Source organism: Dipodomys merriami, unplaced genomic scaffold (assembly GCF_024711535.1).
Source record: "Dipodomys merriami isolate MVZ:Mamm:240054 unplaced genomic scaffold, mDipMer1.0.p SCAF_818, whole genome shotgun sequence".
NCBI classification, from domain to species: domain Eukaryota; kingdom Metazoa; phylum Chordata; class Mammalia; order Rodentia; family Heteromyidae; genus Dipodomys; species Dipodomys merriami.
The window spans coordinates 37,722-109,810 of record NW_027206422.1 but is presented as its reverse complement, the minus strand read 5'-3'; the positions used below and the strand labels follow the sequence as shown (position 1 = coordinate 109,810).

Here is a 72,089-nt window from a genome sequence, read left to right as displayed (position 1 = left end):
AAAATGTGAGCTCTTAATCTTTTAATTCAGTGTTTTTCTCCAGTGGAATTCATACCAGTACTTATTTTTAAAAATAGTTCTGTCACCGCTAAAAGATAAAAGCATGAGTCCCTAAAGTATAATCCTAATGCATTTCTGCTGAGTGATAGATGTCTATTGATCTCTGCATAGACAGGAAATCAGATTAGCCTGTGTAAAATTTCATCAGGGCTGTCAAAGCCTGTGATCTACAGCACTGATAGTCTATTGTGACAGTTGGTTGTGTAGTAATATCTGGAATTTTCTCTTACTCATTTGTCTGCCTAGCTGGATGTTGAGACCTGGCAGCAGGAACAGCCTGTGGTACTACATACATGGACCAAAAAATCTGCCCATAAATATGAAAAAACTGCCATGAAGTATCTGTTTTTGTTAGCCCAGGGGCAACCTATTTTTAAGTGGAATTTGATGAGATGTGTGAAACCGAAAAGTGCTAAGACTCACGTTTTTTCTTCCAAGCAATAGTGGATCAAAAACAAGAGAAAGAATATAATAGAGATTATGCCTTCACAGGTATGATTATCTGGAATTTACAGACTCTAGAGGTGGGAAGACACACTTTGGCACAAAAGTTGGTACTTATAAGTGGCCAAAAGTAAGTCATATTTCCCAAACAAGGTAAATAAGTATGTCTGTAGCAATTCTTGTCCTTTTTCCAATTTTAGAGCAATAAAGGTATGGTGTTTGGAAAGGACTAGCTAGGCTCTGGTGGCTCATGTTCATATTGTTCAAAATCCTAGCTACTCAACAGGTTGATATTTGAGGAATAAGATTTAAAGCTAGCCTAGGTAGACAAATCTGAGAGCCCCATCTCAACCAGCAAAAAACCAGAGTGGAGACATGGCTTGAATGGTAGAATGACAGCCATGAGCAAAATAGCTGAAAAAGACTCAAAGCTCTAAGTACAAACCTTAATACAGTCACATTTCTAGAATGTAACCACACACATATTTCTGACAGTTGCTTTGATACTCTACTTGTAGAGAGGAACAGTTGCAGTAGAGATTATGTAGCCCACAAAAGCTAAAAATTTAACTATCTGGCTCTTCATAGGAAATTGGCTAATACCCAGGGTTGTCCAGAGTAAATTAAAGAGCTGTTAATTTCTGAGTTCAGAAGGGCCAGTGGATCCAAGAGAAAGACTTGAACCATGGTGAAAGCTAGGAGCCCAGTTGACAGATCTGTTTAATATCTGGGCTGCAGCCTGCTTCAGACTGTTTACTTCTCTCTCCTATCAAGGGTCTTGGTTGAGAACAAAGAACTGAGCCAGTGATCACTGGTTGAGCAGATAGTCACTGGAGTTTTAGAAAGCTGAACAGCAGTTTTCTACTAATTCTGCTTTCTACCTGTAGTTGTGAGTTTTGTGTTTTGGTATCATCTCTGTACATTTCTCCCTTAATAATTTTGAACTTGTAGAAATGGAGACTGCTTTTAAGATTTTTTTTGAGTCACAAAGAACATACTTCACTGCTGAGTTGTTGCCTCCTTCCATCTTGTTGACCACATGACTTTTGTTTGTCTCTAGAACGTGACGTTTAAGATGGTCCTCTTTCATTCTGACAGCAGTAATAATGAATAGGGCTACAAATTCACTGTCACTGCCTATGGCCTGCCTGATGTTGCCGTGTCTTGTGGGTTAGACTTGCAACTCCTTGTTTCTCGACTAATGGGCCGCCTTGACTCTCAGTGCATGACACTCAAGTCTGTGCATCGTAAGTTCACAGTCTTGTCCCTTCCTTTTTCATTACAACTGTTTTGAAGAGCAAGGTAGGAACTCTCTCTCATAGATGGTCTCCACCTCACAAAAGAGCAAGGTATTAATAATGTTTCTTTTTTGTTTTCTTTAAACCAAATCAAAACAGTTTACCCACTGGACACCATTGGGAAGTTTCTTGACTCAGGCTTTGGCCCTATCACAAAATACGTTGTGGATGCCCTCTATGGAGGACAATTGGGAAATTGCTCTTTATAGCAGCATCATAGTCATTTTTAGAGATTTAAGTATATTCCAACTAGAAGGTAGAAATATAGTCATTTGATTGTTGTTTAAGTGAAATTTATGTGAACATAAATAGGTATGTGAATATATATATATTATCCTAAAATACATTAACCACCTTCTTATCATTTGTTCTAAGGGGTAGATTCATAGAATAAATCTTTTGGAGTATTTTATATCTATATAATTTTTAAAATATTTTTCTGATTGTAAAATCAAATATCATTCATCCTAAATGGTCACTTTCTGTTAGGATTTTAAAAAGAGGTAGCTAAGGAAGTACAGCAGTATGTACGTGGTGTTCAGGTAAGGGGTAGGTTTATTCATCATTCCGGCTGACACCAGGCCATCTTGGTCCTCAGCGTGGTGGGGAAAGGACTGGGAAAGAGAGCTTGAAGAGCTGGGAATAAGAGAGAAAATAGCTAGAAAAGAGAGCACCTGGGAAAGGTGGGAAAGAGAGAGCTAGGAAATAGAAGAGACCTGGGAAAGAGAAGAGAAGGAAAGAGCTGAGAAAGAGCTAGAAAAGAGCAGAGAAAGGGCATCTGGGCCTGGGCTAGGCCTTATCTAAGGTATGGGCGGAGAAAGTTGTGGCCACATCAAATTCAGATGTGACCTCAGCAGATGCAGATGTGACCTCTTCCATGTGTGCCAGTTGCCTAGATAACGCAAGTACTGGGTAGAAAATTTGCTGCATGCCTAGATAACGCAAGTACTGGGTAGAAAATTTGCTGCAAGGAGGGTGGAGTCTGCTTGCCATCCAGGAGCCGACTTTACACTTTCCAAAGCCTGTGTGTCTAATTTCCCTTAGGTTCTTTTTTTAAAAAAAATTTATTGTGAAAATACTGTACAGAGGGGTTACAATTACATTGGCAAGGCAATTAGTACATTTCTTATCAAGCATTGCTGCTACCTCCTTTGTTTCCTCTTCCCATCCCTCAACTGCCCCCCGCCCCCCGCCATCCTGCCAAAGTTGTAAAGTTCGTTTTTCAACATAACAATTTGTCCATCTCATTGTTGTAATGGGTCCACCTATATCACTATTTAAACGGTTTGTTTTTGCCCTTCCCCTCCACAAATTATACCAACATCAAATACAATGAAAGCAGGGATTATACCATGGGGGAGGGACATACAAAGCAACAAAGAAATGATCTTATAAATATGTTAGATACAATTGCAAGAAAGAAAAAACAACGTTTGACTACTTATCTTGGGGTTCATATCACCTAGCATCAACTTATCTGACCTTTTCTTCTTGTCTCAGACATAAACTAGTAGTTCAGATTTCAAACTGACAAATAAATGTAAGGAAGCCAACAAAAAAATTCAGTTCCTCTCATCTGATGATGCCTTTACAACAATGAGGAAAGAGTTCATCCTGCTAAGGAATTATGATAGGATATCAAAAAGAAAATTCATTCTTCTAGGTCTTCCATATTTTTTCAATGTAACCTAAATGATGTAAAACACAATATACTGCTCTGATACTTTTACGTTTTATCAGTTTTGCACATTTTCATATGGACTTCACCTCAGTCTACAACATTCCTTCATTATTCTGTCCCTGATATTTTTACACTACCACGACATAAGAACATTTTCATATGATTTTTATTATAAAAAAACTGTACAGAGGTCTCTCATTTATGAGAGCAAATAATGAGTACATTTCCTAACAAGCATTGTTCCCTCTTCCCACCATCCCTTCCCTCCCACCTCCACAAATACGCTCCCCTTCCCCCTTCCCCTGCCTAAATTGTAAAGTTCATTTTTCAGCAGAGTGTCTTGTGCATCTCATTGATACAATGGGTTAACCTGTATCCCTATTTAACCATTTTGTATTTCCCTTCTCCTCGTCAAATTAGAGAAACGTATACACAGGATGTAGGTGTACCAACTTCAAATACAATGAAAACAGGGGTTATAGCGTGCGGGAGGAACATATACAGAAACAAAAAAAATCATATTGCACATCATAAGTACATTAGAAACAATAACAAGAAAGAAAAAACATACTTGTGTCCCTGTCTTTGGGTTCATTTCCCTTAATATCATCTTATCTGCTCATATGCACATAGCTTTTGAATTATTCTGCTTATCCCAGACATATATTAGTTATTGAAAATAAGGGAAACCACGGGACCTATGTTTCTTTGGACTTGGCTTACTTCACTTAATAAAATTTTTCCAAGACTTTCCAATTCCTAACAAATTGGGTGATACCATTCTTTCTGATGGAGGCATAGAATTCTGTTGTGTATGTACACCCATATTTTCTTGATCCATTCATCTACTGAGGGGCATCAGGGTTGGCTCTATATCAGCTATTGTAAATAATGCTGCAGTAAACATAGCTGTGCTGGTAGTTTTAGTATGGTCTTGTTTGTGATCATTTGGGTAAATGCCCAAAAGTGGGATTGCTGGGTCATAGGAAAGCTTTATATGGAGTCTTTTGAAGAGCCTCCATACTGCTTTCCAAAGTGGTTGAACAAGTTTACATACCCACCAAGAATGCAGTAGAGTTCCCTGTGGCCACATACTCTCCAGCATCTGTTGTTGCAAAAATATGGAACATTTCACTAATTTGCATGTCAACCTTGCTCAGGGGCCATGCTAATCTTCTCTGTATTGTTCCAATTTTAGCGTATTTGCTGCCTAATTGAGCACAGAACATTTTTTATATATAAAGTGTAATTGATTTTCTTAAACTAGACAATTCAAAAAAAAAGTAAGTTCAAAAGAATTCTTGTGAAATTTTAGAACCATGTATTTCTTCTTCTTCTTCTTCTTCTTCTTCTTCTTCTTCTTCTTCTTCTTCTTCTTCTTCTTCTTCTTCTTCTTCTTCTTCTTCTTCTTCTTCTTCTTCTTCTTCTTCTTTTTTAGCAATACAACAAACTGTTAAAACCATGTATTTCTTACATAAGCACACATTTAAGAATAAAGTCAAGATTGGCATGTCAAAAACAAAATAATTCCAGATATTTGTTGTTCAAGAGATGTATAAGAGGAGAAATTCATTTATTCTATACAAGGCACCTGTCATAATGAACACTGCAGCAAGTGTTAAGGTTTGTTAAGTTTTAAATGTATTTAATTTTGGGAATTTGCATATATATGCCAAAATTAGGACTGTTTGGCTGGTCATAAACTTTTCTATAAAGTATTTAAGGCTTATGGTAGCAGACATATGGTACTAATTATGTACCTTTCAGAGTTTATACAAACATTACCAATAAGAAATTGCAAAGTCTTTGAGTAAAGAAGCAGAGTGAAGAGTTAAGACTTTGTTAACCATATAGTTTCTTTAAATTTTTAGGGCTTCCTTACTTAACATGTTAGTGAGGAACAAATGATGATATAAGCCATATATAAATGATGAGATGAGCCATAAAAAGTAATCTTAGTGGTAATTTTAAAGACTACTCATAGCCTATAAAACTCTTTTTGAGGGGCTGGGAAGGTGGCTCAGTGGTAAAGCGCTTGCCTTGCATGCTTGAGGCCCTGGGTTCGATTCCTCAGCACCCATAAGCAAACAACAAGCCGGAAGTGGTGATGTGGCTCAAGTGGTAGAGCGCTAGCCTTGAGCTGAAGAGCTGAGGGGCAGCGCCCAGGCTCAGAGTTCAGGCCCACGACTGGACCCAAAATAAAAACCAAAACAAAATCCTCTTTTTGAACATCATAATCTTAGCCAGTTTTAAATGCACAGGAATATGAGAAAATAGTACACTGGTAATTGTTTGGTTTTTTATTTTATTAATCATTAATATTTAACTTTTGGTTTTCTTTATTTGTTGCATTGTTTCCCTTTTTGTAATATAATACAACTTTTTATAAGTCGTCATCAGGAGGTACTTTGAGAAGCTTACTGGGATGGCCAAAGATTTTTTATAGGTGCATGTGAGTTTACAAAGAAGAAAATTAAGAACAAAATATTTATTAAATAAATCATCAAGTACAGTCTGAATCAGGAGGGATGATAAATGTCCACACCCAAAATCTTAGCCCTCGTCGGAAGCGGCGGTATTACAGAGTTGAGACCACAAAACTGAGAGACTGTTTTTGTGTTTTTTGTTTTTGTCAGTCGTGAGGCTTTAACTCTGGGCCGGAGTGCTGTCCCTGCACTCTTCAGCTCTAGGGTGGCACTCTAGACCTTGAGCCATGGCACCACTTCTGGTTTTCTAGTGGTTTATTAGAGATAAAGTCTCACGGACTTTCCTGCCCGGACTGGCTTTCAACTGTGATTCTCAGAACTCAGCCTCCTGCATAGCTAGGATTACAGTCGAGCCACCGGCACCCAGCATTGTTTTGTTGATTTTTATTTTGTTGGTCATGGGGCATGAATTCTGGGGTCTGGGTGCTGTCCCTCAGCTCAAGGCTAGCACTACCATTTGAGCCTTCATCTTTTTCTACTTCTGTAGTGTTGAGGAACCAAACCCAGGGCCTCATGCATGCAAGACAAACACTCTACCATTGAGCCACCTTCCCAGCTCCTGAAAGACTGTGTTTTAAAAAATCATCTAAACAACATTTGCTTTCTGCTTTGAGTTATATAATGAAATATATGAATATCTTTTTATATTTTTGTGAATTGTCATACTTCTAAATTTATACTAACTTCAGCCACTTTATCCTCTTCAAAATCATGAGAGATTTCTCAAAGTCTCTGAGAGATTTCTTCTGGGAAGATTGTATTTGCACTTATAATTTCTTCTGAGTCATTTTTATTTTCATTTATTTTTTATTTTTTTATTGTGAAAAAACTGTACAGAGGGGTTACAGTTACATGGGCAAGATAATGAGTACATTTCTTATCAAGCATTGTAGCCTCCTCCTTTATTTCCCCTTCCCATCCCTTCCAAGCCTCCCCCCCATCGAATCCTCCCCCCCACCCCCCCCATCAAAGTTGTAAAGTTCGTTTTCAACATGACAACTTGTACTTCTCATTGTTGCAATGGGTCCACCTGTATCCTTATTTAAATGACTTGTTTTTCCCCTTCCCCTCCACAAATTATACCAACATCAAATACAGTGAAAGCATGGGTTATACTGTGGGGGAGGGACATACAAAGCAACAAAGAAATAATCATATAAATGAGTTAGAAACAAATGTATGAAAGAAAAAAAAACATTTAAATACATATCTTAGGGTTCATTTTCCTAACATCACCTTATCTGACCTTTTCTGCTTGACTTATACATTACATATACTAACTATTGCAAATGAGGGAAACCATGGGTCCTATGTTTCTTTGGGCTTGGCTTACTTCACTTAATATAATTTTTTCCAAGTCTTTCCAGGCCCATATCAAGCATTGAAAATAGAAACAGCAATAAGAGACCTCTCATCTAAGAAAAGTCTAGGACCAGATGGTTTTACAGCAGAATTCTACAAGGCCTTCAAAGCAGAGCTCACACCAATACTCCTCCAACTGTTCAATGAAATTGAAAGAGAAAGTTCACTACCGAACACATTCTATGAAGCCATCATAACCCTCATCCTAAAACCAGGCAGGGACTCATCATTTTTATTTTTTATCAAAATCATTTTATATTTTATGTTGATTGGTTATCATACATCAAATACTTTCAAATGTACATGTAAAGTCTAAAGATAGCAGTATCAATATTCTCATACAGCACTTGTTTATCTGTTATGTACTTTCAGTATTATTGTACTTCTCTCGTTCACCCTTTCCATTCATGGTCTTTCTCTTTCATGCTCCATGTCTGCTACTTAGAATTTCTGCTGGTCTATTATCCTTCAGAATTCACTGGTTTTGTGGGAACATGATAGGGACCAACAGTTTCCCTTGCATTTTTTAAGAATTATAAGAGTGATGTGATTTTATTCTTTGCCATTCTAAATGGCAAAACAACAGATCTAGGAATTCCTTTTTACTTTTCTTCTATTATAAATTTTATCTCATAGGAATCATTGGGATAGATAAGATATTTTAACTTGTGACGTAAAAGTTCTTTTTCTTTTACAAACAACCTTTTTCTTTGATTATCAGTAAGTAACTACATGTAATGAAAACAAAGCTATCCTATGGTAAGTAGACCGAAGTTGTTCACAGGGATGAAAAACAAGGTAATGGGGCAAGTGAGAACAAAGGATACCCATCATAGAGCACAGCTCCTCAGAGCAGTTTATCATGTATACTTTGAGAGAATGACAATGTGCTGGGAACTATTGATTAAATCACTGAACACTGATTTATATATATGTACATATATTTGCATATGTATATTTATTTATATATGCATATATGTGTGTATATGCCCTTATATATGTACACATGTATGTTACTATACACACAAATTCACACATACATATACACATGTATACATGCACACATGGAGAAAGACACATATTTACAGCCAACACAAGTTTCACTAGTTGTTGACTATGCCTTAGATGGAATGCTTGGAACAAAATATGTTGAAAATGTATTTGTCTCCATGAGTTCTTTTACCACTCCTCTTATCTCTTAAAACTGGTAGGTTTTGACAGATTCGACTTGCAAAATGCAGTACAAGTCACTTAGGAATCAGTAAGTAAAGAACATATGGTGTCTCCCAGCTCCCTACAGAATGCTTGCTCTTATAGACACTCTCAACAACCAAAGTAGCAGGAAAATACCCTTGTAAAGAATAAAGTTATATATCTCATTGTTGGAATGGGTCCACCTATATCCCAAGTTAAACGATTTGTTTTTTCCCTTCCCCTCCACAAATTATACCTACATCAATACAGTGAAAGCAGGGGTTATACCGTGGGGGAGGAACATACAAAGCAACATAGAAATCATCTTATAAAAATGTTAAAAACAATTTCATGAAAGGCAAAAAAACATTTGAATACTTATCTTGGGATTCATTCCCCTAACATCAACTTATCTGACCTTTTCTGCTTGACTCAGACATATACTAGTTATTGCAAATAAGGGAAACCATGGGACCTATGTTTCTTTGGGCCTGGCTTACTTCACTTAATATAATTTTTTTCCAAGTCTTACCATTTCCTAACAAATGGGGCGATGCCATTCTTTCTGATGGAGGCATAGAATTCCATTGTGTATATATACCATATTTTCTTGATCCATTCATCTACTGAGGGGTATCTGGGTTGGTTCCCTATCTTAGCTATGGTAAATAATGCTGCAATAAACATAGTTGTGCTGGTAGTTTTAGTATGGTCTTGTTTGTGATCATTTGGGTAAATGCTCAAAAGTGGGATTGCTGGGTCATAGGGGAGCTCTATGTGGAGTCTTTTGAGGAACCTCCATACTGCTTTCCAAAGTGTTTGAACAAGTTTACACTCCCACCAACAATGTAGAAAGATTCACTTCTGTCCACATCCCCTCCAGCATCTGTTGTTATTAGAGTTCTTTATTATAACCATTCTAACTGGGGTGAGGTGGAATCTCAATGTTGTTTTGTCGAAAAATGAACTTTACAACTTTGGTGGGTCGAGGGATGACCGGGTGTAGGAGGAAGATGGGAAGGGATGGGAAGGGGAAAGAAAGAGGAGCCAACAATGCTTGATAAGAAATGTACTCGTTATATTGCCCATGTAATTGTAACTCCTCTGTACAGTATTCTCACAATAAAAAAATAAAGTTATAAGGCTCTAAATGGCATCCTTCCTTGAGCTCTTTTCCAACAGACAGCATCAATTCCTAAGCAGATGAGTGAGTCCTCAGAAGACTGGACCTCAGATCAACATTTAACCAACCCATGTGAAAAGTCCTATGAGAGAAATGCTGACTGAGGTCTGGCTGATTTCCTGGCCAAGAAAATAAGAAAAGAAGAAAGTATTTTTAATGTATTAAAGTTTGAGAATAATTTGTAACCTGTCAATAAATGTGTAGAACACAACTATACCAACTGACAAAAAATGATGTGCTCTTGGACTTGGTGAGTGATTTTACATGTGTCTACACAAGTAGAATCAGCATAAATCAAGCCAGCATTTCTTCATTTAAGATGTGAGGAAAGGATACAGGTTGACCCATTGTAACAATGATATGTACAAGACACTCTATCAAAGAGGGGGTGGAGGGATAAGTTGGGGAGGTGTGAAGAGAAGGGATGGTAGGGGGAAAACAAAGGAGAGGGTGCTCAATAAGAAATGTACTCATGCTGGGCACAGGTGGCTCAGGCCTCTAATCCTAGCTACTCAGGAGGCTGAGATCTGAGGATCGGGATTTAAAACCAGACCGGGCAGGAAATCCGAGAAATTCTGGCTTTTTTCTTTTTGCTTATGTGGTGCTGAGGAATCGAACCCAGGGCCTCATGCATGCAAGGCAAGCACTCTACCACTGAGCCACCTTCCCAGTCCCTGAGAAATTCTTATCTCCAATAAACCACCAAAAAAACAGGAAGTGGCATTGTAGCTCAAGTGGTAGAGTGCTATCCTTGAGCTGAAGAGCTGAGGACAGCGTTCTGGCCCAGAGTTCAAGCCCCATGAACGACAATAGAGGAAAAATAAAGAAATGTACTCATTACCTTACTAATGTAACTGTATCCCCTCCATACAGTATCTTTACAATAAAAATATATATTAAAAAGATACAATGAAAACTTCTATACTTATAGGAAGTTGTATTTGTCACTCAATATCAGTAGGGTATTGGTTTTAGGACCACAGGCATATTAAAATTTGGATAGTCAAATTCTCTACGTGAACACAGCATATTATTTACATTAGAATCTGCCCACAAACTAGTGCAGAGTAATTGCTATGAAAATTTTTACTACATTCTATGTTTGTAATGAAAAATAAAAGTATATGCACTATCAACAGATACAATTTTTTTCAGATAATTTTTGTCCACATTTTGTGGATGGAATAGGGAGAGCAATTTTGAAAAGCACAAATTTTATCACCAAGACCGGTCTGCAAAACAAGGAGCTCATACAGCATCATTGAATAGTATGGAACTCCAAGGAGAAGTACTTGAATTGAGACAGTATCAGAAAGTGTAAGCACACAAGGACTTTTTAGAAATGCAGCTGCTAGATTTCTCATGGAGAGCTTTCATAACACTTTGTGAAACACAAGTCAGAACCTCACTGAAGTGTAGATGGTTTTCCCTCACCTTTCTCTCATGCTCAGTCATTATCAATCAACATATAGCTAATCATGAATAATCCTCTAATAACAAAATGTTGATGGAGTATTTATATGCAGAAAACCTGGGAAGGCTAACTTTTTTCAATTAGGACAGTTTGTATTCTATGATCCAGCAGAGAGGAAACTAGGTAAGCATCCATTTACAGTCTTCTGAATAATTCTGCTTCTGACCACATCAGTTCTTTATCCATACCTGTGCCGGAGTGAGAGGCTTTTAAAAGACTTTAATGATTTTAAATTTAAATTAAAATGTGGAATGAAATTAGTTCCAATAGTGCATTACATTAAGATATTTAGAAACAACTGAGAAATGTAAAGATCTATAAGATTTTTTTGGAAGTGAAGGGATATTGGAATTTGGTTCTTTATATTTTAAGCAATTTGCAAAAAGAATTGGCAAATAAAATTTACATTTGCAGCAGACTTGACACTTATTAAATTTTGTATTGAAAAGAGCACATCCTCACCAATATGTCAATGCTCTCCTCTTATTTATCTTTAAAGGTTTATGCTTCTGGTCTGTTAATATTAAAACAAAACATTTTTAATCTTCAGCTAGTAGTCCAAAAGGGTTTTGCTTCATCATGTCAGTGTTGAATAGAGTGTATGTATGTATGTATGTATGTATGTTGAATAGAGTGTATGTACACTTCAATGTACAACACATCTGGATCATTGTCAAACTTTCCACTTTTCTTCCTTCCCTTACGCCAACCCCACCTATCCCTTCAAGTTTTCTACTTTTATTCTCACATATATACTGAAGTATTCCCTGAGAGGAGACTCGAGCTGGTACAGCTTCTTTCCTGGCTTTGCCTTTGTTTTAGGGATTTTAGAGAAAAAAAACCCTCTAAACAAGGTTAACTTGACCTTGGCTCCAACTAGCCCAGTTCTTGGAATGGAAAGAATGCCTCTAGGTCCCTCTCCCCTTAACAACCTAACCCACCTTGATTGTTCAGTTAAGGACTGACCCATAAAACAGATAGGTTACAATCTGGCATCAACTGGTGACACCACATGCTTTATGGTAAACCCTGCCTTTTGCACATGCTTACAGTAAACTCGACCTATTACCCAACTGTGTGTGGTCTGGTATGACCATATAATCCTTTGTGTGTGTTACGATACCATTGGTCACCTGTGCTTGACCAGGCTTGACCTTAGGGATTTTGTCTTTAAAAACCAAAGAATGGGGGCCGCTCGGGGTCACAGTATCAGCTCCTGAGCCTGTGCTGAGGCCCTGGCTGGTCAGTGTAGGAATGTAGGAACCTCAATAAAGTTTCTTCCTTATTAACAACTTTGTTGTGGTGGAGTCTGTCACTCCGGAAGATTAGGTGGGCTTGCCTGCCCTGAGTAGGGGGTCTTCCTACTACATTTAATGGGGGCTTGTCCAGTATAGAGCTCTTAGCCACTCCAACCTGAGGGGGATTGAAGTCCTTGACTGGTAGGACAGTGTGTGAGCACTTGGATGTTGGAGAGAAGTTCCGAGAAAAGCCTCGAGGTAAATGCGGGCAACCTAGGTAGAGAAGGCGCCAGAGTGAGGCCAAAAGTAGGGTGAGGCTGGACGCAGCAGAGTCCGCTACGGCTGAGGAGGTCCAGGGACGCCTGGACCCCTCAATTCCACCAGTCCTAGCAGTCCTAGTTGGATGGGAGCTTGCTTAAAAAGTAACTTTTGGTTTGGGTATCCCTCCTCATTCTGTGTATAATCATGTCTGTCTGTGTCTCATTGTGCTTTTGCTTTTGCTTGCCATATTTGTAATTGGATTTATTTTACAGGAAAAATATGGGGCAAAGTGAGTCTACTCCCGAGACACCCCTAGACTTTGTCCTACTTCGTTTAAAACAAAAACAAAAACTGCTGGTTCTGCTTTGGTAACTTGCTTTTTTGTCAATGATGAAACTGCCACTGACCACCTGCAAGTGGCCCCAGTTAGATCTCAGCCTCAGGCCTTGGCTCAGGGGGTCTGAGCATGGGGGAGAATCTGTCAGTCTTAGGGGACCACTGCTAGGGACATTTTTCCCTTGCCCCAAGATGACTGGGAATTCTCCTCCACTTTGGAAGGCCCCTAGGTCAATGTTTGCAAGAATCTAAAAAAAAATCCTCCAGAGGTGAGTGGAGGGGAGTGGGGTTCAAGTCCCCTGGTAAGTGAATGGTGGTGGGATGTCGTCTCATTCACTGAGAATTGATTTTGTCTTTGTGGCCACTTGTCTGTCTAGTTTACTTTGGTGTGTTTTCTGTTCTATGTTTTCTGAGGTTGGGAAGTTCTGGGTGAGCATGGCAGGCTCATTCAGCAGACTCTGGATTCAGCTTGCTGAATGAGAACAGCACAGAGTTCTGGTAGGGATGTACTGGGGACCCGTTAGTCCCCAACTCAGCCTTTGGTTGTTGTCTAGTTTTGTTTTAAAATTGGTACCAGTTTTAAGTGTGGATCCTTCATTTTTGTGTTTATTTGTGCTTTTGTTATTATGTGAAGAAGAATGGCCAATAGACAAATGAAGAAATGCTCAACCTCTCTAGCCATAAAAGAAATGCATATCAAAATAACATTGAGATACCACCTCACCCCAGTTGGAATGGCTATAATCAAGAACTCTAATAACAACTGATGCTGGAGGAGATGTGGCCAAAAGGGAACCCTACTGTATTGTTGGTGGGAGTATAAACTTGTTCAATCACTTTGGAAAATAGTATGGAGGTTCCTCAAAAGACTGCACATAGATCTCCCCTATGACCCAGAAATCTCAATTTTGGGCATTTACCCAAATGATCACAAACAACACCATACTAAATCTACCAGCACTACTGTTTATTACAGCATTATTTACCATGGCTAAGATATGGAACCTACCCAGATGCCCCTCAGTAAATAAATGGATCAAGAAAATGTGATACACAAACACACACAATATACATATATGTATGTATATATATGCATATATATGCATATATATGCATATATATATACATATATAAGGGAATTCTATACCTAAATCAGAACGAATGGCATTGCCCCATTTTTTAGGAAATGGAAAGACAGAAAAAATTATAATAAGTGAAGTATGCCAGACCCAAAGAAACATAGGTCCCACGGTTTACCTAGTTATTTGCAATAACTAGTATATGTCTGGGACATGTAGAAAAGGTCAAAAGCTATATACATATTACCAGTTAAGATGATGTTAAGCGAAATGAACCCCAAGATAGGGACACAAGTAATTTTTTTCTTTCTTTCTATTTTTTCTAATATATTTATAAGGTACCATCTGATGTTTTTTGTTGCTTTGTATGTCCCTTCCCCACTGTATAACCCCTGTTTTCACTGTGTTTAATGCTGGTATAATTTCAGAATGGGAAGGGAAAAAACAAAATGTTTAAATAGGGATACAGGTTGACCCATTGCAACAATGAGATGTAGAAGACACTGTTGAAATACGAACTTTACAATTTCAGCAGGTGTTTATGGGGTGAGGTGGAGGGGAGTCAGAGGTGGAGTGGTGAGTATAGTTGTGGAAGTGGGAGGGAAAGGATGGTAGGGGGAAAAAAGGAGGAGGCAACAATTCTTGATAAGAAATGTACTCATTAACTTGCTCATGTAACTGTAACCTCTCTGTACAGTATTTTCACAATAGAACTTATTAAAATAATAAAAAAGAACGGCTTTTGCAGAACTCTGCCAGGTCTCCCAATAAATCATCATTCCTTAGTTGACTGGGACTGATGATATACTGACTCTGGGCTCTTCTCCTTGTGATTCTATCTTCTATTCATCTTTTCTCTCTTTTCCTCTCCTGAAGTAGCACATGACATTCTATGTTTCATCTTTTGATTTCTGTCCTTATAAAATGATAAACATTGGATTCTGCTACACCCCAATGTGCAGTATAAATCCTGGCTGTAGCTCATAAATTTGTAGTGGAGACAGACACACCAGCCAATTACACTAATGCAATGTGATGTTTTTGTTTATTCTTGCCAAATTTTGATGATTCTGTTTATTAAATCTTTTTCAGCTATTTAGTCGATTCTGGAATAGGTCTATTGGATTAGAAAGATATGGACCTTGCAGTTCTGAATGGTACACAGGTAGTCACAGGCCTGTGAGGGTGTTGTTCAATGTGCCTTTACACAGGGAGCTGTGTGCTAACATTCATGGACTAGGAGAGAGTGCACTTCATGTGAGAAGCATCTTGCGGACAGAAGACTCACAGCACAAGAGTGAAAGTCACTCTGGAGAGACCATGTGCAGGTAAATTATTAGAGAACCATGGAGAAACAAGAAAACACAGCTTAGGGCTGGGAATTTGCTTTCCCAGACCCTATTCTGTGATTAATAAATGTGTCAAAGCAATTCTCACACAAGTAAGTGAAATATTTGCATAAAATTTCCAGCCAGAAGAAAACCACAAATAACATCAAACCAAATGTGCACAAAAATGTCCAGACAAATTGCAAGTCAAAAACTTCTTCAGCAGGTTGCAGGGCTCACATCTATAATCCTAGCTACTCAAGGGACTGAGATCTGAGGATCATAGTTCAAAATCAACACAAGCAGGATAGTTGGTAAGACTCTTATCTCCAATAAACTACTCAGAAAAAAAACAGAAGTGGCACTTTGGCTTAAGTGGTAGAGTGCTAATCTTGAACAAAAAGAGCTCGGGAACAGTGCCCAGACCCAGAGCTCAAGCCCCATGCCTTACAAAAAACAGAAAAGAAAAAATCCCCACAACTATTCCATTGAACTTCTCATAGAGGTGAGACACTGGAACAATGAAATACTCCGAGATTTAAACAAAGGCATGCACCTTCCAGGAGAAATGGGGATTGAACACCTACTTACCAAATGTGAGACTTGCCAGATACCATTACGAAGAATTGGGTCAAGACTTGTAAATAAATGGGCAAAAACAGAATGTAAGCAAGCAGGGGAGCACAGGGGAACATGAAGATCCTGAAGCTTGCACTAAGTGAGGAATTTATACTTGTTTGCTTCCTGTCACTCTGGTGTCAGCAAGTGACAGAGGTCAGTGCGTGCTGACAGAGTTGTGACTCCAGGCTTAGATCCTTCTCCAGAAAACTTTTCTTTTTGTCGGTTGTGGGGCTTGAACTCTGGGCCTGAGCACTGTCCTTCAGCTCTTCAGCTCAAGGCACAAAAACAAGTACAAGAGAAGAAAGTTAGGAAGTTAGGAAGTTGGAAAGAGGGAAGGAAAACTCTCGAAAGAAGATCAATCATACAGTACCTTAGAATGCTCATACAAAATATTGCAAAAATAGCAGGATACATCACCAAGAGCCGTAAAAAAGTCCTCTCAGTTAATAATTTATTATTCTGTAATTACACAGATTGTGTTTTCAAATAATCCGCTTTTCAAATATAATGCAGCCACAGAGGGCCATGACTTTATTTGTTTAAGACTAAAACGTCTGATTCATGTATAATGTCCCATTCATAAATGAGTGGAATCAAAGTCTCTAGTGCCCCTGATGATGAGGCCCTCCCTTGCCAACCACTGGGAAAAATAAATACTACAAAATTCAGTAGGAAGCCACCTTGTTTGGCCAGCTTCACTCTTCCTAGCTCTAAATTTCCCAGGATTTTCCATTTCATGAATCTCGTATTTTCTCCCATAAGCCCAGCCAGGATGGTTACAGCTTCTCAATTCTTCTTTGCCCACATCCTTATAAAAACAAGTCGTTTAAGGATACAGGTGGACCCGTTGCAACAATGAGAAGTACAAGTGGTCATGTTGAAAACGAACTTTATAACTTTGGTGGGGGGGAGGATTGGGTGGGGGGCAGAGGGAGACTGGGAAGGGATGTGAAGGGTAAACAAAGGAGGAGACTGCAATGCTTGATAAGAAATGTATTCATTATCTTGCCCATGTAATTGTAACTCCTCTGTACAGTGTGTTCACAATTTTAAAAAAAGATTTTTAGAATACGTTTCCCTGAAGTATCTACATCATAGGAAATCTCTGTGTGTGTGTGTGTGTGTGTGTGTGTGTGTGTGTGTGTCTGTGGGTGGGTGGGTGAGAGAGAGAGAGAGAGAGAGAGAGAGAGAGAGAGAGAGAGAGAGAGAGAGAGAGAGAGAGAGAGAGAGAGAGAGCACCATTCCAGCATTAAAAATCAGTCATAGATGCTGGGTGCCAAAGGCTCATACCTGTACTCCTAGCTAATCAGGAGGCTGAGATGTGAGGGCCACAGTAAGAAGCCAGCCCAGGCAAGCAAGTCCATGAGGCTCTCCAATAAACTACTCAGAGAAGGCCAGAAGTGGCACTATGGATTAGGTGGTAGAATGCTAGCCTTGAACACAAAGAAACTCAGGGACAGTGCCCAGGCCCTGAGTTCAAACCCCACAACTTGCAAAATGTGTCATACAAAAGTCATACAAATTCAGTAGTCATACAAATTCCCTGAACACTATGTTGAAAATGAACTATACAATTTGTTGGTGAGATGGGAGAGAAAAACAGAGAAAGTAAGGGAAGGGGAGATATTGTCCAAAAAATGTATTCATTACCTGACTTATACATCTGTAGCTTTTCTGTACATCACCATTATAATGATAATTTTAAAAAGGCATAGACCTAAAGATATAGAAATTATGTCTCAGTTAAATAGAATCAATAACTTCTGGCATCAATGAGAACATATAAAATCCATATTACAGTTTCACAAACTGTTTTTTTAATGGGGGAGAGCCAGACTCCTTGTAGAAATGACTAGGTCTAGGGCTGGGACAAAACACACAAACACACACACACACACACACACACACACACACACACGATCTTAGCAAAATAATAGAAAACTCCAGGAAGTCAGTGGGACACAGGACCCAATACACAGACTTGCTACTGACCAATAGACAGAATTTTCTAGTGATAAATAAAAAAGACAGCAATGTCAGGTTATAACCCACAGCATTTCCAATACATAGGTATAAATACAAAGAAATAAGTAATGGAATAGCTAAGTAATGAGGGAGAAAAACCTATCTACATATAGAAGAATCCCTCCTAGCTCTGCACCTTGAGTAGTGGGATTACAGTTATGCCCCACCACGCCGACTCCCTGGGTTCATGATACAATGGATGCTGAAAATAAGTATTGCTGTGACTTTTTTACCCAACACACAAACTCAATCAGATTGTAACAAGAATATTGGATAAATTCTAATTGAGGGCAGTGCTATAAAACCCATGACAAATATGCCTCCGAACTGTCAAAGTTACCAAAAGCAAGGAAAGTCTAGGAGACTGTCAAATCAAGAAAGCACGATGCTGAACATAATGTAGTCACCTAGATGGGTGCTGGAGTGGAAAAGAATCAAGGAAAATGTGAACTATGGAACTTAGTTAATTAATAAAATAGGTTTTCAGCATTCTGGTTCTTCAGCCAAAGACACAGAAGCATTTTCTAACTAAAAACATTTCAAGATACTGTGATATAAATGACCAAGATGGCATGTGTGTGTGTTTTGTACTAATGTCGTTAGGAGAGACAGCCCAAGAGTGCACTGTTAACTTGGAGGGAGATTCAGACACTCACCCTCTTCCAGAAAGCTTCAAAAATCATTTCTCAAGTGATTTGCCTTTGCACTTCTGTGCTTTATTACCTTTTAGTGCAAAGTACCTTTCAAAGTTTGAACATTACATTTCTTAAGAGTTTCTGCACATTGAGATATTTATTTCACCCAAAGTGAGCAAGCTAATTAGTCCCTGTTCCAGCAATGCTATGACTAATGCAGAAACATTAATGCAGCCAACAATGTGCAGGAGACAGCAGGAAAGATTAACTGACAATCTTCAGTTGGAACAACAAACATGTTTGCATATACATCTATGAATATGCATAAATAATGACATGTATGTGAAAACACAGGAATATATAACCGAACCACAATCATGGTGATGCATTCACTCACATGGTATGTATGTGTGCATAATAATAATTTATACACACAAACGCATATAAATACTGACACACAACCATGTATGAACCATGAATGAGCCACACATATACAAATTCATACTCACACACAATGTATACATAGTCCTATGGGTCATGTGTGCATCACTTGTGTCATGTAGGTCTGAAACAGACAAGCCTTGAGGATACTTTGTCAATGTACTAAGCTTGAGTTACTGTATGATTTCACTCACATATGGTAACTAGCATTGAAAAATTCTTAGAAAGTGAAATGGTAACTGTCAAGGGCTGGGGAAAGGGCAGGAGGTATCATTATTTAGTGAATTTTGATTTTCTGTTTAGGGGTAGAGGAGAAGATGGGAAGGGAGGAGAGAGGGAGAAGAAGAAAAAGAAGGGAACAGTAAAGAAAGGGAGTGGAAGGAAGAGAAAGAAAAGGTCAGGGCAGCACAGGGCAGGGGAGGGAAGGGAAGCAGAAAGCCAACATCTGGGAAGTCCACTGGCGCGGATCCCTAGCCTTTCTTCATGGAACATACCAAGTTCCAGACTCCAGACTCATGGCCACATTCTTTGGACATTCAATTAAAAACATGGTGAGCTATGCTACAAGCGAATGACTACTAGGAAGACATAGTTCCCTGGAGAATTGGACAAAGCTCTCCCAAGATCCAGGATCCCAGATTATAGCCAATGCTGAGCCTGCAGTAGGCCTGCTTTGTTAGCTCTTCCTTGCTGGCAGCAGCCTTGCTAAAAGGCTCCACTGTTTCTCTGAAGCTCACTTCATACCAGAGATAGGTGTGATCTATAGATTTGGTCTGCAGAAGGGTAATGCTTGGTGTATCCTGTAGAGGTGGGACCTCGATGGACTGTTAACCATCAGTTCACCTGCACACACCTTGCCAATCACAGGTGGCATAAGTACAAAAATATCTACAAGCAAAGGTAATGTTGAAGGGGATAATGCTGTATAACCTGATGAGTATCCCTGCTGGTAATTAATCAGAAATTTATGTTATAATTAAGGCCCAAACTGACTTGAATAAGCAATCATTACATTATTACGTGAAAAATCATTACATTACACACAATGAAAAACCGCTTCCAGATGATTTGCCTAATTGAGAAATGATTTGCTCTGTGTGTCTATTCCCTATGGATGGCCAATCATCATCCAGTGTGGGGGCCTGAACACAATCCAGGAGTGCCAGCTTTGTGTCTCTGGTGCCTCCTTCATTCCACCTGCCTCATTCAGTCCAGCAGAGGCCTGTAGTGTTCACTGGGTTCCTAGGCAGGCAACATGGAGGGAAATGGTTTCCGTTTTGCGTAGACCAGGCCTTTCCACTTAGTGAGCAGACAGATGGAAAAAGCCTGCCACTGATTGGGCAGAGAGGAATGGCTATCCCCTAGAGGAAAAAGCATGGTTCTCTTTAGAGATAACAAATAATAAAGAAGGCCAGAAAGAATATGCCTGGGATTAGGAGTAGACAAGTAGGAGCTTTAGGCAGAGTAGCGTGAGTCCCTACAGGTCTGAGCCACTCAATTATAATAGGGGCAGAAGAGCAGAGAGAAGTTGGGGCAGGCCTCTTGCCCGTGGTGGAGCACACACTGGGAGCAGATCCCCCAAAACCCAAGGACAGAAGGACACTAGACAATTTAGGAGGTATCCCTTGCCCTATGGGGTCCCACTGGAACCAACCTCAGCTACCCATGTTCGTCTTAACCTCACCTTTAGCTTGCTCCTTTTGCTCCTTCTGTCTGCTTGGAGGCTCTAGCAGAGCTCTTCAGGGATGTGTCTAACACAACGTGGGCAGCCATTGCTCCTCCCATGCCCCTCCCTGCCTGATCCCATCCAGCTTTTCTCCAGTTCCCCCAGGTAACCTATCAGGATCAGGGAGGACAGCAACAAATCCATTTCATTGTTACGTGCATGATGCACCACGTGAACTGAGGCAATAGATTTGTATTTTACCCTAGTTAAGGAAATCAAGTGATTTTCAGCTTTTCAATTCCAGACAACTTGAGTGGGTATGTGAGGTATGTGTGGGTATGTGGGAGAAGTCAGCCTGTAAATACCCAGAATCCACCAAAGCCAACACCAGGAAATTTTGTACACAAACTTGCAAGAACCTGTGCTAATGTCCACTAAAAATGGCAAAGGAGGGCTTGACCTTTACACAGCATGGTTTCCTGGCAGACAGTTGGCACTGTGCTTCCCAAAGTTCTACATATATATGTATAAAGCGTATATAAAGTATATAAATAAATCTGTATAAAATGTGTATATATTATATATATATGTAAAATATATAGTAGATCTGAAACATTTTAATACATATATTTTATAATATATAACTAGTATAATAAAATATATGTTATATAATATATAAACATATTTTCTACTATTTATTTTTCTAAATTTTTTATTGTAAAAATGTACAGAAGGGTTACAGTTACATGAGTAGGGTACAGAAGGGTTACAGTTACATGAGTAGGGTAATGAGCACTTTTCATAGTAAGCATTGTTACCTCCTCCTTTATTTTCCCCCTACTATTACTTCCCTCCCCGCCTTCCCAACTCATCCAGCCCCCCCACCCTGACCTTGTAATGTTCATTTTCAGTATAGTGTCCTATACATCTCATTGTCACAATGGGTCAGCCTGCATCCCCATTTTAAGCGGTTCTGTAATATCCCTTCCCCTCCCCAAATTACAAAAATGTTTATACAAGGTGCAGAACACCAGCATAAAATCCAGTGGAAACAGAGGTTATACCATCGGGAAAGGACGTACAATAGAAACTAAAGAATCACATAGTGCATTGTAAGTACATTAATAACACTTGCAAGAAAGGAAAACAAACCTCTTGACCCCATCTTAGGGTTCATTTTGCTTAACATTATCTCATGTGGTCTTATGTATATAGCCTTCGATTTTCTCTGCTTGTCCTAGATATGTACTAGTCACTGCAAATAAGGGAAACCTTGGGATGTATATTTCTTTGGGCCTAGCTTACTTCAGTTAATACAATTTTTTTCAAGTCTTTCCATTTCCTAATGAAAGAGGCAATGTTATTCTTTCTGACGGAGACATAGAATAACATTTTATATAATTATATCTATCTATATGTATGTATGTATCTATCTATATATATCTATGTAAATATCTATGTATCTATGTATCTATCTATCTAGATAGATAGATAGATAGATAGATAGAGATAGATAGATCTATATCTATAGATAGATAGATATATAGATAGAGATATATCACATTTTTATTGTGAAAATGCCATACAGAGGTGTTACAATTACTTGGACAAGATAATGAGTACATTTCTTATCAAGCATTGTTGCCTCCTCCTTTGTTTACCCTTCCCATCCCTTCCCATACCCCACCAACCCCCATACCAGATCCTGCCCCCACCCCTGACCGAAATTTTAAAATTCGTTTTTCGACATAATGACTTGTACATCTCATTGTTGCAATGGGTCTACCTGTATCCCTAGTTAAACGATTTATTTTTCCCCTTACCCTCTACAAATTAAACCAACATCAAATACAGTGAAAGCAGGGTTTATAGCGTGAGGGAGGTACATACAAAGCAACAAAGAAATCATCTTATAAATATGTTAGAAACAATCACATTTTAAAAAACATTTGAATACTTATTTTGGGGTTCATTTCCCTAATATCAACTTGTCTGACCTTTTCTTATTGACACAGACATATACTAGATATTGCAAATAAGGGAAACAATGGGACCTATGTTTCTTTGGGCCTGGCTTACTTCACTTAATATAATTTTTCCCAAGTCTTTCTATTTCCTAACAAATGGGGCAATATCATTCTTTTTTTCTTGATCAATTCATCTACTGAAGGGCATCTGTGTTGGTTCCATATCTATGGTGATTAATGCTGCAATAAACATGGCTGTGCTGGTAGCTTTGGTATGACCTTGTCTTTGATCGTTTGGGTTAATGCCCAAAAGTGGGATTACTGGGTCATAAGGGAGCTGTATGTGGAATCTTTTGAGGAACCTCCATACTACTTTCCAGAGTGGTTGAACAAGTTTACACTCCCACCATCAATGCAGTAGGGTTCCCTGTTATTACAAGACTTCTTGATTATAGTCATTCTAGCTGGGGTGGATGGAATCTTAGCGTTGTCTTGATTGGCATTTCTTGAATGGCTAGAGAGGTTGAGTATTTCTTGATGTCTATTGGCCATTCGTATTTCCTCTTCAGAGAAGTCTCTCTTTATGTCTGTAGCCCATTTGTTAATCAGACAGTTGTTTCTTTGAGGATTTGTTGTTGGGGGATTTAGTTTTTTGAGTTCTATGTATATTTCAGATATGAGATCCTTGTCCTTTGTATGGCTAGTGAAAATATTCTCCCAGTCCTTGGGCTTTCTGTTGATCTTGCTAGTTATGTCCTTTGCCTTGCAGAAGCTCTGCAGTTTCATGCTATCCCATTTGTCCAAACTTTTTTTGATTTGTTGTGCTTCTGGATCTCTATTAGGGTTCCTGTGCCAAGGAACCCTAAAGTTTCTCCTATTCATTTCAGTAATGTTTTCAGGGAGTCTGCTTTTATTTTGAGATATTAGATCCATTTTGGAGTTGATTCTGGTGCGGGTGATATATATGGATCTAGTTTTAGTTTTCTACAAGTGTTTAACCAATTTTGCAAACACCATTTACTGAGAAGGTTATCTTTTTTCCAATATAGTTCTTTAGCTCAATTACTGAAAATTAGGTGGCTATAGGTCGGTGGGATCATTTCTGGGTCTTCAGTCCTATTCCATTGGTCCTCAGGTCGGTTCTTGTGCCAGTACAAGCTGTTTGGATTTCTATGGTAGAGTAGAATTTGAGTAGAGTAGAGTTTGAGTAGAGGAGAGTTTTCTATGGTAGTTGAGTTTGAATTTTGGTATTGATCTTCCTCCAGCACTGCTCTTTCTACTCAGGATTTTTTTTTTGCTATTCGGGGTCTTTTATTCTTTTTTTATATTTTTATTTTTTTATTGTGAAAATACTGTACAGAGGGATTACCATTACATGGGCAAGATAGTGAGTACATTTCTTATCAAGCGTTGTAGCCTCCTCCTTTTTTTACCCTTCCTATCCCTTCCCAGCCTCCCCCGCCCCCCCCCACCCAAACCTCCCCCACCACCAAAGTTGTAAAGTTCGTTTTCGACATGAGAATGTGTACTTCTCATTGTTGCAACGGGTCCACCTGTATCCTTATTTAAATGACTTGTTTTTCCCCTTCCCCTCCACAAATTATACTGACATCGGGGTCTTTTATTGTTCCATATGAATTTTTGGATTGCCTGTTCTATTTCATTGGAGAATGAGGTTGGAATATTCATAGGTATCTCATTTAATTTATACTTAGCCTTTGACAGTATTGTCATTTTCACGATGTTAATCCTCCCAATCCAGGAGCATGGGAGGTTTTTCCCTTTGCTTAGTTCTGCTTTAATTTCCTTTCTCAGGTTTTAAAGATTTTGTCATAGAGTTCCTGTGAAGGTGACTCTTTTGTTAAGTTCACTCCTAGTATTTTATTTTTTGTGGAACTATTACAAAAGGGGGTGCTTTCCTAATTTCAGCCGTGCTCTTCTCTTACTGCTGTAGCTAGGCATTCTAATACTAGTTTAAAGAGGAGTGGGGAGAGTGGACACCCTTGTCTCATTCCTGAATTTAGAGGAAATGGCTTTAACTTTTCACCATTAAGTATAATGCTGGCTGCAGGTTTGTCATATATAGCCTTTATTATATTGATGAATGTTCCATGGATTCCTAGTTTTCGAAAGCCTTCATCATAAAGGGGTGTTGGATCTTGTCAAATGTTTCTTTTTTTGCATCTATTGAGATAACTATGTTGTTCTCATCCTTGCTCTTGTTAATGTGATGAATTATATTGTTTTGCATATATTGAACCAGCTTTGCATCCCTGAAATGAATCCTGTTTGATAATGGTGTATGATTCTTTTCATGACTTGTTGAAGTCGATTGGCCAACATTTTGTTGAGAAGTTTTCTGTCAATAATCATCAAAAAATAGGTCTATAATTCTCTTTTTTGATGAGTCCCTGCCTGGTTTGGGGATGAGGGTTATGCTGGTTTCATAAAAAGAGTGTGATAGTGAATTTTTGCTCTGCATTTCATTAAAGAGATGGAGAAGTATTGGTGTGAGTTTTGCTTTGAAGGCCTTGTAGAATTGAGCTGTAAATCCATCCAGTCCTGGACTTTTCTTGGGTGGGAGGTCTCTTATTGCTGCTCTATTTCAATGCTTCATATGGGTCTGTGGTTTTAAATCATCTTGGTTAAGTTTGGGCATGTCAATATTTGCTAGAAACTAGTCCGTATCTTTTAGATTCTCAAACTTATTAGTATAAAGGTTTGAGAAGTATCCCCTTATATATTATGAATCTTGGCTGTTTCTGTAGTTATATTTCCATTGTACTCTCTTGAGTTTGTTTATGTGGGTGTGTTCTCTTTTTTCCATTCCATAGGATTTGTTAAGGGTCTGTCAATTTTATTTTTTTGAAGAGCCATCTCTTTGTTTTGTTAATTCTTTCTATAGTTTTTTTTTGGACTCTAATTCATTTAATTCGGATTTAATTTTATTTGCTTCCATCTACTGGATTGGGGTTTGGCTTGTTGTTCTTTTTTTCAAAAAGCTTTAGTTGCCTCATTAAATTGTTGGTTTCAGATCTTTCCAATTTGATAATGTGCAAACTCAGAGCTATAAACTTGCCTGTGAGTACTGCCTTTGCTGTGTCCTAGAGGAGCTGGTAATTTGTGTGAACATTTTTGTTGAATATCATGAACATTTGATTTTCCTTTCTAATATCTTCCATGACCCACTGGTGGTTCAAAATTGTGTTGTTCAGCCTCTATGTGTTACAGTATTTACTTTGGTGGCTTTTGGTATTGAATTCTAATTTTTTTCCCTTCTGGTCTGAGAGAATGCAGGGTATAATTTCAATGTTTCTGAATTTAGACAGATTTTCTTTGTGGCCTAGAATATGGTCTAATTTGGAGAATGTTCCATGTGCTACTGAGAAAAAGGTGTAATCTGATGGGGCTGGGTCAAATATTTGGTAGATGTGGGTTAAGACTAGTTGATCTATGCAAATTTTAAGATCCGAAGTTTCTCTGGTGACTTTTTGCTGGGTGGATCTATTTAGTGGGGATAGTAGTGTATTAAAGTCCCCCCCAATTAATGTCTTTGGATCTATGTGAGATTTGAGAGAAAGTAGCACTTCTTCTGGTGCTCCATTATTTGGTGAGTAGATGTTTTAAATCATAATATCCACCTGAAGGAGAGTTCCCTTAATTAGAATGCAGTGACCTTCTTTGTCAGTTCTCATTGATTTTAATTTAAAGTCTATTTTATCTGACATTAGTATAGTAACTCCCATCTCTTTATGGCGGCCATTTGCTTGATATATTTTATTCCAGCCTTTCACTTTCAGAATGTTCATTTTTGTGGGTAAGTTGTGTCTTTTGAAGAAAGCAGATAGAAGGATATTGCTTTTTGATCCAACTGGACAATCTATGATGCTTAACTGGAGAGTTAAAACCATTAAAATTGTGAGTTAGAACTGAGAGGTGTTTGTCTGTCCCTGCCTTCTTATACATTTTTTGGGGGAGAAGCTGTGCCTTGGCTGTTCTTGTTGTGATTACGTACGTGTTTTGTACTATTTATAATATGTGTATATCATACATAATGTATGTAATACATACTATATCTATAAATATATAAGATATATATATATATATATATATATATATATGAGGAATTTTGCTGAGTGGCTTCATTCAAATGGAAAAACCGTTAGTGCATTTCATGTGTGCAGCAGCTTGATGAGAGCTGATTTCATTTTACAAATCATTGAGAAGCCAAGGAACCTCCTCTATGCACACAGAATAATAAACAGTAGGGCCAGTTTTCAAGCCCAGAGGCTGGATCCTCAACTACTATACCACCTTGTCAACCAATGCCAATCTAAACAAAGGAGTGGAAAGAAGGGTGCAGCTGTAAGGGATGCAGCTGGTGCTTAATGCAGGTATAAATCAAGGTGTAGACTAAATATGATGCCCTTTTCCACTGTGTTTCTCCTCCTACCAACTCCTACTTTTCAGGAATTAGGTAGTGATTCTTGCATTCAAACCTGCTCTGGAACTGGAGCAAGTGTCAGGCTTGACCACATGCCCAGGAAAAGAATAAAGACTGGACTTTTTTCCCACGCCACCATCCCCACCCCCTTGCCCTCTGGCTATTACCTTTCATACAGGTAATTTCTGTATGAAAGGTAATTCCTGTATGGATAATTCTCAGCAGCAACGCTAGAGGGTAGTCAAGTTCCTTCTGGCAAACCACCAATGGGCATGTATAGCTTTGAAGCCTCTGACTGGCAAAGAGGTTATGTTTTAGCTTCATGACAAAAATCAGCATGTTAACATTTTGAAGTGTTTGACATTGAGGAAGCACTTACTCCTGCTTAACCCGACGCTTCCCAAAATTATTTGAACACAACACACTCATTTTGTGATTCTTCCTGAATTGGACAGGATTATTCAGGACAGCCTAAGTGGAATGCCCTGAGGAACCCATACTTCCTGCTTCCTGGTGGCCATCCAATGGAATTCCTGGAATTCTGAAGCAGAGAAGCCTCCATTGTGTAATGGACAAACCCTACAGACCCAGCCCACCTCAAGAAAGCAGGTGATCTCCTTTGGTTGACCCTATATCTAGTAACTGGCTCCAAGATGGGCCTCCCCTCCTTCCACCCCACTCTTCCTTTCTTTTTTTATATTTTAAAAGTGCCAAAATACACAGATTATCAATTCAGAACCCATCCATATCCTCCCATATCTAAAGAAGTTAAAATGCTCCATATTATATAAATGCTTCACAAGTAGTATTTTTATTGTTTAGGAAACCCTGAGAAAAAGAAATGCATGTACAGTTTCCTGACAGATCAAATCACTCTCTTAAATCATTGTGATCAAAAGTGAGTTGAATTCATGGATATAGAACGTGTACATGAAGGAGCTAAATGTTTTATCAGAATATTAAAGTCAGATTTATTTTCTATGTATTTGAAACTTATAATGGGACTGTAAGCTGAGTACATCTGACAAATTATACACACCAGGAAAATAAACAGTCTCACAAGAACTACATGACACTGCAAGAGCTGACACCTGAGATTTGCAGAATCAAAGTCTGCAACTTAAATGGCAAGAAATCTTAAAGTTAATTAATTTTCAAAGGTGAGTCTTAAGGTGAGTTTTAGAAGAGAGATTGGAAATGCTTAGCTATGTCCGAGTTCAATATTGAAAGAAGCAAATTCAAAGAGGCACCACCTCTTTCTCATGAGTCATTCAAAAGAAAAGACATATTCAGTTTACAAAATGCAAAAAAAAATCTATTAAAATGGTATAGAATTGTTTGTAATGTCCAGCACACTTGACAATATAAAGAAAATTATTTTAATTCTATAAAGACAGGAGTTCTTATATTAAGCCTAGTGATAAACTCCTGAACTATTAAAGGACTATGATAACTAAATCCAGAGACATTTAAAATGGGCATAATCATATTGCTATTGCTTTCATCAAGAGGAAAGTAAGTCATCTTGAAAACATACATGTGAATTTCTGAAAATTATTTTCCTTTCACATTTTTACACACTGCCAAATTTCCATAATGTGTGTGTGTGTGTGTGTGTGTGTGTGTGTGTGTGTGTGTGTGTGTGTGTGTGTGTGTGTGTGTGTGTGTGTACAGAGACTCGAATGCAAAAACACAAGGCCTAAGGTTATCTATTGACTTTTTCCCTCAAGATTTGCACTCTACCCACTTGAACCACATCTCCACTTCTGGCTTTTTGCTGGTTAACTGTAGAAAAGATTATCAGATTTTCCTTTCCAGGCTGACTGAATCTAAATCCTCTGATCATAGCCTCCTTCATAGTTAAGATTAAAGACATGAGCCACTCGTGCCTTGCCATAATCTTTTTATACACAGACACTGAGACATTCGAAATTGTTGAGTAAGAAACTTTACCACAAGGCACTACTTTTCTTGTAACTTTTAAAACTGCAAATGTATCTTGCTGGATTGATTTTTGTTTGAACCTGATATTTTTTACACATTTCACATTGCTTTTGTCAGGGTGAAATAGGAAATAGGCTTGATTAGATACATAAAAAAGTCTTAAAAATCTTATGATCTTTCCTGCCCACCCTGGCTTTGAACCATGATCCTCAGTTCTCAGCCTCCTGAGTAGCTAAGATTACAGGCATGAGCCACTAGCACCCAGCTGAAAATTACTGCTTTAAAAAATGGCAAAACTATTCTTGACAAATATCATGAACAAATGTGGCCCCATTGGGAAGAAGCCCCTTTGCCTCCAACCATTGTCCCATTCGTTGTAAGTGGATCCAACTACAGTATTGAAACCCACCTATGTAGACTAGACTGAAGTGCACAATAATTGCTGTTACTCTAATCAACCATTTTGGGATGCCACAGGCACTCTGCTCTGCCCAGTGCCTTTCTGTTCCCTTCACTCTATATCCTGGGTTTAGGCCCCAGGTCCAATCTTCTCAAAAAGTCATGGACTCTTGTTAAATAAGTCATTACAAGGGATTTCATGCTTTGCTGGCTTTATACTTCATGCCTGGAAAATACACCAATGGTGTATTTGTGGGTGGTCACCTGAATCAAAATTGGAGTACTGTTTCTGTGACAGGTAATAGCAAAATCAACAGTTACCAGAACTTTTCTGCACCCCTCTTCCGGTACCTGATGGAGAACCAAGGCTTCCTCTAACCATCTGGTACTCTTTGGTCTTCAAGATGCTTAAGCAGCCCTCCAGTGCTCCTCCTCTGCTTTCCCAATAGATGTAACCACCATTCTCAGGACTGGAAATGTCTAATGATGAGTATGCCACCAGCTACCCCAAGTGGTATATCCCAAAGCTAAAGGTTTTAAGTCTTGATGTAACTTATTTTCATGTATGGAAACAGAACAATGAAAATTGCTGAATTTTTTGTAAGACAAGGGAATTGAATCTCATGGAATGAGAGTTATATGAGAGAGAGAGAGAGAGAGAGAGAGAGAGAGAGAGAGAGAGAGAGAGAGAGAGAGAGAGAGAGAGAGAGAGAGAGAGAGAGAGAGAGAGAGAGAGAGAGAGCTCGGCTAGATGAGGAAGCAAAGGCAAGAAAGGGCAAGGCTCTGATTTCAAAAACTGGTATTTGTGGGGGTGCAAAGAGCTATTTTTGGAGCTGCAAGAATTGTATGCATTGGGTATCATCTCAAATCCAATTCATAATTTAAAAGTTATATTTTATCCAGTATTATGAGCTGTTTTACCTTGTGGGATCAACTTGCAACAAGAAAGTGTGATCTATCATCTTCTATTTATTTGACTGTCTGCCTGGATGTCATCTACATATTTTGCAACCACTTAAACTAAGAACATGAACTCATGTTCTTTAGGATTTGTTTGCTTGCTCACAGCTGACACTCTTCCAACTGAATCAGGCCTCCATTCTGTACTTTGATTAGTTAACTACAGATGGAGTTTTGTGGACTTGTTTTTAGGAGTTTCTTCAAACCATGATTCTCCAGTTCTCATCCTTCTGAGGTAAGATTATAGGAATGGGACAATGGTGGAAAGCAAAGGGGCTTCTTTCTGATGAGGCCACAGTTGTTTACTTGTCAATAATATTTGCTATGTTTAAAAACCCCAGTAATTTCCAGCTGGATGCCAGTGGCTCATGTCTGTAATCCTAGCTACTCAGAAGGCTGAGAACTGAGGATCACGGTTCAAAGCCAGTCTGTGCAGGAAAGTCCGTGTGACTCTTATCTCCATTAAACCACCAGAAAACAGGTGCTGTGTCTCAAGGGACAGAATGCTAATTTTGAGCTGAAGAACTGAGGGACAATGTCAACCCAGAGTTCAAGCCCTATGACAAACAAACATTAATTTTCAAATGCAAGATTATAGTAATGGAGAACTAGTTTTGAAAAGAAAATTCAGGACAGCACCTTGGACCTCAGTTCAAACCTCAGGACATACAAACAGGGACACACAGGCATAACTTCAAAGTCATAAACACTATGCAACCCATCTCAGGACACAAGGCTCTTTTACATAGCTGCTGACTGTTCCTCTCATATACAAGCATCCAAAGAAATTATTTTCTTTTATTATACAGTCTTGGCGGTTTCTTTGAATAATCAATTCAAGGTTGGAAACCATACAACATAGAAGATAAAATAAACAGATGGATACACACCTATAATACTTTCATTCAGGTGTTGGTAGGAAGCTTGGAGGTATGACTCAACTGTGGCTGGCACAGCAAGACCTATGGCAGAACAACACTGAAACATCAAAAATGAATGAATGAATGAATGAATACATTTATTGTCATAGTCTGAAACCTTATGGCCCTCACAATTGTCCTGATCATGATAAGCATCAAAGAAAGTGTTTTTCTTATGGCACACAATGAAACAAGTATACTGATAGCAAGGAGCCTAGCATGGCTGACCTGAGGCTGAGCAATCTGAAATAAGCCAGTACTCTTACCCCTGCAGGAACATTCTGGTGACAAACCAAACCAGTCATTGTTCAAAGTAGCTTGGCCTATAGCTTCTGTAAGCACACTTACCTTGCTGGGCCATTTCCTTCACAGTCTGCAATTGCTGAGAAACTGTCACAAATCTCTAATTTTCTTAGGTTGTTCACTTCCCTGAACATGCCCTTTGCAGAATTACTTCTTCCTAGAAATTTATTCCATACCACTATCTCTCTCCCCATCTAAACTTGCTTACAAATACCATGTACAAGTCTACATTGGGTGATTAGACTTTAGAGGGGGATGCCTCTGTGTAAGAATATTTTACCTTCAATAGCTATATATACAACTACACATCCACATGTGTCTTTCCTCATGGCTATTTCTACTTCCTGTGCAAACCACATGTTTGGGACCAGCCTAGGCAGAAATGTTTGCAGGACCTCAGCTGAGAAATGAGCACATTTGGAGGAATTACTCAAGTGGAGGAACACTAGGAGCACAAGGCCCTGAGTTCTGTCTCCAATATCACACACACAAAAAGGCAGAGGTTTGTTTGGTTTTTTTTTTTTTAGAAAATCGAGGAAATACAGGCTTAAATGACAATATTAAAGAACTGCTATTAACTTAATAGAAAAGATGAAGAATAGTAAAGTTATAAAGAAACGTCCTTATTTCTTGGAGACTTATACTGAAGTGTTAGGAGTGAATTCTTTAATTAAATTTAATTAAATTCTTTAATAGCAACAGTAAAGTGGATAAGAAATAAAACAATAAAATTTGCACAATTTTTAAATGTGCCTGCTGATAGGTAAATATTCCTTATATAATTTTTCTCTACTTCTGCTAGGCTAAATTTTTTTTTTTATAATATGTATGTAAACATCTCTAAACATCCAGGAAAGCCAGAGAACACACCAAGAATATTCTTGGTGCAGAGGCACAACACCAAGAATGAGTCTCCACATCTGCAGAACTGGTGTCAAGAAGCTACCGATTGCACAGTGCCAGGGGCAGACACCTCAGCTGGAGCTGCCACCCACATCTGCCATGGTAGCCATCATTAGGAACACTGCCCACTGTCACTGCTGATATCTTTGCCAGGCAAGAGTCTAAATGATCCCTTCCTGAAAAGCCTTTACCTGACATTTCAATTGTGTAGAAAATGAAACAGGCACAGATTTGTTGATGTTAAAATTAAAGTGTATCTTTATCATCAAACACTTTCCAGAGAGCAAAATGCAAAACCATGAGTTAAAAGAATGACCATAAAACATACTTAACTGGTATTGGTATAAGCAATGAAAACATAGATCTAGAAATATAAAACAAAGAATTTAAAAATCTATGTTTGAGAGTAGATTCCTTATATAAGTGCTGAGCTTCTTTGAGAGTGTTATACAACTTGATATATAGCATTATTGGTCAAGAATTAAATTTCACTATTTGAAACAGAACATAAGGACTAACACATGGATACTATTTTATAGCTTATCAAATACTTCTTAAGGTATTAATATTGATCCTTTAATCTCTTTACACAAGTTTAAACAAGAGGTGTGAAGCTTCAACAGTTTTTTGTAAAAGATATAAGAAGATAGCTAAGTGACTAGATATGTTAATCATTAACATTAATAAAATGGCTTTTATCTTAAATAGATACTGCTTTAAAATGTTGATCTTCTCTAAGAATAGGGGACTTGAAAAGCCAAAAAGAATGGCAAATGTAAGACATATATGTACAACAAACACAGACAATTTAGTGACATTGAGCCCTCTGTGGTCTAGTTCTTGCTACTAATAGCCAGGACACAGCCTGCTATAGAACCCACACTCCAAAATGTTACCCCAGTAGTTAAACACTGAGCTGAAGAACAAAATGGCTTCTGACATGGAGCCTCATCATTTTGACCTAGTAAACTCAGACTTCATTCAGAGAAGCTTCCTAGCAATAAGCCACTAAGGACAAGAGAGTCTTGAGCTGAACTAAATAGAAAAGAATGGAGATCAAGGGGAAAAGGGAACAAGAGTGAGATATACCTAAAATGATCATGTGTTCCTGTTCTCTGAGTCCAACCAACTTGTGCCATTGTCCCAGAATAATTATTAATAGGGTCCAATTTTCAGTATTTAAGTAATTCTGATTGGGACAATGAATACCGTGGAGAAAGCCTAGAAACAATGAGAGTCTGAAGATGTGTGCATGTGTGTGTGTGTGTGTGTGTGTGTGTGTGTGTGTGTGCGCACGTGTGTGCGTGCGTGCTTGTGTGAGTGTGTGTGTGTGAGAGAGTGTGTGTATGTAAAGGCTAACCTTAGCCAAACAGGGCCCAGAAGCCACAGGGAAGAAATTTACTTCATCCCGTGTGTATAAGGGCTCATTGACAATTCATAAGCTCAATAATCACAGGAGTAGGAAATAGTATTTTATAGCTTGTCTTTAAGCAATAAGACAGAAAATGTGAGTAGAACAGGAAAGAATTCAGGTGTCAAAAGGTGTTCTGTCACAGGACTACTAAAGGCAACAGTATCAGATGTAGAGTGAAGGATTGACTCCCACCCTATTGTCCCAGGTCCATACAGATGCCAGACAAATTCCCAGGTATGTTTGTTTGATGTGCCTGAACCCAGCTGTGAACATCCCATGTGAGCTCATTTGAAAGGCACAATTCACTAGACTAGGCCCTTTCATTCATCTCTGCCTCCTTGCTCAGATGAATAGCCAAGCTCCTAAACACAACCTCCAAACTGTAGGAAGGTCTGTGCCCCTCGGTGTTCCTCAATAAAAAGTCCTCACCTATTGACAATTGAGTCAAGCCTATCCCCTTTCAGTCCTCCTCCCTTTTCCCAATATTGAAGGTCTTAATAAGAGCCCGTAGAGGGTCCAATGAGAAGGAAGTTGTACAAACAAATGACTGGGAGTCACCTCTTTGTAAACCAAGTCTGCTGTACTCCTGATTAACTCTACTACTGAGTACTTACATGCTAAGACTTGACATTGAGAGAAGAAAGACAAAAAGCCAACATAACAAAACACTCAGAAAGTGCTCAGAATTGTATGAACATGATCCTGCCCTTAGGAAACTTACAAAATTCACTCCAAAGATTCCCTCAGTAGGTTTATAAGGCACATCTCTAATAACAAGAGGTCTCTGAAAATAGTTGTTCCTTCATAATTACGGGACTGTATCCATTTTGAAGGCTATGGATTATTTTGCTTTTGAGACCTCAATTTATATGCAACATTGATCAGTGACTGACAACAATTTGAACAGAGAAGAATGAGATCTTTAGGAAAAATGAATGTAATACTTTCAGCTTATCACCAGAAGTATGTTGTTAGATCACAGAAAGTGATTTATCGAAGACCACTCTAAAGTCCCAGTAAAATCAAAGGAAATGCATAACAGAATTACCTATTTTGTAATTTCTAATAAAGGAGAGAATTCAAAATTTTAGAAATCCTAGAAACAGGAGACCTGGATGAAATAATTAAGAGTCTGTGGGAAGCTGAAATGCTGAAGATTCTGGACTTCTAAAACCTGCCAGGAAATATGCATACCCAGATTGTCATAGATAAACATTTATTCAAAAAGAATATGGATGGTTTCTCTAAGATATAGCTCTTATTCCTTCAGTAGACATTAATATCCTTTGTTGAAAAGCAGAAACTTTTAACTCCACCCAAGGAAAAGCTAAGCAAAAAAAAAAAATCAGACCAATATTAAACACCTATAGACAGGTGAAAATGAAATACTACCCGTTTGTTCATTCCCCCTTAAAAATGTCTGCTGACACCTGGACACTGATGGTTCATGCATATAATCCTAGTTACTCAGGTGGCTGAAACGTGAGGATCATGGTTCAAAGCTAGCATTGACAAAAAAAGTCCATGAGAATCTTATCTTCAATTAACCACCAATAATCCAGAAGTGGGGGTATGGCTCAAGTTGTAGAGTACTAGCCTAGAACAAAAAAGTTCAGGGACAGTACTCAGGTCCTAAGTTCTACCCCAAGGTTGCCACACACAAAAAAGTCTGCTGACATCTTACATGAACCTAACCAGAGAACAAAATGAATAACATCTCTGTTCATTAAGAAATAGGCACGGTGGGGGAAAATGCCCCCAGAAACAGACAATGACCACAAACAATGAAGAAGTTTTTCAAAGCCAAGGATGGGATGGTGCACGTCTGTCCCCCCAAATCCCAGCTACTCAGAAGGTGGAGATCAAGATGATCAAAGTTGGAGGCCATCTTGCACAAAAAATTGAAACATCATCTCAATAAACTGGGTATGATTGTGCATGTATCCCATCTCAAATCCCAGGAAGCTGTGGACAGGAGGATGTTGGTTCTGCCTAGTCAAGACAAAAAACAGGAGGTCCTATATAAAATATAACTGAAGCTAAAAAGGAGTAGAGATGTGTCTCCAGTGGCTGTGTGAGCATGTGCCCGGCAAACTAGTCTTGAGTTCAAACCTAAACAAGATAAACAAGCAAACAAATATGCAGATGGGAAACACATAAAATATTAAATGATTACCTGCTGTAGCATTTGGGAGAAAAACTATCTTCACACTCAGAAGACAAACGTGAAGTAAACACAGATTACAAGGCAAGAGTTTCTATAAGGTCAAAAACAAGAAAGAAAGGAAGGAAGGAAGAAGATAGGGAGAGAGAGAAAGAGAGAGAAGAAGGAAGCAATGAAAGAAAGAGAGGTAGGGAGGGAAGGGGAAAGAGGGAGGGAGGGAGGAAGGAAGGTAGACAAGACTGGGAGCTGGTCACCTCAGCTGCGGAATAAAAAGGTTGACTCTACCATAGCATGGGGTGTGTTTCTGAATGGTTGCTTGCAGTCCTAGGGATTGAACTCAGAGCTCTATAATTGCTGGACGGCCACTCTAACACTTGACTCGTGCCTCCCTATAATCTTAATATGCTTCCCAATTAATGGGATGACAGGCACAATACAAAATTATGAGGTGATCACTGCACACAGCTAAATGTTCTGCCAGCTTCATCATGGGGTGGCCACAAAGTCTATAACACATGGGCCTTTAGGGAACATTTCAGACTCAAACTTCAAAGATATACCACTTGGTATCACAATAGCTGAATATCACCAACATTAAACAAATTAATCATTACTTCTTTTCTATCAGAGAAGTAAAAGGACACAGGGAAAATCCTGTTCCTTTTTATGACACTGGGTATATGCCAGTTATTGGCAAACTAGCTGAGCCTCACATTTCCTGCTCAAATCCTTCAAGGGAGAGGTGAGGTGAGCCACAGACTCTCATGCCTTTAACTTGTCAAGATGAACAGGTGGTACCTGGGTCTTGGACTCCCACTAAGAATGGAGTCCTGGGCAGACTTCAAGAACACACTCATCTCCCCCTTCTGGAGTGGCTGGATGTGAGAACCTGGACACTGAGCAAGTATTCTTTTGTAGCAGGAACAAGTTGGAACTTTTTGACACTCATTATGAGAGGCAAAGAGAAAAAAAACTCTAGGTTTTCTTTTTTTTTTTTTTTTTTGGTCGGTCGTGGGGCTTGAACTCTGGGCCTGGGCGCTGTCCCTCAGCTTTTCAGCTCAAGGCGAGCACTCTACCACTTGAGCTACAGCGCCACTTCCGGTTTTCTGGTGGTTTTATTGGAGATAGGAGTCTCGTGGTCTCTCCTGCCCGGGCTAGCTTTGAACCGCGATCCTCAGATCTCAGCCTCCTGAGTAGCTAGGATTACAGGCGTGAGCCACCAGCACCCGGCTCTAGGTTTTCTTAAAATCAGGAGAAGACACAGTTTTTTCTGGTCCCTTGTTGTGTACTTTTACTTCCCCACACTGACAAGAAGGTCCACAGAGCCAAGCATTTCCCATGCTATTTCCCAAATACTGCATGTTCTGATGAAACTGTTTCTATAAACATCACTGGAGCCATCTGCAAGCAGTGAAAAGCATCTTCAATGACCCACAAAGTGACAAGTGACAGAGCTGGAGACATAGCACAACTCAGTCCTGACTGTCCTAAAAACTTAGGGCAAGCCATAAAGGGGCCTATCCAATACCATTCCACCAAGGACTCAGAGAAACCTGGTATTTCCTAAGTGACAGAGCCATTCCATCTCCTGTCCTGGGACTACTTAGAAACCCTACTCTAAGGGCCACAGAGCTGTAACTCCTGTGATAACCTCACCCCCACAAGTTTTGTGCTCTTAATAAGGCTAAGAATATTTCTTATTGGGAAGGTGATGACAACAGATCAGCTAAGACTCTGGGAGAGTTGTCAAGTCAATGGGAAACCTGGTGAACCAGAGAGAGACCGTGGCTGTGATGAAAATAAAAAGAAAATACACTTTTAATGCCCTTCTTTTAAAGGTGTTAGTAGGTATATGCTAAAGGTAAGATAGACACACATGCTTAGAGACATTTAAAACATTGTACATTAAGGTGTTGGTAGTGTTCCATCCTTTCTGCTGAGATATGGAATTAGTTTTTCATCATGCTTTATCTCTATTACACACATTTTCTACAATGCACAAATTGTATTTATTCTGAGGAATGTACTACTGTTTTACTTATATGAATACAAAAAAGACTCATATCTATGCAAACACTCTCAAGAGTTTGTGCCCTATTTGTAAAGTCTTTGTAGCAGTTTTGATTAAACCCATCACACCCACAGCTAGCTCTGTTTTAGAGCCCCATGGGAACCATGATCCTTCAGAACTAGAGAAGACAATGAGCCATTGTTCCTCCTTTCAGGCCAATACTGTGGCTCCAAAACTGCTATTTATCCCTTTATGAGTAAGCAAAGAAAACAGGCTTCATAAATAATTTGATGTTTCAGCACTTTCTTCCAAGACAAGCATGCAGGCTTCACACAAAAGACAGATTTAGTAACTAACTCAAAGAGCTCGGCTAACTGAACAAGGAGCTTTTGATGCTGGAACTCAAATTGCACTAGTGTAATAGGATCTGATTGGGGCTAACAGGAACCATTTAGTATTAGACAGGCAATTTGGCACCAAGGAACCAAATAGAATAGTGCACAGCTTGCCAGGGCCTCAGACTCTTCCCAGAGACCACCAAAGAAGATCTCATCCCCCAATATTCAGAACCAATATTACCTTCCTGTGAAGACCTAAATATTTTTCATCTATTTTTGGTATGAACTCAAGCTAACCAATCCTTCTTCCATGTGCCCTCTTAACTCACTTATGAATCACCTACAGTAATTGAGCACTATGTCTACTACTGTGAGTACACAGAGCAGTTCTGTACTGGGCGCCATTAGGTACTCACTGAGTACTCACTCTGAAGTCCTCAATGCTCCAGGGTAACAAGGAAGCTGGACTTGTAGGCTCCAGGCACCACATCCACAAGTATGCACAAATGAGCACTAAAGGGCTGATGAGATTGTCAGGCACCCTAATGCAGCAGCTGTGTGCATGCTATGCTCAGGCTTGAGTTCCCTAGTAAATCAAATGCCCAGAGGGGTGACTGGTCTGGAGCTTCTTGGAGATAAGTTTACCCCCAAGTGAGATAGGGTTCTCAGCCATCAATCAGGAGGCCGGGTTAGTATACCAACACACAAGAGACAAGGAACATTCAAGCCGAGCCCATACTCTCTGCAGCCAAGGGTGCCATCCAGTAAAGCCAGAGGCAGGTAGCAGAGGCTCTGACACAAAGCCAGATTGGAAGCACTATCTACCACATAGACAGACCTCCTTAGGACAAGCTTAGAGAAGGATTCTGTTTCTCACACTCTCTTCTCTTCCTCCTGCCTTCCTTGCCCAGATGAGGGAATCACAGCATCACCTTCTCAGCAAGACTTCCAAGTGGATCTCATAGACACAAACAAGACCATCAGGAAAGAAAACCATCCCAATTTCTCAGAGGAGGAAATGCAGGCTGAGGCCTGGACATGTTTATAGGAGACACATCTGGTACCTGATGTTGGCCCTGCCTTCAATGCCAATATTCATTGCCCTGCACTGCACTGTAGAAGCTATAGGAGTCTTCTACAATTACAAGGAACATCTGGGATTCTGGCACATGACCTGAGCCACTCCTGCTTGACCTACAGCTTCATATCTCCCCTATTCTCCATCCATCCATTCAAAGCAAGACCTGGGAACTGGGAGAGGTTAGCTCTGTCTTCTATTCTGCCTAGGCTTTAAGAGCTACTGAAATATCAAATCCCCCATGAGGGCTGGGTGCTTCATAGATAAAGTCACAAGAGAGCCAGGCCTCCAGAAAGGACATATCTAGGTGGGCCAGGGGTATGCATATCAGGAGCACAATGTGTCTCAAGCAATGCAGATCTCTCCTGAGACCTTCCTAGAACTAGTTACTCACAGAAGACCAGGGACCTACACTTTGGGGTCACCCAATGCCTTTTAATGGTCCCTAAACACTTCCTTACAACTCTATACATCCACCATCTCATTTGCACTCCAAAACTCCACACGCAACCTCATTAAGAGTCAGTAATTGGTGAGAAATATTGATACTTCAAATTAATTGTGTTATTAATACTATAACCAATCATAGGGTCCTAAAATAACTCTATTTTCTCTATATAAACTATACTATTAGTGCCATTAAAAAACAATTGCAAATAGACTTGTACTATATGTGGGCAAAAAAAGCAATTAAGTGAAACTCTTGAAAACTAAATGTATAACCAACAGCATATTATCAACATTTACATAATTCACATTAAAATAATGACATCCTAAAATATATTACTTTTTTTGAGGGGGGTCCCGTCGTGGGGCCTGAACTCTGGGCCTAGGCGCTGTCCCTCAGCTCTTCAGCTCAAGGCTAGCACTCTACCACTTGAGCCACCACGCCACTTCTGGCTTTTTTCTTTTTGCTTATATGGTGCTGAGGAATCAAACCCAGGGCCTCAGGCATGCAAGGCAAGCGCTCTACCACTGAGCCATGTTCCCAGCCCCAAAATATATTCATTTTAAGGGATAGACTTATCAATAAAATATTACATACCTGGCTGGGAAGTTGGCTCAGTGGTAGAGCGCTTGCCTTGCATGCCCGAGGCTCTGGGTTAGATTTCCTCAGGATCCCATAAGCAAAAATAAAAAAGCTGGAAGTGGCGCTGTGGCTCAAGTGGTAGAGCACTAGCTTTGAGCTGAAGAGCTGAGGGACAGTGCTCAGGCCCAGGTTCAGGCCCCTCGATGGGACCCCCCCAAATATATATATATATATATTATATATTATATATTATATATATTATAAATTATATAATATATATATATATATTACATTCCTTTTAATACTCTGCTACAGTATCTCAGGGAAATAAAATGTAGGTCTATTCATCAACTAAATACACAATCCTTTCCCATTAGCTTTTATTAATAAAGGAACTACAATTCAGTCATAAATAGGCAAATTATTACATGATTTGAGGATTAGGATGAAAAATTTGATACATAGCAGAGGTATATGATGCAGTAAAACCAGCTGGTTTATATTTTGGTCATGTGTGAACTGCCCATAGAGTAAAAGGAAGAACTTTTAGTGATGGAAGTTAAAATAAACTCTATTTTGGAACTTATTTTTCAAGAGGAAAAAGGGAAAGTATTTCAACAGAATTAAAGAGTACCAGACCCAATGAAAGGCTCCTTAAATCATGGAGGCTCTATGTTTGCTGTGTAGAAACCTCACCCCTACTTTCCCATAATCCCTCTTCCTAGAAATGATTCAAGAATTCATAGTACTTTTCCAACTCTCTCTTTCCCAGCTCTCCCTTTCCCAACTCTCTGTCTTTCCCAGCTCTCTCTTTCCCAGCTCTCTCTCTTTTCCAGCTCTCTTTCCCAGCGATCTTTCTCACTTCTCTTTCCCAGCTCTTTCCCAGGTCTTTCCCCGGCCTTTCCCAGCCGCGTGGAGGGCCAAGATGGCCTGGTGCCAGCCAGAACAATGACTAAACCTACCCCTTACCTGAATACCAAGTGCTTGGTGCTGTTCTTACTCAGCTACCTCTTTTTAAAAATCTAACATAAATGGTGTCGTGACTCGGATAAAGGGCTTAAAGTCAGGATAGGTGGGATTCCTCTCTGTTTTTTTTCCTCTTTTTTCTTTTTTTGCTTGTTTTTCCCTTTTTGCTCTGAGGAATACCCACAGTTCTGATGGCCTTTTGCGAATTGGTCTGTCTGCTGTGGACACATCACACCGATACCATTACTGGCCTTCACATCCACGTCCACACCACTTCTCTACTCTGGTGAGTGAAATTACTCTCTACAATTCTCAGTTGCTCAGTCTCTGTCCAGACATGGCACCATGCCAGAGAGCTCCTACAGCCTTTAGCTGAAAGGCCGCTCACCTCTGAAGCCGAGGATGCTTGGTTTTGGGACATGGCCTTTTTTCTCTAGAGGGCTCTTGGGGAAGTCAGGATTCTGCTTCTGCCTGGTGAGCTCTGGGGTGCTGTGAAACCCCTTTGAAATGCCTCCTGCACTCCCTGGAAAGCCAGAGAGCCTAATTTTTTGTCATTCTCAGATGTACACACTTTTTGCTACTTCAATGGTAAATGGTCCGAAGTCAGTTTAATTTCAGGCTCTCTTTGCTCTCTCTCTGCCATTCATGTCCACCTTCCCTATCTCTCCACTTCTCTTTTCTACAACATTTTGGCTTGTGCCCTGAAGAGTGTGATGCAGGCTGGGTCCTGGGGAACCCCTCCTCTAGGTTCCCTCTCAAAGGCTAGCCAATGTAGGCTTGATGTATTTGTTCAGGGTTTCTTTGCATTCTTTCAGAAATTCACCGTCTTTAGTTCGCCATCTTGGCCACATTGTGACCCTTAAACTTCCACCAAGCTTACTACTCCATCCATCTATTCTAAGGTGTCTTGCTAATAAGTTGCTCTTTTTCAGGCCCTGGTAAGTGAGGCCCAACCATCTGATGTGCTTTGTTACCAAAGATGTATACACACTATTGTCAATGCTTGATAGGAAATGTACTCAGTATCTTGCCCATGTAATTGTAACCCCTCTGTACAGTATTTTCACAATTAAAAAAAAATTCAGGTTTTGAGTTTTGCCTTTTTTGTTTTATGTTGAGTATTCTACTACTGACTACGTGGTTTTAAAATACTGGGCCTATCTGTGCTAAAATTTTCATCACATCTAACAAGTTTAGTCATTGCAGAATATTTGTTGGTCAATTCTTGATAAGGACCAGGTAAGCTCTATTCTCTATTCTATTTGATCTCCTTGTTGACTTATTTGAAATAATAAAGGGCCTTTGTGGCAAAGATTGCAGTTCAAAGCCAGCCTGGGCTGAAAAATCCCTAAGACTCCATCTCCCAACTAACCTGCAAAGAGACAGGTTGGAAGCATGGCTCAAGACTCTTATCTCTAACCAGCCAAACACTGGAAATGGTACTGTAACTCAACGTGATAGAGCACTAGCCTTGAGCAGAAGTGCTCAGGGATAGTGCCCAGGCCTTGAGTTCAAACCTCCTTGAATACCAACTGTGACAAGCCATCCCAGCAACGAGCACCTAGACTCAGCCAGTCTGGGGAACAAGGGACCATGGATAGGTGTAAGAGGAGATGTTGTCAAACAGCTGCTTTGTGCCTGCCCTTTCAAAATTAACCACAGTTGGGAGGTCGATAGAAGTAAGAAGCCTGCCCATCCAATGTCTATACCGGTCTACGTATTAACTGAACAGGAATTTATATTCTTGTCTTTGTCACTTGACTTATCCTCTACCTAGTCGCCAGATGTCATAAGTAGCTAGGGACATTTCGACCAACATTTTCAGCCCCAAGTCCTTCCTCTTGCCATTTATTTGCTCTCTAGTATTTTTTTCCAGCCCCTCAATGCGTCATGAGACCTCTCCAGAGTTCACCTAAGAATTCACACCACCAAGGGACAGCAGCTGCTCACTGCCTTCTCTGGGAGGGGACCAAATTTCAGACTTTTATCCCTAATGTCAATGCCCCTTGTCAGCAGGAAGTAGCCAGAGAGAATCCGTGCCCCATTTCATGATTATTAAAAGACTGGAATGTAAGGTCTGCTCCTGGATGGAGAGCAAAGTCTCCACTGAGTACCTGCATTACCTAGGCGCCTGGAACACCTGGAAGAGGTCACATTTGCATTCACTGAGGTCACATCTGAATTTGATGTGGCCACACCTTTCTCCACCCATACCCCAGATAAGGCCTAACCCAGGCCCAGATGCTCTCTTTCCCAACTCTCTCTCTTTCCCAGCTCTCTCTTTCCCAGTTCTCTTTCCCAATTCTTTCCCAACTCTTTCCCAGGCCTTTCCCAGGCCTTTCCCTGCCTTGTGGAGGGCCAAAATGGCCTGGTGCCATCTTGAGTAAACCTACCCCTTACCTGAATACCAAAAAAAAAAAAAAAGAATTCATAGTAGTTCTTAATCTAAAAACATAATATGGACAGGTTTCTCAGCAGAGGAAGCAGGAAAACCCAGACAGCCCTTCCAATATTCCCATGTGGTGTTTCAAAAATCACTAATGATGAAGGAAATGGTGGCCTTGAATTTCAGGAAGGCCATTCAGTGGGCATGAGGGGTTTATTTAGATTCATTCTCTTAATTTGTGTACTTTTGGCATTATTGGCATCTGACTCAGTGTTTCATTCTTGATAATCAAATGCTCTACCACTGTAGCCCTGCCACATCCCTTTGTGTGATGCTTTATGCCAAGACCAGACATTCTGTTATCCTCCTACTTGCATGTCATGCCACACTGCGATGACAGATGCATGCCACCATCCTCAGCTTTTCAATTTTTTCCCCATGCTATCCTGAAAGGTCAATGCTCCTGATTTTAGCTCTTCCATGCAGCTGGGATGAAATTTTTATTAAAAACAAAATTAAGAGCCTAAATTTGGTTTTTAAAATGTTCAATACATGTGTTACAATTTTCTCCCAAAACATAAAATCCTGTGCTTCTAACTTTAAAATACTTAGCCAGCTAAGGGGTATTATGCATTTTGAATGCCTAACAACCACCCCAAAGTAGGCTGGCTACACACATGCCCATCACATCTATGTTCATGATTTGCCCAATAGTGACTGCTCTGACCCTGAGCCCCTTCACTTTCTCACAGTCCATCTCTAAGCAATTCTCAATAAAATCTGCACGTCAAGTACCCCATTTCCCAAACCCTACCTGCATCATGACATATAGAACCCACCTCACCTGAGAACCTGCAATTGTTCTCACCAAATACCTGGCAGACTCACCTATGAAACCACGAGCCTGGTTTGGTCATTCACTTACATAACAACGTGACAGCTTCCTGGCTTTGTGGAGGGAACCTACACTGAATCATTGTGAAATAGCAGTCAAAACCGTGAAATCAACAACAGATACATGCTTTGTATCTGGTGAAAGACTGTGCTCAGGGAAGACTCAAAACAGTCCCTCCAAACAGACAATTCACTATGACAAGTGTAGTGACCATTGGATTCACAATCCTGTGTGCACATACTGAGTTGGAATCTCCTTCTCTACAGGCTTGATAAGCAAATAGTCACTACACCCCCTAATATGGTGACACCTTCTCTGAAACCATTTGAGGTCTGAGCGACATGGGAAGAATTGGACATGGATCAATGGAAGCCACTGCACAGCCCAAAGTTCCTCAGGGGTCTGGAAAGGGACCTCTCCTGATGGTGAAGGATATCAAGGCCTTTCTTTCAGGAGCCAAGGCAAGATAACCCTGACTTCTCTGCAGGTGCAGACACTTACTTTGAGATACTCTCGCTGAATGACACCACCACACAAGTGGAAGAGTGAGGTCTCCAGAGAATGCACTTAGGGAAGAACAGTTGCAAATCGCACCATAGGTTGGATCTGACAGGAGCCTGCTGTTCACTGGCACCGAGGTGACAGGATAGCATCCCATTTTCCAGGCTCTATGGTAGCACAGGAGGGGGGCTCTGCCTTGGAATGCTCTGTCCCCCATACTTTATTGGTTCAACAGATGTGAAATCCACGAATAGAATTCCTCAGAACCTTCTTGAAGGCCCTTGGTGTCTTTCTCATCCAATCGCTGCCTCCAACAGTGACTGGAAGTAGCCTCAGCTTCTGAAGGACCCCCCAGCTTCTGTCTGACTGGTGGCTTCCAGTCAAGCACACAGGCACTGGTCCTTTTCTTGAATTAGATGGGCCTCACTTGTCTCATCTGAGGGCAAGCCACAGAATTATGGCTTGAGTCTGAAGAAGGTCTAGTCACTGCCACCTTTGAGCTGCCATGTGTTGAGGCCACCAGAGACCATGTATACACGACAGTCTCTGAGGACTCCACACACAGAAGCCCAGTTATTCTAGCATTTCAGGTGCCCTGCCAAACACTTAAGGGAATGGCTACAGGACCAGAAGACCAACTCAACAGAACCAGCTTAGACTAACTTGTGATATTTCAAGATCATGATGTTTCCTTTGCTCTCGACACAAGATAATTATGCCAAATGCAAAAACAGAGCAACTGCTATCCTGTCACAACTAAAAGTGTGGTGTTCCCACTATCTGTTTCAGTGGTGCTGTCCTGGGACTGGTTGCTCTGCCACAAATTGGGTGTCTCATGCAGTCCCTGACATCTGCTCAGGAGGTGGGAAAATACAACCACCTACATAAAAGGGAAACAAATCACACTACTTTGGCTGAATTTGAACCATGATCCCTCACATCTCAGCTTTCTGAGCAGCTAAGAGTATAGCTACGAACCCCAGCTCACCAGAAAACACCAAGTGTTTATTCTTAATAGCAAAGTGTATGCCCTTAGAGCAAGGCATGCAGGCTGGTGGTGAGGGCCTGGCTTTGAATCCTGGCTTGTTTGATCTCATTGGTAGAATATGGTGGTAATGGGATTACCTTCCTTAGCTGGGTACTGAGGGGGAACTGTGGGAAACTTAACATATTAAAGACATTTGGGACAATGACCAATGTCAATGGTCAATAGACAATGGCCAGGGCGTGTGGGCATGATCAGTTTGAAGGGCAAACATTCTGCAAACAATTCTTATTGCAAACACATTGCCTTCAAAGCCGTTGCATGATTTATTAAAAAGGGAGTAAGGGATGCTAGTCTGGTTCTGGAAACAGACATAACCCAAATTGCTGCCAATTCCTCAGTGAGACCTGGGAACGCATGATCAATAGGCAGAAAGTGGACCACAATATGTGGGTATGGACAAAGTTTGTTGACATATCACATGCTGATTTACAGCATACAGACCTAAAAGTAGATCTTCAGACAAAGAGCAGAAAGTTAACTTTACACAATTTCATACGAACACAGACAATTAGAGGTAATTTTAAGTCAGTAAGCAGGAAGAATTAAACCTTGTCAACAAATGTGAAGTAGCTCCAGTGATCAAAGGTTGCAAAGAGTAAGCAAGGCACAGGTGAGCTTCCTTAGACACACAAAGAGAGTCTCCGGGCATTGTTCTATAGAATTACCAGGGGAGAATAATGGCACTTCCTGCAAACTTTCACCTGAGTCTGGCAGCTGGGCATCAGGCCTTTGCCCTGACATGGAGAAAGGGAAGTCCCTCTTATTTCCCCCAGAGGGAATACATGCAGGCATATGCACCCTCATGGCATGTAAGACTTCAGATGGGGTCATGAGAATCAATGCCTCCAACTAACTTGCCTACTTGGTTCCTACAGCTGTAGAGCTCCACCTTCCTCACACCAACATTTTCTCCTTGTGACTGCCCAGAGACAAGAAAGTTTCCAGACAACTGGAAAGGGTTGCCTTCCTGGAGGTCTCTGATTGGAGAAGAGGCTTGGTAATGAGGACTTCCCATTGGTGGGTTCCAGTGCTGATGTTCTGTGACCTTCCCAAAAATCTTACACCTTCCCTCCCCTACCTTTCAGAATGACAGCACAAAAGCCATTGTAAACACCTGTCTCTACTTTACCCTAACCCACTTTCTTATTTCAAAGGGTAGGGGTTGGGGGCATAAGTTTGCATCAGGAAGCTAAGCCAGCAAACAACAAAATAACTTGAGTTTAAAAAGATCTTAACCCCAGGAATACCTCCCTGAGAAGGAGGAGAAGTGCTTTTATGGACTTCTTCAGAACTATGGTATTCAAAATGGAGTGCTACAGACAAACCAATGGGGTAAAGAAGTAAGATGCAGGCTGAGCATCTCTAATCTGAGAATCTTGTGTTGTGATGCTGTCTCAAGTGAGAAGATTCCACATTGGGCTTCATGTGACTGTGGCCATCAAAACAGGAGCACACTGCTACGGGCTCATGCCTGTAATGATAGCTGAGATATAAGGAAGTCTACAGTTCAGAGCCAGTGTAGGTAGAAAAGTCTCTGAGATTCTGATCCCCAATTAACCACAAAAATGTAGACATGGAGCTGTGTCTCAAGTAGTAGAGCACGAGCCTTGAGCAAAAAGCTCAAGGTAAGTGCTCAGTTCCTTAGATCAAGCCTCAGGTACAACACAAAAGGAAATGAAAACAAAAAACATCAAGGCAGAGGGGGGTTCCGGGAAGATGGCGGAGGAGAAGCTGGAATCTGAACAAGCTCTCACATAGAAAGCAGTTTTAGAGTTCCAGTGAACAGTCCTAAGCCAGAGAATCACACCAAGTGTGCCATCACAGGACAGAGAGTTAGACAAGAGAGGGGAAGCCAAGGAAAGAAGACACATCTGAGCGCTTGCCAGCTGCTGCCTCAGCGGCAGCGGCAGGGTCGCGGCGGAGACCACAGCCGGGACCATACCTGAGCGCTCACACAGAGAGTCCGGGACGAAGGAGCCAGACGCAGCGGGCGAGTGGATTCTACTAAACACCAGCAAGAACCGACAAGGAGCGGACATCTTCATCCTGCAGTTTGCAGACCAGAGACGACCCAGGATCCAAGACTTGGCGTGAGTAGAAGCTCGACGTCCTCACTCTTTCTCAGGGAGCAGAGGAGGGAAGGCCACCCCTCCCCCCTTAGCACCAGTGATCTCCATCTTGGATACCGACAAAGTTCGGAGGATCTGCCAGCTCCAACTCAGGCCATGGAATAAAACGAGTCATTTAGCAGGTCACAAGAACTTAATGGTGAAGTAACCTGCCAGACTCAGCTCCATCCAGGGAAAAGTCAACCAGCTCAGGCGCCAGCCATTGGAGTGCCTTGCCTCACTGGGTAACCAGAGCCAGAGGCTGCCCCTCCCTCTAGCAGCCTCCACAATCAATTGAAAAACAGAAACCCTAAGAATGGCTCCAGGCTGGGCTCTGTGAGTTTTTTCACAAAATAGCCCCAGGGAAAAGCTACTGATTGTTGAAAGGCCTAAACTCTACCCAGAAACTAGCCTCACCACTGCATCCCCCTCTTTTGTGATTCTCAAAGCAGATCACCCTCCCATTAAACTAACCTGGGAGGGGGATCTCAAAATCTTGGGTAAAGCAGAGCATTTTTCTGCCTGTTGGAACAAACTGACTTAAGAAACCAATCAAGCCACAGGACCTCAAGCTGACCAGAGACTCCAACAAGAGGCTGGTTACAGAGAAAAGGGAGATACAGGATTCTTCCCAACCCTGCCCCCTCCAAAAAAATCAAAGAACTTTTTTTTTTTCTTCTTCTTCTTCTTTTCTTTTTTTTTTTTTTGGTACCTTATATATATATATATATATATATATATATATATATATATATATATATATATATATATATATATATAAATTTTTTTCCTTTTTTAAAATTTTATTAATCTTTAATTTTTGCCTTTTTTGAAAAAATAATTGTTTTCCAGTAACTTTTTTTTCCTCTTATAATTTTTATTTTAGGAATACGTGAATGTGCATTTTCCTTTCTTTTCTTGTCTTCTTTCTCTTTTTTTTCTTTCTTAACTATCTTTTTGTTTTTTGTCTAGCTCTACTGAACTTCTGATCTTTTTTTCTCCCTTTCTTATCCCTCTCACCTTTTCCTCTCTTTTGATCTTCTTTATGTGACTTAACTCTTGTCCTGCACATCCTCAGATAAACCCGTACTTAACTAGTAGACCCTATCCCCCATTGTGTACACACTTAATCCACAAATTTATTACTCAATTCAAAACCTCTGAGACTTAAGTTCCTTAATAGCAGTACTACCTCTTTATACCGATATAATATTTTAAGCATTTTTTTGAGTTTTTCACTTCTCCTCTATGTCCCTTCCCTTCTGTTAATATACTCACATTCCTCTCTAAATAGATGGTTTTTTGATCTCCATAATAATATTAATTTTTACGTTTCTTTTTTTTTTCTGGTCTCTTTTCATTTCCCTTTCCCTTTCTTCTTTTTCTCTCTCTCTCTACTTGCATCCTACCCAACCTATATCCTGCATTGGGATTAGGACATAGTTAACTCTCCCTGTGCCTCCCCACACCAATCTATTCCAATTTTTTACCCACATCTCTCCCTAACCCTAATAATTTCTGGTTTTCCAAATTCTTCTCTGCGGTTTGAAGCCCATTAACATATGTTGAATAGATGTATCTGTTGAACTAGATTGTATCTGTAGACTATTGACTGTAAAAATGCAAACGTTGGTTGATGGTTGCCTTAAGATAGTGTTCTAGTACAAAACTGGTGCTATTTTCATCTCAAATGGGCAGAGTAAGCCGGAAAAACACAAGAAAAATGGCAAATCTGGGTACCTCAATTCCCAATCTTGATAATGAGGGCTCAGAACAGATAATGAATAATCCAGAGGAGAGTTCCCAAATAGCTCTACAAACACTGCTGGCAAACATGATAAATGAGAAGTTTGACAACTTACAAACGACTCTGTATGAGCGTGATAGGGAGAGAGAGGAGGCATCCCAAAAATTTATACAGGAATATCATAAGCGTGAGGAAGCTACTCAAAAAATGATACAGGATTTGTGTGAACAAATTGAGAATACTCAAAGAGAAATGGAGGAATGGCATGAGCAGGCTGAGAACACTCAAAGAGAACTGCAGGAATCCCATGAATGGGAGGAAAGAGAACTGAAGGAATTCCACGAACGGGAAGAAGCTAATCAAAGAGTAATACAGGAATTGAGAGACCAGGTAGAGAATACACAAAGATCACTAAAGGCATTCATGGAATCCATTAACAAAGAGCTGAAGGAAGTCAGGAAGATCACAAAGGGAATGCTGAATGGAATCCAACAGAAGGAATGGGTGTCCAAAGAAACCATAACCAATCAACTAAGTGATTTGAGAACAAACACTGAACACCAAATTAAGGAAGTAAAGAAATTCATACAAGACCTAAAACAAAGCTTCGACAAAGAACTTGAAGCCATCAAAGCTGACCAATTAGAAGGAAAAGAGATTAAAAACAAAGTAGAGAGTCTTGACAGCAGGTTAGACCATGCAGAAGATCGAATCTCAGGGATTGAAGACAGCCTAGATATTATAGAGAAAGAACATACAACCATCCAAGACAAGTCAAAGAAATATGATAGATCTATTCAACACCTGGAAGACACCATCAGAAGGCCTAATCTAAATAATGGGTGTAGAGGAGCATCTAGAAACAGAAGTTAATGGTCTAGGAAATTTGTTTAACAGGATCCCAGCAGAGAACTTCCCAAACATACAAAAAGATAGGCCTATTCAGATACAAGAAGCTTTTAGAACCCCAAATAGACCAGACCAGAATAGGACATCATACCGTCACACTATAATCCACACAGGATCAACTCAGAACAAGGAAAAGATCCTTAAAGCTGTCAGGGAGAAAAGGGTAATCACCTATAAAGGGAAAGCAATTAGAATCACCTCAGATTTCTCAGCAGAGACAATCAAAGCAAGAAGAGCCTGGAATGATGTATGCCATGCCCTAAAAACAAACAACTATTAACCAAGAATACTGTACCCAGCTAAACTCTCCATCATAACTGAAGGCCAAATAAAAACCTTCCATGGCAAAGAAAAATTGAAACAATACATCTCCACCAAACCAGCCCTACAAAAGATTCTTAAAGATGTCCTACACATAGAAAACCAACAAGACCTCAATAAAGGCCAAAAAACTGCACCCTAACTGAGAATCCGAGAACCATAGGAAGAACCCAGTTTTCACAGCCCCCATGAAGGTGGATAACATGGCAGGAACTCCCAAATACCTCTCAGTCTTATCTCTTAATGTTAACGGACTGAACTCTCCAATTAAGCGACATAGACTGTCTAGTTGGATTAAAAAACAAGACCCTTCTTTCTGCTGCCTGCAGGAGTCACATCTTGCCCGTAAAAAAGAACACATTTTCAATGTTAAAGGCTGGAACAAAATCTACCAAGCAAAATGCCCCCATAAACAGGCGGGAGTTGCAATCCTAATATCAGATAAAATAGACTTCAAATTAAAATTCATGAGAAGAGATAAAGAAGGTCGCTACATACTAATTAAAGGATCTCTCCTTCAGGAGGATATTACAATTCAAAATATCTATTCGCCAAACAATGGAGCACCCAAATTTATCAAAGAAACACTACTTTCCCTCAAATCCCATATAGATCCAAAGACATTAATTGTTGGGGATTTTAACACACCACTCTCCCTACTAGGTAGATCAACTTGGCAAAAACTCAACAGAGAAACCGCAGATCTAAACAGCTGCATAGATCAACAAGACTTAACAGAAATCTACCAAACATTTCACCCAGCAGCATCAGAATACACGTTTTTCTCAGCAGCACATGGAACGTTTTCTAAAATAGACCATATTTTACGCCACAAAGCAAACTTGTCTAAATTCAGAAACATTGAAGTTATACCTTGCATCCTCTCTGACCACAAGGGAATAAAATTAGAACTCTACACCAAAATCCACCAAAGAAAGTCCAGCATCACACGGAGGCTGAACAACAAACTGCTGAATCATGAGTGGGTCATGGAAGAGATTAGAAAGGAAATTCAAATGTTCATGCTATTCAACAAAAATGAACACACAAATTACCAGCTCCTCTGGGACACAGCAAAGGCAGTACTCAGAGGCAAGTTTATAGCTCTGAGCTCCTACATCAACAAATTGGAGAGATCTGAAACTAACAATTTAATGACACATCTAAACCTCCTTGAAAAAGAACAGCAAGATAAACCCCAATCCAGTAGATGGAAAGAAATAATCAAAATTAAATCAGAATTAAATGAATTAGAATCCAAAAAAACTGTAGAAAGAATCAACAAAACAAAGAGTTGGTTCTTCGAAAAACTTAACAAAATTGACAGACCCTTAGCAAATCTTATCAGAAAAAGAAGAGAACACACCCAAATTAATAAACTCAGAGATGAGAATGGAAACATCACCACGGAAACAACCAAGATTAAGAACATTATAAGGGAATACTTCTCAAAACTTTATGCTAATAAGTTTGAGAACTTGACAGAAATGGACCTTTTCCTAGCAAATATTGACATGCTAAAACTAAACCAAGATGAGTTAAACTATCTTAACAGGCCCATATCAAGCATTGAAATAGAAACAGCAATAAGAGATCTCCCAGTTAAGAAAAGTCCAGGACCAGATGGTTTTACAGCGGAATTTTACAAGGCCTTCAAAGCAGAGCTCACACCAATACTCCTCCAACTCTTCAATGAAATTGAAAGAGAAAGCTCACTACCCAACACATTCTATGAAGCCATCATAACCCTCATCCCAAAACCAGGCAGGGACTCATCAAAGAAAGAGAACTATAGACCCATTTCTTTGATGAACATTGATGCAAAACTTCTCAACAAAATTTTGGCCAATCGACTTCAACAACTCATCCAAAAAATCATACACCACGATCAAACAGGAATCATTTCAGCGATGCAAAGCTAGTTCAATATACGCAAATCAATTAATATTATTCATCACATCAACAGGAGCAAGAATAAGAACCACATGGTTATCTCAATAGATGCAGAAAAAGCATTCGACAAGATCCAACACCCCTTTATGATGAAGGTTTTGGAAAAATTAGGAATCCATGGAACATTCCTCAATACAATAAAGGCTATATATGACAAACCTACAGCCAGCATTATACTCAATGGTGAAAACTAAAGCCATTTTGTCTTAACTCAGGAACAAGACAAGGATGCCCACTCTCTCCACTTCTCTTCAATCTAGTAATAGAATGCCTAGCTACAGCAATAAGACAAGATGCAGACATAAAGGGGATCCAAATAGGGAAAGAAGAAATAAAACTCTCCCTCTTTGCAGATGACATGATCTTGTATTTAAAGAATCCCATAGACTCCACTCCCAAATTACTCAAGCTGATTCAAAACTTTGCAATGTAGCAGGTTATAAAATTAACCCCCCAAAATCAATGGCTTTTCTGTATGTCAACAAGGAGAAACGTGTGGCTGAAATTAGGAAAGCAACTCCATTTGTAATAGCCCCACAAAAAATAAAATACCTAGGAATTAACTTAACTAAAGAAGTGAGAGACCTCTATGATGAAAACTTTAAAATCTTAAAAAAGGAAATCAACACAGAACTTAAAAAATGGCAAAACCTCCCATGCTCCTGGATTGGCAAGATTAACATCGTGAAAATGGCAATACTTCCCAAGGCTATCTACAAATTCAACGCAATACCTATCAAAATTCCAACCTCATTCTTCAAGGAAATAGCAGAGGCAATCCAAAAATTCATATAGAACAATAAAAGACCCTGAATAGCAGAAACGCTCCTCAACGGAAAGAACACTGCTGGAGGAATATCAATACCAAATTTCAAACTCTACTATAAAGCCATAGTAATCAAAACAGCTTGGTATTGGCATAAGAACAGACCTCAGGACCAATGGAATAGAATTGAAAACCCAGAAATGAACCTACAGACCTATAGCCATCTGATCTTCGATAAGGAAGCTAAAACAATAGAAGGGAAGAAAGACAGCCTCTTCAGTAAATGGTGCTGGCAAAATTGGTTAACTACATGTAGAAAACTAAAGCTAGATCCTTATATATCACCCTGCACCAGAATCAACTCCAAATGGATCAAAGACCTTGAAGTCAAAGCAGATACTCTGAAAACATTACAGGATGGAATAGGAGAAACCCTAGGTCTCCTTGGCTCAGGTCGAAATTTTTTTTTTTTAAGAAGACAACTTAATGTTTATTAAAATTGAGTATTCACAGTACTACTAAAGGCAGCTTTTAAATTGCTCAATATATACAATGAGGTATATGGAAAATGATGTAGGTACAGAAGGCTCTCTAATTCTGCAAATTCTTTTTGCTGTCTTTGGCAAATATATGTAAGAGATGTGCCTATCTTCAGACTCTGATTTGTTAGCACTATATAAATAATCCCCTTATTACGGTATTTGATGGGAAAGACAGTAGAGATAAACAGATAAAAACAATAATTATTTACATAGCCTTATTTAATGATTATTAATATCCCTAGTGAAAACATAGGACTTCTACCAGTTAAACAGCATTCTAGCAAGAACAAATACATCATCACACAGATACTGTTAAACGAAGATCCTCTTTGTACACCCAAATTCATGAACAGGCCTGGATGGCAGTACATATTGCTCATTTATTATGGATGGATTTCCCATTTTACAAACAAAGCTCTCATTGTGGTTTGAGAATATTTTTTGTATGTATTTTCTGACCCCACAGAAGGCCGAAATTTTTTGAATAGAGACCCGGAAACACAACAAATCAAAGAAAGGTTGGACAAATGGTATTGCATAAAGTTGCAGAGCTTCTGCAGGGCAAATGACATAGCTAGCAAGATCAATAGAAAGCCCACAGATTGGGAGAAGATCTTTACTAGCTATACAACGGACAAGGGTCTCATATCTAAAATATACTTGGAACTCAAAAAATTAAATCCCCCAACAACAAATCCTCAAAGAAACAACTGCTCAATAAATAAGTGGGAGAAAGACTTAAAGAGAAACTTCTCTGAAGAAGAAGGAAGGATGGCCAAAAGACACATGAAGAAATGTTCAACATCCCTAGCCATAAAAGAAATGCAAATTCAAACAACATTCAGATATCACCTCACCCCAGTTAGAACGGCAAAAATCAAGAACTCTAACAACAACAGATGCTGTAGGGGATGTATACAGAAAGGAACCTTACTTCATTGTTGGTGGGAATGTAAACTTGTTCAACCACTTTGGAAAGCAGTATGGAGGTTCCTCAAAAGACTTCACATAGAACTCCCCTATGACCCAGCAATCCCACTTTTGGGCATTTACCCAAATGTTTACAAACAAGACCACACTAAAGCTACCAGCACAACAATATTTATTGCAGCATTATTTACCATAGCTAAGATATGGAACCAACCCAGATGCCCCTCAGTAGATGAATGGATCAAGAAAATGTGGTATATGTACACAATGGAATTCTATGCCTCCATCAGAAAGAATGACATTGCCCCATTTGTTAGGAAATGGAAAAACTTGGAAAAAATTATATTCAGTGAAGTAAGCCAGGCCCAAAGAAGCATAGGTCCCATGGTTTCCCTTATTTGCAATATCTAGTATATGTATGAGTCAAGCGGAAAAGTTCAAAAAAGTTGATGTTAGGCGAAATCAACACCTAGAGAACTAGTGAAATAATTTTTCTTTCTTGCGATTGTTTCTAACATATTTATAAGATGATTTCTTTGTTGCTTTGTATGTCCCTCCCTCTCGTTATAACCCCTCTTTTCACTATATTTTTTGTTGTTATAATTTGGGGTGTGGAAGGGAAAAAAGAAATTGTTTAAATAGGGATACAAGTGGACCCATTGCAACAATGAGATGTACAAGACCTTATGTCGAAAAATGAACTTTACAATATTGGTGGGGGGTTGGGATGGGGGGAAGGGAAATGGGAGGGCAGAGATGGTAAGGGGATACAAAGGAGGAGGTAACAATCCTTGATAAGAAATGTATTCATTACCTTGCTCATGTAATTGTAACCCCTCTGTATGGAATTTTCACAATGAAAAAACATTAATAATAACCAAAAATGAAACAATTACAGGATAAATTATTTTTGAGGCTCTGGCTTCCATTCTCAACATAAATAGAAAATGCAGGAAGTAGCACTGTGTCTCAAGTGGTACAGTTCTACTCTTGAGCTGAATTGCTCAGCGACTATGCCCAGGCCCAGAGTTCAAGTTGCATGACTAAAAAAAAAAAATGGAAAGAACCATTTCTTCCTTAGCCACAAACATAAGGGTGCTCTTTAAAGATTTTTGTAATTGAAAAATTCTCATTGTACAAATGAGTTAATGCAATTTCAAAAGGAAAGTCTAGAAAGTCAAGAAAAGCTCAATAATCAAATTCAAAATCTAGTTCTTACTTTTTAATGCAACAGTCTCTCTCATGTCTCTCATGGGTAGCTTCTATTGTAATTTACTTGGGAGTCCCAAGAGAATATAACTCAGTTTCAAATAACTCAAAGAACATCACTCCTGTTATATTACTAAGCTACATTACATCTGAGGCCTAGTGACCACATGAAATCACCAACTTTACTCGGGATGACTTCTGCCCTTGGGCAATAATAACTAGACTCCTTCACTGGTCTGAGACACCAAGATACTTCAAGAGACATAAGCCCCTCCTCTTATCAGACTTGCCAACCCAGAAAAACACCTGTTCTCAATATATGCTTAGCCATGAGTGGCTCACCCCTCTCATCTCTCAGCAATCTTCTCTTTTCCCTCAGAAAGATGAAAAGTAGTTCGAAAGTCTCTTCAACTCTTGTACAAAACATACCTATAGCATGAGATTCTCAGCATTGAGAAGGATGTCGTAACTACACCTGCCTTCATACTGCTGGTTCACCTTCTGAAACTTCTCAACCCTTTCTTCAATGATACTGCTGTCTGCTGTCTGTAGAACTGTTTTCCATCAGTACCAGCTATCCACACAGCTCCTTATAGTCTTCATTCAACAGGATCCATGAACTGAGTGTCTTCAATCTCCTCTTTTAGTTTTCTTTTTGTCGGTTGTGGGGCTGGAACTCTGACCCTGGGTACTGTCCTTCAATTCTTCAGTTCAAGGCTAGCGCTCTACCACTTGAGCCACAGTGCCAGTTTTTGGCTTTTTCTGTTTATGTGTCTGTGAGGAATTGAACCCTGGGACTCATGCATCTGAAGCAAGTACTATACCACTGAGCCACCTTCTGAGCCCCCTTCAATCTCCTCTTTGCTGATAGTCACCTGCATGGAAAAATGCAATTGGATATTTAAAATTGCCAACAAAAAGTGCCCTTCCCTCCAATTAATGGATTGTGAATTCAGTTTTGTTAGCATCTTGAAGGACTTACATCTTTTTCTTCCTCTTAGAAACCTAAGGTTTAGCATGATCAGATATACTTTTGCTGAAGTAACAAATTTAGGTGGCCAACAGATCCTTTACTCATTTCACATCTATTACTAGCAGGTTACATCAAACATAAACAAGAAAGGCTTAATAAATTAAGCACCACATAAAATTCTTCTGCAAATATTCTATCTGTTCCTGTGCCAACATCATGTCCTTCTCTGGAATATGTGGCTCAGGTTGGCCTTCATAGTTGGAAGTTCTTTCAAATGCAGAGTCCTGTGAACCAACGACTTCTCTAGTTCCTACATTTAAACACAAAAAAGAGGGTTTATTTTTTTTAAAACCTTCAATACAAGCTGCTGCTTTTCCCCACACCTAACCTAATCTTTGATTAAACTCAATGGGAGGGGCCCAGCCAAGGAGAGGGATCTTAGAAATGAGAAACAGCCTTAGTCTCCTGAAGACCTACCTAGGTGGTCAGCTTCAACCTGAGTTGCTCTCAAAACAACATTGATTTCTTCAACTCCCCTTATCATTGCCTCAAGTTCGTCTTTCATGTTTCTATAACTCACTGTTATTTAACATATAGCTCAACACTCCAACTTAGTGGATAGTGAAGTTAAATAATTACTTGAAATTTAATTATCTTATATTTATAAGGTTATACAAAGTGAAACCTCATTCTAAACTGAGAAATGCATTCTTGCTAAAGTAGTCATTGCATAATCATTTCTCTTCTACTGGAGTTATTGTTTGGCTTTTTATTTTTATTTTTATTTTTGTTGTCCATGAAGCTTGAACTTTGGGCCTGGCCCCTGTACCTGTGCTTCTTTGAGCTCAAGGCTAGCTCTCTATCACTTGAGCCATAGGGTCACTTCCACTTATTTTTGAGTAGCTTATTGAAGAGTCTCAAGAACCACTATCCTCAATTCTCAAGTTCCTGAGTAGTTAATATTACAGGCATGAGCCAAGCCACTAGCACCTGCCTTGGGCTAACGTTCTAAATGAAATTGTGTAAGAAAAAAATTGTCTGTTAGTAAGGATCAGTAAAAAATTCCCTCTGACTTTGGAAACATTTTTTCTTGGTTTGTGTATTTTTCTTGCTGGTGGCAATCAAATTCAGAATTTCATGCAAACTAGGCATACTATCACTAGCCATACCTGGAGTTATTTTGTGTTCTATTTATTTTACTTTTGGAGGCTGATTCTAGGACTTGAACTCGGGGTCTGGGCACTGTCCCTAAGCATTTTTGCTTAAGGTTACTACTATGCCACTAAAGCTACAGCTGTGTTTCCAACTTTTTGATTGTTAATTGGAGATAAGCCACATAGATTTTTCTCCCTTGGGTCAGCTTTGAACAAAGATTCTTAAACTTCAGCCTCTTGACTGGCTAGGATTATAGACTTGAGCCACTAGCATACACTTATGTCTTTAAAAAATATCCATTAGTAACAATAATAAATGACTTATTATTACTACAGGATCACACCTACAATGCTACCTACTTGAGAGGCTGAGATCTGTAGATCATGGTGTAAATACATCATGGTTAGACAATTCAAAGTTCATTAATTTTTGTATGTGCTGGCCCTAAGGATTGAGGGCTTCAATTCAAAGCTTGAGCACTATTTTTGAGCCATAGTACCACTTCCAGGTTTTTCATAGTAGTTTTTCAAAGTAGTTCATAGGACTACTGGACTTTTCTGCCCAGGCTGGCTTTGAACTGCCATTTGTATCCTCCTGAGTAGGATTTAACCAGAAAAGCCACACTGAAGGTGCATACATGCTCAAATGGTAAATGCTAACCTTGGCTGGAAAAAGTTAAGAGGATTCAAGCCCCAGTATTGGCACATATACACTTATATGAATGCATGTGCATACACACACACACACACACACACACACACACACACACACACACACACACACAAAACAAAAAAACCAGACTCCTATACCAAGTACCCCAGGATGAAAAAAAGGTAAAAATAACAAATTATAAGATGGATGATTATTTTAAGTAGCTTCAATAGTTACTAACATGGCTATATTGTGGCTTAGGTGGTAGAATGCTTTCCTCCCATACACCAGTTCAATTCCCCATGTTGTTCAAACCAAACCAAACGAACATAAACACACCAAGAAGCATATCCTACAAAAGATATATAATACTATGTAACAAACATTAATTATTAAAAATAACTGAAAAACAGCTAAATACAGCTATGTCAAAATCATGCATGGGGGGCTGAGAAGGTGGCTCAGTGGTAGAGCGCTTGTCTTGCATGCTTGAGGCCCTGGGTTCGATTGCCCAGCACCACATAAACAAAAAGAAAAAAGCCAGAAGTAGCTCTGTGGCTCAAGTGGCAGAGCACTAGCCTTGAGCTGAAGAGCTGAGGGACAGTGCCCAGGCCCAGAGTTCAGGCCCCATGACCGGACCCAAAAAAAAATCATTCATGGGAATACTCAATATCTAAAGAATGTATTGTTTTCTATCAAATCAATCTATAAATTGAATGCAATTTTCTGAGAAGTCTTATCAGGACTTTTTATAGTTTCAGGCTGGATAGCTTAGGAAAAATGAGACCTGGAAAATGACATCTAGGAACTCTGATAGAAACAATACATTTAGAAACATACATGCACTATCTTCTTTGCTTCTAACTCAGGGTGCGTTCATCATCTTAAGGATAAGCATCTGTTCTATGGCAAAAATATATGCATTCTTTCCTGTAAGAAATACACTAAAGGGGCTGCGAAGGTGGCTCAGTGTTAGAGTGCTTGCCTTGCATGCATGAGGCCATGGGTTCGATTACTCAACACCACATAAGAAAAAAGAAAAAAGCCAGAAGTGGCGCTGGGGCTCAAGTGGTAGAACACTAGCCTTGAGCTGAAGATCTGAGGGACCGCGGCCAGGCCCAGAGTTCAGGCCCCATGACTGGACCCTCCCCCCGATAAAAAGAAATACACTAAAGACTGAATCACCAAATAACCAAGAACTCAGATGGTGTAACCCCAGAGTGATTAAGAGCAAAGATAAACACCTATATATATGGCTTTATGACAGGACTTGCTTTTATTATATAAATGCCCCTGATGTCAAAGAGCTCTTTGCGTCTACCGTTAAGAGCACTCACACTCTGAGTGTGCCTCTGTCTTTCTGTTTATCTGCTTATCTGTTTGTTTGCTTGCTAACTCAATAAAACATTGCCAAGTTTTCTTACCATGGTGACTACTCTGCAAATTTTTATTCTGTGACCAAGGACCCTAAGTCAAGAGTTCCTACTTATAGAGGGAAACTTCCCCAAACCTCACCTGGACCCAGTGACTGTTGTTCCTCAAAGTTATGAGTTGAGTTGCTGAGTGGTAGAGTGCTTGCCTTAAATGCAAGAGACTCGGTGTTTGGTCCCCACTAACAGAGGAGAGGAAGGATTTCTAAAGATCAAAAGACACAAAGAATATGAAAGAACAATTTTGGGGACACACCATAACTCAAAATGAGGATTTGTTATACTAAAGCCTAGTAATCAAGACAATCTGGTATTACAGCTGAAGAAAAAGTATTACATAGGGTAGAGAACTGAGAACAAGCCTATGTAGAATCCTGAGATTTGACATTAGACTATTCAATAAATAGCTATTTGGAATAGCTAGCTATTTATATGGAATAAGATACAAAATAGACCTTAACTTAAAGCCATAGCAAACAATTCCTAAAAACAAAGGTAGAAAGCAACACTTAAAAGCTTTAAGAATGAAATAAGAGTGCATTTTAAGAATGGAGATTTTCCCCAAGGAAATGAATACAAAGGTAGGAAAATATCAATAAGTTTACATTACAGCAACACCTTGGTTGAGTAAGTAACATCAAAAAAAATATAAACATCCTCTCTTAAGACTGAAGACATTTAAATAGTATGTATTCAACAAAGGAACATTTCAATCAAGAAGATGACAGATAGGATACATGATATTGAATAAAATATCTGAGCATGCAATTCACAAGAAAAGGCATATGTGATGTGGCAAGATTTATGAAAAATATTCTGTCAGGAACAATAAAGAGATACCACACTTGTCAGACTAGGGAAAAGTTAAAAATATACTGGACAATACCAAATGATTGGAGAAGGATTATATAAGAATATATGTGGATATGGATACAAACTTTATCATTATGCAAACTGCATATAGAGGAGTAAAAGTTATCAAACACTACTGACTAAAATTCATGAAGAAAATGTTCATACATAATATGAAGGACATCACATTTAATATGCACTGTCATAAGTATTTGTGATGATTTTTAGTACACTGGAAAATTTTTCAAGGAAGAAAAAAGGGGGTAAGAAGCCTTAATAAGGACCCTCATTTGTGAAATAACTTCAAGTACCCCACTACTTACTAGTTCGTAATGTTTTCTTTTTTGTTTTGCAATTCAGTTCCCACAGGGCAAGGGCAGGAGAGGAACAGCTTCCTTTGAATTGGGGTCATCTGCAAATGGTACCTGCATCTAGGACAACACAAATCATGAAGCTAGAGGTTTGCAAGATTAAGAAAAACAGGCTAATGGCCATGACCTCTTTGTGGAAGGGGAAGCACTGGATGGGGTGAGCAACAGTATCCCCTGCTCAGGACTCATAATCCCAGTATATAGGCTATAGTTGGGAAGGGTGGTGGACATACTCCAAGCTCCAATGTGCCATCTCTTCTGCCCTCTAGAGCCCACCCTTAGTCCAACTGGCACCACATAGGCACAATCATGTGTCCACATTCCATGAATGGGTTCCCATAGAATGGCAGGGTGGGAGCAATCTTTACATGAAAATGGATATATCTCAGATGGTACTGTCTCTGAGGCTGACAAATCATGAATAAAGAGTTCCTTTACATGATCAAGAAGAGGTCCTCACTATGAAGTCACTGTACAAGGTAAACGACTAGTTAGGGAGGTAGCAACATACCCAGATCCAAGTTAATAACCCCAGGCTACAAAGGCATTACAGGGGTATGGACACAGGGCCTGGCCCAATATGCCCACAATCAGGCCTATCTGGCATCATGTATGTGCCCTCTTATGAAAGTGTGTACTGGGGCATAGGCCTATCAGAAGGGACCAGCAAGACAGTTGTCCACATGGTGAAGAGCAAGCTACCAGGCATGACCTCTCTTTAGCAGTAGTAAGCACTATTTAGGAAGGTAGGCAGCACCCCAAGTTCCAGGCGTATAAGCCTGACTCCACAGGCCTGTGAAAGGGATGTTTTATAGTCTCCAACCCCAGCCTTTTTCTCTTGGGTCCAAAAACACCTAGGACCTATCCAATTTAAAAATAGGTTAAGTGCTTTCATGGGAAAATGTGTATACACATGCACAAAATCCCTGACCCATGATTTCATTTTCACAGGACAGAGGAGGGAATGGAATCACTTTGAATTGAAGGCCTCCCAAGGCTACACTGAAATTAACCAGCTAAGGAAAAAGGACAAGCTATGGCTTCCCTTCTTCTGGATGCAATATATTGCACAACAAGGCCACTCTGGCACCACATTTGTGCACTCCTGTGAATGTGTATACACACATGCACAACACATATCACAACTGGATTCCCACAGTTCCAACCGGGAGTGGAACCACTTACTGAGAAGGACATAGGCACATATAGCTGCACCTGGGCTGACTCATACCAGGAAGCCAGAGGTCCCAAAGTGAAGAAAAACTGGCCGCCTTGTATGGCTTCCCTGTAACCGGATAAGCCCTGGTTAGAAAGTGCAGCACCATGCCAAACTCCAGCCCTGTAATCCCAAGCAGCACAGGCCATACTCTGCAAGGGAGACATGAAAGATCTACTCTCTAAGCCTTTCTTCCCTTGGGCTGGCATCAGCACCCAAGTGGGAAAATCTTGCCACAGGTCCTTGTGTTCCACAAACTGGTGTATACACAAGCACAATGATATACTCACTCAACCCCACACAAATATTCAGTTACCACAAAGGGAGAGTGGTCCTATTTGCATAGAAACTAGGGCATCTGGAATGGCACTGTCACCTGGGCCTTCAGAGAAGGACCTGCAAGATGTTAGTCCAAGAGGGAAAGAACAGGGATTTGGGCATGCTCTCCCTGTAGGAGGAGGAGCACTGGTTGTGGAGGGTGGACGCATGCCCACTTCGAATCCCACAACCCTGGGCTATACAGGACACAGCTAAATAGCAAAACAGGACAACTTGTAGTCAAGGAATCTCCAAGTCTTCTTTCACTTGGGTACTATAATATATAGTACACAACCAGTCAAATCTGACACTATGTACATGCCTTAGTGTGAATGTGTGTACATACATGCACAACTGCTCACCAGTGATTTGGTTCCCACAGTGTGGCAGGAGAGGTCTAACATAAAATGAAATGGGGGGCATGTGGGATGGCATCTGTTGTGGCCTGGCACAGATCAGGAATTTAGATTTCCTTAAGGTAAACAAGAGGCTCTCAATCATGTATTCACTTTAGCAGGTGAAGCACTAGTTAGGGAATATGTTGGAAGCATCCCCTGCTCCAGACCAATAATCCTAGGATACACAGGCATATGCTGGGTAGGTATGTGGGGCCACTGGAGCACCGTGTATGTACATTACTTCAAATGTCTGCAAACCCTCTCACACTTGACTCTTTTGGCATAGAGGATGAGTAGGATGAACTTACTTCAAATCACATGTATCCAGGATGGCACCCCCAACTGGGCCCACAGGACCACGAAGAGATCATGAAGCTGAAGTTGAAGGAGCCCTTGGGTATGACTGCCCTGTTAAGAGGTGAAACACTGGTTGAGAAGGGTATCAGCATCTGCAGCTCCAAGCCCATAACCTCAGCCTACACAAGTCATAGCCTGGGAGGCATGAAAAACCATGCCTCGAATGAACATTAGATGCTACATGAATGAGAAAATTTCCATCCATCATAATCACAGCCATATAATGTATATTATCTAACTATTTGAAGTAGGTGGAACATGGGTTTTTCTTGTAATTTTCAAAAATATAAAAATTAAGATCTTTTTTGTTTTTGGTTTGTTTCTTTTTTTCTTTTGTTTTATCTTGTTTTGTTTTGTTTTTGTGCCTGTCTTGGCACTTCAAATCAAGATCAAAGTGCTGTTCCAAAACCTCTTTGTGCTGAAGGTTAGCCCTGTACAACTTGAGCCACAGCAGTATTTCCAGCCTTCTCTGAGTAGTTTGTTGGAGATAAGAGTCTCATGAACTTTTCTGCCATGGCTGGCTTCAAACCACAATCCTCATTTCACAGCCTCCTCACTAATTAGAATTACAGGCCTCATGGATAGTTTTTTAAAACAGTTGTACAATGTATCAATTGGTTTTTACAATGCCTCTTAGACTTTGTCATAGTTTCCATCGACTCTTCTAATCTATAAAAACCCCACCCATCCCCTTTCTTTCCTAGTTCCATTTAGACATATGTGCATTGAATCTTATGTTGTATTTTCCAAGCCATCTACTCCCTATTCCTTTGCCTCTTTCCATGTCTCCTTTAACACCTACCCAAGGACAAGATAAGCTTCATCTTTTTACTGTTCGCATATGATATTGTTACATCAGAGAGGTTACAACATACAATTGAGTCATTATGTCGAAAATGAACTTTAAAACTTTGGTGCAGAGGGGGCTCGCAGGGGAGGATTAGGGGGGGTGGGGGAGGATGGGAAGGGATGGGAAGGGGACAAAAAGAAGGAGCCTAAAATGCTTGATAAGAAATGTACTCATTATCTTGCCCATGTAATTGTAACCCCTCTGTACAATACTTTCACAAAAAAAATTAATACAACATAAAATTTTACTGCTTTCTGTACTATATAGTCTGAACTCATATATAATTAATGGTCATGTGTTTTACTTTTTTCAAATTTCATGTTCATATTTTAGATCTAATATTACATATGAAAGGTTTTACACTCAATTTCTCTTTCTGAGTCTTTCAACATCCCTTGCACATGACCATGCATGTGTGTGTATGTGTATGTGTGTGTGTGTGTGTGTGTGTGTGCGCACACACACACACACATGCTAGTTCAGGTTGACAAATGCAGAGCCTTATTCACTTTTTGCTTTTTTCCTCAAGGCTAGTACTTTACCACTTAAACTACAAATTACTTCCTGCATTTTGATGGGTACTTAGAGATAATTTTCCTTAGTAACTGGTATTATTATGTATGAACCACCCAGTTCAACATATTATCACACTCTAAAGTCATTTTCAACTTCCCAATTTTTAAAGGAAATTATTGATAGGGCTTAAAACTCCAAATAAACCAGTAATCTACTGTAACTTTTGCATTCCCTTTTTCATGCCAATTAGATTATAGATAGCCTATTATCTTTGAATGCATAGTCTTTGATATCACAAAAATTATGTTCCTAAATACACCTTTTTCCTATCATACTTTTTCCTTTTTGGCTGTCATTTATGTGGCATTTATTATTATTTGTACCTGGAAGAAACATTGCATACTTGTACTTTTGTTTTCCAAAAGTCTAAAATATTTGTCTAAAATATTTGTAAGTCAAATACAACTGAGTTATTTCTAACTGCCTTTGGAATATAAAGAAAATTTCATTGTATGTATGTTTATATATGTATATATGGTACGTATGCAGGTATATGTGTATATATATATATATATATATATCACATTTTTTGATCCATTCATCTATTGAAGGACATATGGTTTGGATCAATATCTTAGCTATATTAAATATTGCTGTTATAATCATAGTTGTGCTGGTAGCCTGAGTATGGCCTTGTTTGTGATCCTTTGGTAAATGCCCCAAAGTGGGATTTCTGGTTCATAGGGGAGCTGAAATGTACTCATTACCTTGCTCATGAACTGTAACCCCTCTATACCGCATTTTTAGAATTAAAAAAGTACAAAAAAAGACAGAAGCAAAGCCAAGAATGTGCTGAACCTGGCTGTCACTCATGAATGCTCACAGATGGCTAGGAGAAGGGCCAGGCTAGTGGTACTATGACAGGCTTGGCTTTGGCTTCTTCTTCAAAATGAGAAGTGAACAACAGGAGACTATTTTGTAACTAATCAACACTCAATTAGCTAGGGGTAGAAAACAAAACAATAACAAAAAAGAAATATAAAGAAAACTAAAATATAAAGAAATCTGTGTTTAAGAGCATAGGGAGTTTTAGGCTCATGATTTGGGTATGATGTCAACTTAGCTCATCTCAGAGAAAACAAATGTAAAAACCCAATGAATTATTTTTAACATACCTCTTAATTTTTCTATCCCCAATTTTCTTGTCTTCTGTTCTTGATTCTTGAACAGATAACCATTTGAGGGGATGTCGTGGATAGATGAGTATGGAGGAAGCATCAGCAAACATGGAAAAGCAAATCCGGCCATACCTATATAGAGTGTCCATCCAAACTGTTCGGCCATTTATGCATAGATAAATCCAACTTTTGCAGAAAAAAGAATAAGTCCTTGAAACATCTGTTCAGCTAGCTTCTTCCCCTTGTAAACCTGGTTGTAACCCGGCGTCCAGCCCATGAGGGCTGTGGAAGTGGTTGAGTCAAGGAGTATTGCATACTCCTGAATGGTTCGCTTTCAGGGTAACTGGAGGCAAGGAGCCAAGATTGGGATCTGGTAAATTGCTCTAAGCCTTGCTTTTGAGGGTTAATGGCTGCGGCTGCCCATACTGGCTGCGTCTCCATGGCGACGGCATTTTATCAGCCTCTTTTCATTCTTTTCTAACACCTGAAATGGCACCAATTTAGACATTTTAAGATATTACTTCACTCATCCCACTTTCACCTATGCAATCTTGTAGAGGTCCAGTAGTGTCCCAATCTGGGCAGATTTTAATCCTGGTGGTCTTGTAAATGCTGCCACAGTTTTACAGTTTCTCATACAAGACTGGTTAAGGATCTCGTACTTCCTAAAGAGGCAAATGAAGGGATTTTTAAATGCTATCCAACTTCCATATTGAACCACATAAATATCAAATCACAAGGTCAAGTTATAGTTTTTTTTTTTCATTTCTTCAACAGAAAAAGCCAATCCCAAAACGAATTATAGTTCTTGAAAATCAAGCTGCATAATGAGCATAGAAATTTAGGGAGTTTTTCAAAACGTAAGATTTTGATTGTTTGCATGCTTACTTCCCTGCCAATGAATATGTTAAAACATTATCTCCAATCAGGATAAATTGCAAATATTGTACTTATGTTTGTAAATAGGAATAAGTAAGGACATGAAGGGAATTTGTCATGCAAGACATAACGACTTATACATCTCAGGGGTGGGGGTAGGCGGGTGGGAGGATTGGGGGGGCAGGTGGAGGATGGGAAGGAATGGAAAGGGGAAACAAAGGAGGAGGCTACAATGCTTGATAAGAAATATACTCATTACCTTGCCCATGTAATTGTAACCCCTCTGTATGGTATTTTCACAATTAAAAAAAAAAGAAAGCAAGACAAGTTGTGAGGCCTCTCCTTACTCATCTCGTAAGCTTCTCCTGACAGAACTGATGTTGGATTTGTCTCAGATAATACAAAAAATTCGAAAATCAGCTTTGCCAATCAAACAGGTACTGTGGATGATTAGTACAATATATTGATTGCACAGTTTCAGTCTGTAGGCCAACACAAGGTGCTACAGCTGGCTCTGGCTTTAGATCTTAAACTAATGTTAGTGTTGCCACTAGAGTGGGCTCCAAAAAGAGTCAAAAACATTCTAAAAGTCTCAAAGTGCCTAACAATCACACAAAAACTTACTTTGTGAGTTGGTCCTAAGGTATGAAGTTCAAACTGGAGTTGGGAAGAATTTCATTGTGTCTAGAGCCCATGAGGACTTCACACCTACTGAACCTGTTTAGGATTTCTAGTGTTAATGACCAACTGTCCATTCCCTGGAGAGCAGCAGAGCTTGGGTTTTCCAGTGCCTGGGGGAATGCTGTTACACTGTACGTGGTTCATATCTATGCAATGTATTAGAACAACGAGCTCTTTTCCAAATAATCCTGTTTGATTAAAGTCTCACAATCTGCTATAAGCTATCCTTGCTCTGTCTATATATAGGTTAGGGAAACTCCTTTCAGATAGAATCAGGTGCCCCCTTCATAAATATTAATTCTTTTTCTCATGCAGCAAATAGTTGAAGTTGGATTAAGAGAATATTTTTTTCATTCAAAAGTAGAGGCACAAAAAAAGATTCCGAAGATACCACAGCTGTAAACAGCACACACTAAAGGGCCAGCCTAAGCCAGCATCTTCATGGCACATAAAATGTGGTGCTGAAAGTAACCAGTGAGGGTGCTTCTCTGATCTGAGCACTCCATTTTCAGGCTCTATTTCCAATGCTTTTCCTGCAGGTCAAGAGTTTCACATTATTAGAATTGGCACTCATATTTTGAACAGATAGTTCAGTGCCAGGTGGATGTTGGCAAACATCCAGTAGATGGTCGGCAGAGTTAGGCTGCATATTTTGAAGAATTCACCAACTCCAACAAGTCTAAGTGTAGGATACCTTGTAAAAGACTCATCTGTACCCAAGTCACAATGTCTATATTTACTCCATGATACCCTTATGGCATTAGGGATATGTAAAATTACTCTAGGGAGATATCTGTTATTCCTATAACAGGTAAAATCTTTCCTCCATTACTTATTGTGATCAGAAATGCATAATGATTCCTATTAGTGTATGTGGACAATTTGTAAATTGTAGCTTTATTTAATATATCATTGATTCTTTTTTTTTTTTTTTTTGGTCCGGTTGTGGGGCCTGAGCTCTGGGCCTGGGCACTGTCCCTCAGCTCTTCAGCTCAAGGCTAGCGCTCTACCACTTGAGCCACAGTGCCACTTCCGGGTTTTGTCTTCTTTTTTATGTGGTGCCGAGGAATCGAACCCAGGGCCTCATGCATGCAAGGCAAGCGCTCTACCACTGAGCTACCTTCCCAACCCTATATCGTTGATTCTTAAAAACATCAAATGGATATTTGAATCATTTCACAAGATTACTTTCTGAGTACTTGAAACAACTGCTGGCTTCAGGGAGACTTCTAGTCGATGAGACAAGCAGGATCGCTCTGGCTCCAAAGGCCCCACATGTGTACACAAGGGCAGCACTTGTGGTGAGTAAATATTTCCACTCACAGAGCTTCTCTCTCTCTGACCACAATTCCAGTCATCTTCTCCTGGACACTGTCTCCAGGTATTCCAGTATGCCCTAAGTTGTGAATGGTCCTTGTTTTTCTAGCCCATAAAAATTGAAGAGCTAAAATGTAAAATAAAACACTACATTACAGACAACATAAAAGAAGAAACATCTTATTTAGACAGTAAGCTACTGATTAAAACTTCAAATAAATCAGTAAATAAGAGCAAAATTTGACAAATGGGGTTACACTGAATTAAAAATGTGGCACAACACAATAAACAGTAACTAGGGTGAATAGATGGCTTATAGATTAGCTTAACATCAGCCAAGAACTTAATTATCAGAATATGAAGGAAGGTTAGAAATCTAAACTCTTAAGTAATGTTAATGAACACATTGGCAAGCAAATTTAAAGATATTCCTGACATCTGGAAGTATATGGGGCCAATTAAAATACAAAAATAGATGCTCAACATCCTTGGCATAAAGGAAATGCAAAGCCAAAGACATTGAATTTTTCACACTTCAATGACAATGTCTATCACCAAGAACACAAATAAAAATGCTGGCAAAATGAAGTAAAGTGATCACTTATACACAATTCATAGGAATATCATTTCATACTATGGAAATATATGTAGTTTCTCACAAATTATAAATAGCTGGATGCTTGTGGCTCACGCCTGTAATCTTAGCTACTCAGGAGGCTGAGATCTGAGGAATGCGGTTCAAAGCCAGCCTGAGCAGGAAAATCTGTGAGACTCTATTTTTTTTTTTTGGGGGGGGGGGTCCTGTCGTGGGACCTGAACTCTGGGCCTGGGCGCTGTCCCTCAGCTCTTCAGCTCAAGGCTAGAGCTCTACCACTTGAGCCACAGCTCCACTTCTGGCTTTTTTCTTTTTGCTTATGTGGTGCTGAGGAATCGAACCCAGGGCCTCATGCATGCAAGGCAAGCCCTCTACCATTGAGCTACCTTCCCAGCCCCTGTGAGATACTTATCTCCAAAAATCCACTAGAAAATCAGAAGTGGCACTGTGGCTCAATCTGTAGAGCACTCTTCTTGAGCTGAAGAGTCCAGGGACAGCACCCAAACTCAGAGTTCAAGCCCCATAACTGACAAAAAACCCACAAAAACGATAAATAGATTGAAGATATGAATCAATACCACTACCTTATGAGATTGAGGTTCATTGCATATGTACATGTATGTGTATAAATAAACCCTCTATAGAATTAACATATGCTGCTAAGAATGAAAAAGTAAGTTTTACAATTATATAATATAAGGAGTATACAAGATTAAAGGGCCAGTGGAAACCTCATTAAAAATTTTTCCTACATCAAATACAGTGAAAATGGGTTATACTTTGGGAGAGGGACATACAAAGCAACAAAGAAATCATCTTATGAATATGTTAGAAACAATAGCATGAAAGAAAAACCATTTGAATCCTGATCTAGAGGTTCATTTCTCCTAAAATCAACTTATCTGACCATTTCTGCTTGTCTCAGACATATACTAGTTATTGCAAATTATGTAATTGTAACCCCTTTGTATGATATTTTCACAATAAATAAAAGTTTTTCCTTCTACAATCTATAGTACATTTGCTGATTTGTTTAAACAGCAATGCACATTTTCTGATACGTAGTATGTGATTATGGGCAAGTACATCATCATGTGCATGGAAGGTTTCTACATTTGCAGAGTGTGTACACATCTCTGAAGTAGCTCTGCTCTCAAGGGCCATTGAGGTCTCTGTATGGTATTTGTGTCTAATATATTATGACAAGTAGAAAACATAGAGTCGGTACCGATATTGATTTAGGCTCATGGTAGAGAAGGATGTCTTCTATTACCATATGTTCTCAAAAACATGTCCTGAAAAACAAAACTAGATTGTGAAAGCAGGTTGAGTAAAAATTACCTGTGTAAAGGTGAAAGTTCAGAATGCAAATGTGACATTCAAT

The 72,089-nt window shown here is 39.6% G+C and overlaps 2 long non-coding RNA genes and 1 other non-coding gene across 4 annotated transcripts; all 3 read right to left on the bottom strand.

Moving 5' to 3' along the window:
* Positions 1-4,598: 4,598 nt before the first annotated feature.
* On the bottom strand, positions 4,599-4,705 carry LOC138819774 (U6 spliceosomal RNA). Its single transcript, XR_011369627.1, has one exon. It is a non-coding gene; the product is annotated as a U6 spliceosomal RNA (small nuclear RNA).
* A 21,514-nt stretch (positions 4,706-26,219) lies between these two features.
* Positions 26,220-57,627, bottom strand: LOC138819771 (uncharacterized). The gene is made up of 3 exons (XR_011369618.1): positions 57,398-57,627; positions 31,417-31,504; positions 26,220-26,672 (listed from the first exon to the last, which is right to left on the bottom strand). It is a non-coding gene; the product is annotated as an uncharacterized lncRNA (long non-coding RNA).
* Positions 57,628-57,747: 120 nt separating this feature from the next.
* LOC138819770 (uncharacterized) lies at positions 57,748-62,736 on the bottom strand. Of its 2 annotated transcripts, none has more exons than XR_011369616.1 (3): positions 62,353-62,736; positions 57,951-58,251; positions 57,748-57,843 (listed from the first exon to the last, which is right to left on the bottom strand). It is a non-coding gene; the product is annotated as an uncharacterized lncRNA (long non-coding RNA). The 2 variants fall into 2 exon arrangements; XR_011369617.1 differs by lacking the exon at positions 62,353-62,736 and adding an exon at positions 61,263-61,296.
* Positions 62,737-72,089: the final 9,353 nt, after the last annotated feature.